This window comes from Callospermophilus lateralis, chromosome 3 (assembly GCF_048772815.1).
Source record: "Callospermophilus lateralis isolate mCalLat2 chromosome 3, mCalLat2.hap1, whole genome shotgun sequence".
Lineage (NCBI taxonomy): Eukaryota > Metazoa > Chordata > Mammalia > Rodentia > Sciuridae > Callospermophilus > Callospermophilus lateralis.
This window is the reverse complement of record NC_135307.1, coordinates 198,346,741-198,417,128: the sequence shown is the minus strand read 5'-3', so window position 1 is coordinate 198,417,128 and position 70,388 is coordinate 198,346,741. Positions and strand designations below refer to the sequence as shown.

Below are 70,388 nucleotides of genomic sequence, written 5' to 3'. Positions count from 1 at the left end.
GCAGGAGAGGAAGAAGAGAGTGGGGGAGGTGGAGGCTTGGAGGGATCTGGAGATCCCACCCACTGCAGCCAGGTGGGACCCATTCGGCCTTCCCGTTGGAACCAGGGCAGCAGAGGGAGCCAGCAAGGGAGGGAGGAAGGGTGCACGTGTCTGGTGGCCAGGCAGACTGGAAGCACACAGAAAGGGCTGCAGGCAGTGGCTGCAGAGGTGGCAGCAGGGAGGGGGAGGGGACGCGGTACCGCTGGGAGGGAGAGCAGAGGGAAGGACGCAGAGGGCAGGTCGGAAGCAGAGAGCAAGGAAGGACGGGAGTGATTCTCAAAAAGCCTGAACGTTGTTTCCCACTTCCCTGTCCGGTGACAGAAATTGTCCAATTCGGTGAGGGTTTAAAATTAACAGTTCCTTCTGGGGGCCATTGTGACCCATTGTCTCAGTGCAGTAAAATACCAGGCAGTTCTTGAATGAGCCCTAACTTGGCAAAATTTCAATATAGACACCCAAAGGACTTTGGGGTCTAAGGAGAGGACTCTGTTTCCCATGACCTTCCAGCACCCTCGGGGGTGAGTGGGAGCAGAAGAAGACGTCCCAAATTCTGTCTGCACTCACCTACGGACAGATACGGGCCAGGGCGGAGGTTGAGGTGTCCCTACAGCCTCCGTGGGCCCCAGCGGTTGGCCAACCTGGTTGGCAGGGGGCTCTCAGGAGGACTGGAACGTCTCCACAGTTCCCGGAGCCCTGAACAGAACGGGCAGGGCCTATGGCACACACGTGACTTACGGATAGACCCCCCTGGACAGACAGAAAGGGTTTGGAAGGTCAGAGGAAAGGAGGAACTTACCCCACTCCTGTTGACCTGGATGAAGGGAGAGGGAAGGAGCTGCTTAGAAATTTCCCATTTCGTTTCAAGGGGGAAGGGGTGAGCTTCAATCCCCTGAGGGAGAAGCCCAAAGATCCCTTCCCGGGTTTCGGCACCAAGATGTCAGATCAGGCGGGGCAGGCAGCGACCAAAGGAGGCAGATTTAAAAGGGCCGCTGAACAGGCTTTATTGAGATCTCACTCCCCGGCAGAACTTGATCAGACCCACAGAGGGGACAGGGGAAGGGTCTGAGGAGAAACTGCGTGGAAGCTCAACCGGACTGGACTTTTATGGGGCTTACAGCAGGAAGGGAAGGGCTTGGGGGCAGGAAAAGGTGTTTCTAGGGTCCCTTTGTCCTCTTGGAGTTGGTCAGGGGAGTTGGCTGAACTCCAGGATTGGCCAGGGGGTCCTGCTGATTGACAGGTGTTAGTCAGGAGACCTGCTGATTGACAGGCATTTCCGCTAGCATCTGATTGATGTTCTTTTCCGGCATGGGCTGCTTTGTTCTAAGTTGACACTAAGTCACCACCAAGCCACCACCAACCTAACACACAGTCTAGCAGGAAAATCAGTATAAGGTTCAGTAGCCCCTTGTACAGTTTTAGTAAAGGGAGGTTGTGCTTGACCAGTGGGTATCACATGTCTCCAAGCTCTTAAGGAAACCTGTCGAACTTGTTGAAGATCTGGATCTGTATATAGAGCCTGCTCTCTAAAGACGCGGTAATTACCCTCCCCCATTTACTTATCCTCCATCGGTCCCGGGGGATTTTGAGCCTCATTCTCTCCAGCTTGTTTTAGTGCTTCATCTTCCCACAAATTCTCAATTGTAACCACTGAGATCCCTCCAAAACTGTTTTGGCTAATGCCTCCCAATCCAAAGGAATAAGTAATTTAGAAGTTCCCAAATTTTCTAACATACCTAATACAAAAGGAGACTGAGGGCCATATTGAGAGACTGTAGCTTTTAAATCCTTAATAAACCTGTATTCCACTGCAGTATAGTGAACATCAATCATTGGGGGATTTTGAAGGTTTTGTTGTCTAGTTATAGGAAACAAATGTGGTGGATCAACAAAACCACCAGGGGGAGCTGCAAGATCATCATCACCATGTATCATAGTAAGGAAATGAAAAACGTTGTTGTTCTCTACCCACATCAACTCTGTACCTTGTCATTGGAAAGAGAGAAGCATTAGAAGGAGTAGTAGGTTTAAGAGAGGACCTTTCCCCAAAGGCCTCCATAATTTCTTTCATACTGGAGTCACTATCTGAACTTTCTGAATCTTCCTTATCACCCAGATCTGATTTAGGAGAGTCATCTATAGTATCACAAATATCTTCCTTGGGCTCCGTTTTGTTAACCTTATTACCAGATTCTGATGTATTAACTTGGCTTTCACAAAGAGAGCCCTTTTCATTATTGCTTTCTAATAATTGCAATGCCTGAGTAATCGTGCTACACAATGTCCAAATCTTCAAAGAAATAACATTCCCAGCCTGATGCTGCTTATGGAGCTCTTTCTGAACCAATTTCCATTCCCCTAAATTTAACTGGATCTTAGTTTGATACTGGAACCAGTGACAATGACATTCTATAATTTTAAATAACTCCTTGAGTCTCTTAGGAGATGTTTTCACACCCATGGAATACAATAATCCTTGTAGTAACTCTACATACTGTTGGACTGGGAGTTTCCCATGTTAGTTCTGAAAGTCCCCCTGAAGTCTCTTTCAACCTGGGGCGATACCTTTCGATATTTTGTTAGTTCTGAAAGTCCCCCTAAAGTCTCTTTCAACCCGGGATGATACCTTTCGATATTAGTTCTGAAAGTCCCCCTAAAATCTCTTTCAACCTGGGGCGATACCTTTCGATATTTTGTTAGTTCTCAAAGTCCCCCTAAAGTCTCTTTCAACCCGGGATAATACCTTTCGATATTAGTTTTGAAAGTCCCCCTAAAATCTCTTTCAACCTGGGGCGATACCTTTCGATATTTTGTTAGTTCTCAAAGTCCCCCTTTCATTTTCTTAACCCGGGGTGCTTGCCCTTTCGATGCTGGATCCTGCCGACTACGCCAAATGTTGCAGTAATTCACTTGCAGGTCAGCATGAGAAAAGAAAGAAGAAACAGAACAAGCAAAACAGCAGCAGAAAAAAAAACGTCCTTTATTGTGTACAAGCAATCTTTTTATAGTATTGTGAACAAAGAAGGCAGCCTTCCAACATCTATTGATCAGGTCTTTCAGCTAATTAAACATAGCATACAGAAGTTTACTTTCTAATCAGAAGTGACCCGCTTCTCATGGCTAATCTACTTTCGGCCTGGAGTATGCTGAGCTCTGCTCTTTGTTAAGAACAGATAATAAAATTTTTCTCAGCGCCCCCCTAGCCCATTTGCAGAACATCCCGTTTGCAGGCAAGTCCTCCCAAGGACAGCAGACACCTCGTTTTCAAGAACGTCCGCTGTTACCTATCTATACCTTGACAGAATATCCCGTTTGCAGGCAGACTCCATCAAGACAGTAATAGTAACACAGTCACATCTGATTCTCTACACCCTACTTCAGTGAGGAGAAATCAGCAGGTAATGAGCACCACATGCTCAAGTGTACTGTCAGGTGAGCTCACAGTAGCTCTGCCAGGAATACAGAGGGAAGGGGAGGCCCAGAAGCCTAGCAATACTCCTACTCAGTCTCCAGCCCAGGGTTAAGACTCCAGGTGCCACTCAAGGAAAATCTGAGTCAAATGGACCTGTGTCCAGGCCATACAACAGTGCCCCAGCTGTGGGTGTCACTTACCTGGTCGCAGATGAAGCCTCAGGAGCCTCTCAGTCATGATGACAAATATTTGGGTCAACTCCAGGAAGTGGATTCACATTAACGTTTTACATGGGACTACAGCAGAGGTGTCTGCACCTCACCTCACATCACATATTTCTCACCCTCTGGTGCTGAAGATCCATTCTAGGCCTGCATCACCCCCACTGACCAGACCTGGCTCCACTGAGGCTCCCCACAAAACCTGAGTCTGTGGACACACAGGGCAGGAAGGTTGCCTACCTGATGCAGAAAGGCTTTTGCCTTTGGAGTCTGGGATTGCAAGTATTTCTTCCTGCCAGCCCCCAGGGAGCTGTCCCCATGGCTCATTACCTAGACACAGACTAGCCTCCATTTTTTCCTACTTCAAAATTTTAGTGCCTCCAACACAGAACTATCTCACTATACCCCTACTGGGTAGATAACCTCACACCAGTCCCAAGCCTGACAGTTAGGCCCTGCTGTGCTCTGCCTGGCCAACCTGGAAAGGGGTGGGGTATTCCAGGAGGATCCACGGAGTCTGGGGGACATGGGGCACATTGGCAGAGGCAGGAACACTGTTGTGTTGAATCATGTACCCAAAACTCACATATGGAAGTCCTCAGCCTCAGCACATGTGAGGGTACCCTCATATGGAAATAGGGTATTTAAAAAAATATATTTTTTTAGTTGTAGTTGGACACAATACCTTTGTTTTACTTATTTATTTTTATGTGGTGCCGAGGATCAAACCCAGGGCCTTGCATGTACTAGGCAAGCACTCTACTGCTGAGCCACAACCCCAGCCCTGGAAATAGGGTATTTGCCGATGATCAAGCTAATCCACTATGGCTGTCTTTATTAAAAGGGAACACAGGCAGGGAAAACATTTGGTGGGGAGTGGAGCTCTGCTGCCACAGCCAAGAAACTACAGAAGATGGAGCAACACCTGGAACAGACCCTCCCCTTGTGCCTCAGTGTGGGGCAAGGCCCTGAAGACACGTGACTTCCCCATCTGGACTTGATACCTGTGAGACAGCAGCTCTGTGGTTCTGAGCTACAAGCTTGTGATACTTTGCTGGGGCAGCCTTAGGAGAACACAGATTCATTCTGCTCCATCCACTATTCTTCAGACCACAGCTGCCTCCCTACACCCACCTCACAAGAAAGTGGGAGTGGAAGCAGGATCCTTCAAGGTCACAGCACTGCCAAGAGGTCACTTCCATTTCTTCTTTTTTTTTTTTAATATTTATTCTTAAGCTTTAGGTGAACACAAATATTTATTTTACATTTATGTGGTGCTGAGGATCGAACCTGGTGCCTTGCACATGCCAGGCAAGCACTCCACCACTGAGCCACAACCCCAGCCCCAGAGGTCACTTCCATTTCTACCCAGAACTCTGGCCTCAGCTCTCAAATCTTGGGAGGGCAATGGGAGGTTGAGGACAAGGAGGGACAAGAGGTCAGCCTCCCTGGAATGGCCACTGAATCTCCACCCTGCTGCTTCTGAAGCACAGAGCTAGACAAATCCTACCTCTCACACCTCCTCCAGTCCTAACCCCTACCCTAACCCTTGATCCTGACCTTAATGTTGATCCTTGACTCTCAACCCCTGATCCCACTCATCAAGGACAGCAAGCAAACATGTCTTCTTCCTGTAATTACGTTAGAGCTCTCACCTGGATCCTGCCCATTGATTAGAGCCCCAATACTTAAAAGTAGGTAACTTTCTGACCATTTTTGTTGCTTTGGTGGAGCTACAGATTCTCAATGATCCCTACCTGTTTGTTTGCCACCACACCATTCAGGCTGTTCCTGTTCGGACCTCAAGTTCAGATCCCTGGATCCATTTGGCTCACCTATTCTTTACATTTTTATGTTTTTCATGTAAGTCTCTGAAATAAGATTTCATCTTCATGGTATACAACTTCCACATAGCACATTCTTAAATATTTACATACAAATATAAAATTTTATATGGAATGCACTAGTTGAAGTAAACAATAAAAACTTTCCTGTACTTTAAGACACATGCTATCCTTTAACATCCTCAGAATAAGGGGAAATTGTGTCAAAACATCTAATAGACATTCTTCAAAGTATGTTTCGAGTTGCCTATTCATGTATTAACTAGGAACAGTGGTTGGCCTTCCCTACATCCACTATAAATGCTGCAGAACCAAGCAATCCAAGTACCTGGTGAGAAGAAACATACACTAATGAAGGGGAAAGGAGTATTTTTTGAGATTTTTTTTTTTTCAAAGAATGCAGTCGAGAATTTAAATCCCACACAGGACACAGAAGCAATGCTGAGAGTAAAACATCATAACTACCTTTATTATTCACTGTGTTTATTCATGTATGTCAGCTCATTAAAATCACTGTTTCAAATTTCTTGGATTTCCAGGCTGGAGAAAGGATTTTTATGTACATGCTGACTCTCATATCACATACTTGTTGTGCACAGATCTATGGCTTTTGCCATTTTTCAGATAAGTTGTGTGAAAACACAGACCCTAAGAGTAAAGAGCCATCAGGACACGATGGTACGGCCTTGCTGACAACTATAGGACGACACCTCTGGAAACAAAGTGTGTGTTATGGTGAATTCTGGTGTGAGGTGCTTAATCACAAGAAAACTTACTTACAATTTTCCTTTACACCAACCTATTTCTCACATATATCACAACTATATTTTTAACTGAATTCTGGTTTAAAAATCACAAACCAACGAAATATAAACACAAAATGCTACAAAAATTTTAACATATAGGGGAAACATCTCTTATGTATTATAGTGATTTTTATAATCTAGCATAAAGGCAAACGTGGTTTTTAAAAAATGCACTCCATATACAATAACAGGGGGGAAAATCAGCCAAGCCACCTAAGGTAACATTTCACAGGTATCATTCTTTAATATCATGTCCACAGATTTCCATGTACAGAGAAGCCTACACATCAATGAGAATAGTGTCAACAGGATCTGCAAACTACAAGGTACCAGCAAGTAAACAAATCATGCATTTCTCTCTGAAACAATGAAGCCTGGTTCTGAGTTAAAAGGCAGGTAAAAACTATAAACTGACTTTCCTTAACGAGTGTATATTTACCAATCTAGGGCAATATGTTTTCCCAGCTACACATGCAGACTATATTGTGTTAAAAATCAAAAAGCAGAAAAGATCCAAAATAACCAGTCAAGCTACGATACCTAGAGAGACAGCAAAGGCCTCCCTGTGAGTCAGCTCATGCCGGGGAAGATGAACCAACACCGGGACACTTGACCCTACGTCAGCACATGCACTCATTATTAACAGTTTACACTAGTCTATTCTTTGGGTAAAAAAAAAATTCTTTAACAACAGCCAATGTTTTAGAATCAGCAATGGAATCAGTAACTTCAAATCATTTTGCCATCTGACTGCTAGACCCACAACTTGATAGAAAGCTCTCAAAACAAGGCCTAGAGAAGGTGGATCTCACAAATCACTGATCTGAACTGTTCTAATGCAATGGAGCTACCAAAATACATACATCTGTTAAGAAAACTTACAAAACTAACAAATCTCTTTTTCTCTAGAATTATAAAAGATAAATCTATGAATCAATACTCTAATGTGATCACAGAGAGACAGCAAACTGAAGTCGAGCAGCACAAGCTGTCTGCAACGCTCCCTAGTCTACTTTCTACCTGCTGAGGACTGGGCAAGCCAACACCATGGAATCCATCATGGTCTTTAAAGACGTGAGATAAACCATCATCCCGATGGGCAGGGCAGAAGCAATTTGATGTATTACTTACACATGTAAATAAAGAGCTTGTTTTGTTTTCAGGATATGCTTCAGGAAATCACATGACAGTGGTTCTTTACAATTTAGGTAGCAAAAGGGGTCAGAAAAACACTCTTGGAAGTTCTTTGAAATTCCAAAAAGACAGCTGGCAGTTTGATGTTTTTATTCCTGCTCCCCCACACACAATTTTTCCTTTCAAAAATTACAGTTGACAACTCACATAAGATTTAATTAAGTTGATTAAATAAGGGAGGGTGTTTCAATAATGTCTCCCCTCTAGAAAACCAAGTTCAGCAGAACTCAGTGCCAGTAATCAAGAGGCCAATACCATAAAATTCAAACCTGGGCAGTGGTACATCACACTGAGAGAAGATTTCATATATTTACAAAGTTGAGCTTCACCTCCCACAGGCAATTCTGCTTCAGGTGCACTCTGATGTGTGCTGCACCTGCAGGGGATGGGGGGGGCAGTCGGCAGAACATCGTCTCTGCTGCACTTCAGTGTTTTAGCAGAGCTAAACCAAGCCTCCTGACTTGAGGAAAACACTCTTCTATGCAGCATACAACCTGTCAGATCATGTTTAAAGAAATCACAGCACTGAATCAGAACTTTAGAGACACAAAGAAAAAGAAAACTACGACACGGATGAGTACAGCAGTCCCCTTCCCACGGCATCTGCTCCCAGGAGACACCTCAGACGGTACAATCAGACTCCAATCAGCTCTTCCTCGCTTTCTCCCTTCAAATAGAAGTTTATTTTTCTCTGTAATAAAGCAGGTAGTATTTCAGGGGGTCTGGCAGAGGGAGGCTCAGGACCTTCTGGCGTAGGAAGTTCACTGGAGGATCTGGCTTGGTCTCTGGCAGAGTTTTCTCTTCTTCCCTCCGCTCTTCTTCCAAGTCTTCACAGCTGTTGTCATCGGAGGGGTTGGAAATACGACTAGCAAAGACCTCTTTGTCCAAAAAGACAATTGTTTCCATTCTACGGCGGCGGACCCTCCTTCGTTTACACCGAGGCGTGTTCTTCAGTCCACTTCCACTTCTGCTTGCTGCTTCCTGATGAATGGCCTTCTTGATGGTGCCCCTGATGGCAATGCGGGCCAAGTCCTGGAGGCTGCGGACAGCCAATGGTGCTGCAAACAGCAAGAGGGCAAGAGGGTCTGAGCCAACACCACAAAGCCTGAAGGTGCGAACCTCATGGCACCTGAACTCACTGGCGATTCACAAGCACTGCAGAATGGGAGCGCCTTTTAAGCAAGTGTTGATAAGTGCTCTAATCTGCATTCTGGGGTTTTCCCAAAGCAAGTTCAGATACACTAATTTTTAACAATGAAAAGGAGAGAAAGCAATATTGCCCGGCTCGGGTCATTGGCAGAATTAACTGACAAGCTGTCACCATTTACTGTGTTCATTCATGTATTAACCCATGCAGGGTTACACAGCAGAGCTAACACTCATCCATCTATTTTAACACTGTTCTAGCAACTTATAAACTGAGTATTTTTTCCGTTTCTTGTTAAAGTAGATAAGAGCAAATTTTTTATTAAAGTGGAGAAAAACAAAATCCCCAGAGCACAACAAGGAAAAAGATCATCTGGCACTTGGGGCAGAGTGACACTGGCACACAGTGAACATGCACAGCAGCACACAGGGCTCTTCTCATGGCCAGCCAGCTCCTGAGACACCACAGGGACAGCTATCTCTAGGTCACAATCCCTCCTCCTGCCACCCCCAGTATTGTTCCCTAAGGCTCCAATGTCCACCATCCTCCTTTCCTGGCATGCCTGTGTCCCTGGTTTCACATCCATTCTGAGGCTTTACGTAAGAGACCAGCTCCCCAGGTTCTAGTCCAGGCCCAAACAACAGCCTCAACACAAAAGGGACACCTCAGGCTCCCATGTCCTTCCTCAGAAAGGTCTGCACCCCTGAACCTTTCTCACTGCAGACCCCACAGCATCCTGACTGGTTCTGGTCTGTAGCCTGCCTGGTTATCCTCCCAGCTGAGAGGTGACCCGAGTGGGGCATGTCTAAGCTACACACCCTCAGGTACACTGGCTTTATCTTTGCCAGTTTCCTACCCCACTGTCTCCATTGGCTTCACTTATCTAGGAAACTCTGGCCCAGGAAGACAGAAGCTCAGAGTATCTTTCTTACTTTGGGAACCCTAAGCAGCATTAGGTGACTATGCACCACCAGCACTGGCTTTTGAAGGCCTCCCTCAGAACAAGCATCTCAGACAGCCAACTTACCATCAGGACCATTATCCAGGGCTGATTCAGCCTCCCACAGAAACACTTTCAATAAGACCAATAAAAAGTCTCATAAACACTCCAAAAGAGCCCTTGCCTTCCTAAACTCTGCTCTAGCAACCTCCCTTACCAACAGCAGCATTGCTGAGAAGTTTCCACGCTGCTCAGATCTCTAGAACATGCATCTGACAGACTCCCCCTGCAGGCAACATGCTGCACCTAAATGTCTGGTGGCCCTCCACAGCCTCCTGGTGAACTCAGATCTACCTACACACCAGTCCAGCTTCTCCCAAATGCCCAAGTTTGACCACATTGGGAATATGCACTTTTAACTTTGCCCTGCTTCAGCAAAGACCTTTCCTCCCCTCCTCCTCTCTTTAGGGAATTCCTTTTTACCTCAAGACCAAGCACAACCACCACCTTCTATCCAACCTTCCTTGGTCCCTCTAAGCCCCTTCTATTGCTGCTTCCACTATTGCTTGTTATCAGATTTTAAGGACCAATCTATGTCATATGACTAGAAAAGTATAATTATTTGACAATGATTCCTCTCAATCTGAAAAATATTTCTGGAAGGAATTTGCTAAAGTATACTGTCTTTGGGTATTGGAACTATGTGTGATATTTTCTTTCTCTCTTTTTTAAATCAAATCAGCTGGAACTCTCATTTCTGTGTGAACTGTTTAAATCATAAAATCCTAGGAGAAATGCTACTCTGGCGCCAGCTCCTCTCCACTCTGCACCCAGAAGAAGGGAAATGCAAAGGCTCACAGCAAGCCCCACCCACAATGGCAGAGGAGCATGGACACTGTCCGCCCTTGGTCTGCCCAGGTGGCAGCAGGTTCAAGTGCGATCACTCTCTCCCAGTAAATGAGTCAAGCGGTTTCAGTGTCCAAAGGCAGGACCAGCTAGCTCCCTTTCTGAGAATCCACTGCTATCAATGGCATGACCAGTAGCAGCCCTTAACAGATTTAAAAGAAGCCTAAAATAACCTAAGATGGGTTACAAACAGGTTATAATTATTAAATGCCTAAAATCCCCTGCACAATCTTAAGGTTTCAGTGGGGAGTGAACATCCAATTTTCTTATAAATCTTGTTTGCTTTTGAATTTCTAATGAGATTAAAAGATCTGTACGTCAAATACGGTGCATTTACTCACGTAGCTGGACAAGTCTCGACTTTCCTGACTCCGAGTGGCAGGGCTGGACCAGAGGAGCGAAGGAAACAGCCAGAATCTTTTTGGTTTCCCAAGCAGAAGGGCCTATACGCGTTATCTTGGTCAACTATCCCAAAGACAAAAATGAGAATATCCAAAAAATTTGTCTACTAGATAGCTTGTGAGTGCAATTATTCTAATAAATAAAACAGATACACTGAAATAAAACTGCCTGACAACATGGACCTTAACATGATATTGCATGAGTACAGCTCACGAGTATTCCTAGAAAAATTCTTAAGATGGAATTTACCCAAGGCCTCAGACACACCTCTGTTTACAGAAAGTATCTATGACAGAGAAACTAGAGAAAGGACAATGGAAGAAAATAACCAGAGATCAGAACAGTGGGGATTCTCATAAGACATTTTCTTGGGCTCTTCTAGGTTGAAGAGGGGCTAACTTTAGGAAAAGTAACTGAAAATGCACAACCCCACCCCAGCCCAGCCACACCCAATCCTGAATCCTGGCCACAACTAGGGTGCAGGAATTTCTGGAGAAATGTCCTGAGGCCCCTCACAGTGCACAGGAATTTGTGGTGATACACTGTCGTGTTGACTGTCAAGACATTTCTTCTGAAACAGAGGATAAGGGCCAGAAAACCTAATCAGACAGCAAAGCTGCCACCTAGGCTGGTTTCCAAACAGCCTAAACAGGTCATGGTACTATTTTTGATCATGCTAAAATTAGATGTTAGTCTTTTGAAAATATCTAAGCTGGCAAATCCTATAAAAGGTTAAGTAGCCATATACTGTGTGTGTGTGTGTGTGTGTGTGTGTGTGTGTGTTTTGTACTAGGAATTGAACTCAGGAGTACTTAACCACTGAGCCAACATTCCCAGCCCTATTTTGTATTTTACTTAGAGACAGGGTCTCACTAAGTTGCTAAGGCTGGCTTTGAACTAGCAATCCTCCCATCTCAGCCTCCTGAGTGGCTGGAATTACAGGTATGTGCCACCATGCCTGGCCCATGTACTATAAATATCAACAAGTTAATCATGTACTAGCAAAAGTTTTTTAACTTTTTTTTTAGTTGTAAATGGACACAACACCTTTGTTCTGTTTATTTTTATGTGGTGCTGAGGATCAAACCCAGTGCCTCACACATGCTAGGCAAGTGCTCTACCACTGGGCCACAATCACAGCCCCTTTGATATTTTTAAAAAGAATTTCTAGCTATAATGAACATAAAATATTTAAATATAATAAATGATGTGTGAGACCTTAAATAAAACTATAAACCCCCATTTCATATTCTAGATGAACAGAAGAAATATTATACATATTATAACTATGTCCACAATCCTCAAAATCATCTGGAGATAAAATGATTCCAGTGAAAAATTTAGTGTATTTTTGTCACACAAAGCAGAGTGATAACATCACCTGTGTAAGCAGAGAAATGTTTACAACAACACTGAGTGGAATGAGCAGAGGAGACAGGTGCCCAAGCCCTCAGAGGCAGCGGCAGCCACGCAGGCAGCAGCTGGCCAGCACACGGCACTCCCACTGCACTGACCACACTGTCTGAAGCAGCAAAGCCTACAGCACACAGCCTTGAGCAAGCACTTCTCCTTGTGAGGAGAACAGAGCTTTTATCTTTTGTAGTTACATACTAAAAATATCTGTGAGATCGTACCTGGAGAAGATACAAGGACAGTGACATCACAAAGAGGTGTACACACAGGCCCTCCTGGGAACACTGTCAGTGACAGCAGAGGATGAGTGAGCCAAAGTGCCATCACTAGGCCATGTTCATTCTACACCAACAAAAGGTTTTAGAATAGACAACAGGAAGCGGCAAAGAATTTCTAGGTACTGTGAACACCAAATACTTAGAAATAATAGATACAATATCTACAAAAAATAAATAAAACTACCAACCCTTTTCACACAAGGCCGGGTGGGCAGACAGTGGAAGCACTGAAGGAGGGTTAGGAAGAAGTTTGCCTGCGTACTTTTTTAAGCAAAGAGATTTATACTAAAAGCACACCACACAGTGGTCACCACAGGCAAGGGTACGAGGGACAAGCCCAGGAAAAAAAGTCCCTGTTTAGACTTGGAGCCTCGTAACCACTTCAGGAAGTACACACCTAGAATGGCAACCCTTAAAAACTGAAAGGAAAGGAGTAAGCTGTGGGTCAGAAGTAAAATCTCAGCTGGGCTGTGGCTCAGTGTGGACCACTTGCCTGGCTTGTGGAGGCCCTGGGCTTGAGCCCTGGAACGGGGGGCGGAGGGGTGGGTAGCAGTAAGATCTGAACAGGTCTGAACTAGTTTGGGTGGCACTGTCACTGCAGGTAGACAAGCAGCAGAAAGAAGGGTGGCACTGTAGCCAAGACTGGCTCTTCAGAAAGTCCCTGGTTCTGAAATCTGCTTGGAAGTTGCCAGTACGAACCCACAGTGCACTCTATCTCCACACCAAGCAAAACTGTCTGGCTCCACAAATCCCTGCACACACAAACCCAGTGTCAATGAGCACGCTGGGCCCCAGATGTGGCCTCTCAACACCAACTCCCACCAACATATCAACCCTCAGGTCAAAACCATACAGACTGAGCCTGGAATGCCTTTTCTCACCAGAAAGCAGTATAGCCATCACAGAGGTAGAGGGTGTATCTGGTCCGAAACAGGCGAGAATCCACCAGTACTAAAACATGAGGCCTGTTCAATCTAGGAATTCATAAAGATGGTAAAATGCAAGCAAAACCTCAGTGATCACTACCTTTGGCAGATGTTAGAGGATCAAATTATTGAGAAATTAATAAATAAAAGTTAAGAATCAAAATTTATCCTCTCTCTCTTCTATAAAGTTACCTTAGGGAAATCTAATTAGTAATGAGAGGTTTTCTCTTCATAGAAGTATAATAGCTACTAAATAAAGAAGAAATGATAAAATCAAAAGGGTATTATTCTACAGTTTCTAATGAAATAATCCATCAGGTTCTAAATCATGGCCACAAGCATCAGAAAAAATAGACAACAGGTCTGATGTGCCTACACACAAAAATCAGGCTGACTCTCTGTATCCAAGGCTTCTGGATCCTCAAATTCAACCAACCACATATCAAAAACACTCAGGGAAACAATGTTACCAAACATGTACATATTTTTTCTTATTATTTATTCCCTAAACAATACAGTATACAACTATTTACAAAGCATTTACATTGTATCAGTGTTGTAAGGGACCAGAGGATGCACATCAGCTATATGCCAATGACATGATACATGATTTTTTTAATATTGATTTTTTAGTTGTAGATAGACAGAATAGCTTGTTTTAGTTATTCATTTTTATGTGGTGCTGAGGATCGAACCCAGGGCCTTGCACGTGCTAGGTGAGTGCTCTACAGCTGAGCCACAACCCCAGCCCGATACGTGATTTTATATGAGAGGCCTAAGCATCTGTAGATGTGGGCATCCTGAACAGAGGATGGGTACCAAACAATGACTGCATATTTCAATACCTGGCAGATGTTCCTGTGCTCTCCTCCCCAAAATATATCAAACAGCACCCTAATCAAGTCTCTAGATCCAACCAGCAACACAGAAAAAAAGAGGACAGAGGACAGCAAAACCTAGATTGCAGGAAAGTCTACAGGACGGCATCAAAGCGAGTCCTTGAACAAATAAGCTGCAAAGAAAAAATGAAAGTGAAAGATGCGAGAACCTCTAGACCTAAAAGCACTTCAGAGTGGTACCAACCAAAGGCATCTCACCAGCCTTAAACACGATCCCGTTTCAAACAAGCTACAGGGAAGAAATTTCTCAGTCAATAAGGAAAATCTGAAAATGAACTGGATATTTGAAGATATTAACACGTTACAATGGCTACTGGCTATTACTGTTACAAATGGTCTTATAACAATGTTTTAAAAAACAGAGCTTTTATCTTTTGTAGTTACATACTAAAATATTTACAATTTTTAAACTTAGGGGCATTCACTAATGTCTTTATAATAAAGAGTAATAGTGAGATAGTACACACCATCTAATGCTTGAAAATAGTAGCCAGTAATAAACAGTTCAACAAGCATTTAGGTGTAGGCACCAAAATGATGGAGAATAGTGAATGACTTAAAATCACATTCCTGGACTCTGATAGGTAAAACAATGTCAGTTATAAACAGTATGTTCAATAATCTTTTTGAAAAAGGAGCAGCACAGATTAAAAAAATTAAGTCAGGTGCAATGGCACAGGCCTGTGATCCCAGTAACCTGGAAGGCTGAGAAAGAAGGATCACAAGTCCAAGGCCAAACTCAACAACTGAGCCAGACCCTCAGCAACCTAATGAGATCTGAGACTCAGTCTCAAAAATTAAACAGGGCTGGGAATGTAGCTCAGTGGCAAATCCCCCCCCCATCCCCGGGTCAATCCCCAGTACCAAAAAAATAAATAAGTAAAATAAAAGTGTTACAAGAATCATATGCTAATAGTCATTAGATTAATATGAGCAGTTCTTCTTAGTTCATATTCTCTGGATTTTCTAAAATGGGTATTACTTCTGGAACAAAATAAATGCTAATATTTAAAAATTGCACAAAAGTGCACAACCTCCTAATTTATAACATTTCTATTTTTTCCTGGTTCTTTGTAACTGACAGAAATTTCTCCTGAGGACCAATTCACACCTGACATGCCCATTTATTATAATCTCTTTTCCCAATGAAACACAGTACCTAAACACATACAAACATGCATGGCCAAACCAGAACCTTGGAACAAGACTCCCAGGAAGCAGAGGTTCTTATAAAGTACTCACCACCAAGGTACTTAACAAGCAGACTAACAAAATGAAATAATTCTGATAATTTTATAAATTACAATTCTGGTATTAGAACAATTGTAATAACAATTAGAATAACTGGGGCTGGGGATGTGGCTCAGGCGGTGGCGCGCTCGCCTGGCATGCGTGCGGCCCGGGTTCGATCCTCAGCACCGCATACAAACAGGGATGTTGTGTCCGCCAAATACTAAAAAATGAATATTAAAATTCTCTCTCTCTCTCCCAATCTCTCACTCTCTCTCACTCTTTCTTTAAAAAAAAAAAAAAAAAACAATTAGAATAACTAGGGTGAGGAAGGAAGGAGGAGAAGAGGGAAAGAAAGAGGAGGGGAGAAAAGGAGTGAGAAGGAGGAGAGAGAGAAGGAAAAGAGGAACAGGGAGGGCCACACATCTAAGTCAGAGCTGGCCCAACACCATGCCTGTGACTGCCTGTCTCCTAGCTCACGAGATGGTGGAAGCTGTCACTAGGGTATATCTACAAAAAATGCAGAGGAGACCTTGGCAGACAGGGCACACAACGTCAGCTGAGGGAGCCTGACCTTCTCCTCCAGGGGCATGACCAGAATCCCTCCAACCTTGAGAAGACTCTTCATGTACTCTTCATGTTCTTTCTGCACACCAGCCCCACAGTACACCCGATCATACTGAGAACAATCTGGGGAAATCTCCAGGCAATTGCCAGTAACAAAGGAGGGCTCGCAGAAGTCAAACCTGGAAAGAAAAATGTGTTTTCTTTAAGTGACTGTACCATACTGCCATAAGACCATACAAAAATTCATACTGATCACAGGTTATGGTTCACTGTAAAACCCAGAGAACTGAGAGCCGGGAGCTGAAGCCATGATTCCGAAACCCACACAGTGCAAGTAAACACCATGAGCATGCCCCAAGTTTAAAGTGGCCTATAGTCAAGGTCAGCTGGACGGCTTGATGAGGGAGAGAAGGAAAAAGCACATTGTTTCCCTAAAAAGTCTAATTCCTAAAATAAGAACTTCTATGCCTTATCCTAAAGTGGCAAAAAGTAGTTATTTAAATTGTTTAAAGACAAAAGGAACAACTGTATTTTACAAACAATTTTGTGATAAAAAGTTGTTTATATAGGAAACACGGAAATTTAGCAAGACAAAAATTTTTGTTTTCTTCTCGTATTAGTGAAAAACTGTCTTCACACAGGAATCAGAAAACCTAGAGTCCTTACGGAACATAAAAACAATCAGAAGAGGCACACGATGACCTGGGATCATGCCAACACAGCTCAGGCATGCTTGCAGGCATGTGCACACTCAAGCCAACTTCTATCTGACCAAAGTTTAAATTCTATTTCACACCCTCTAGTGTCTGACGTACTTGTCGAAGCTATCACTTGTTCTGATGAAGAAGTCCAGTTTCTGCTTTGCATACTCTATAACATCTGAATGTAGCTCCACCCCATGGTTCACACCAAAAGGACCTAAAAGGTTTCAGAATAAAAAAAGTTTTTAGCACTAGAGAAAGAACACTTGCTTGTTTTTTCTACTTCATTAATTGCAACACATCTAACTTAGCATGTATTATATATAAACTCACAAGGTTTTTTGTTTTTTGTTTTTAGAGGAGATTAAACCCACGAATGCTCTACCACTGAGCCACACCACAGCCCTTTTTATTTTTTATTTTGAGACAGGGTCTTGCTAAATTACCTAAGCTAGCCTGGAACTTGCAATCCTCCTGCCTCAGCTTTCCAAGTTGCTAGGAGGACCGGTGTGGTTACCACATCCAGCAAAAACCCAAAAGGTTTTGCTGTCTTAGCACAATGGCAGGCCTAAACCCCTCAAGCCACTTTTTTGATGTATACAGCAGCCCCATTCACAACACAGATGCTCGGGTCTCTTTGCTCTCAAACAAGAATCATTTGAAAATGGGGTGGGGGAGCCAAGAGCTCAGGGTCTTCCTACTAAATTACAGAGGAAAAGTAAACATGCAAATGGGACAGATAGAGGCCTCAGCTGTGCTTGTCCAGAGGCAGTATTTAGGGCAATGCTGTTTCCCACTAAGAGGTCCCCAAAAACACTCAGACATAGGCATTTTAATAATTCTCACAAAACAGGCTTTAATTATTGTTAGAATAAAACTATCATTAAAAGGCACAATGAGACATTTTTTAAATTTATTTTTTAGTTGCACTTGGATACAATACCTTTATTTTATTTATTTATTTATATGAGGTGCTGAGGATCGAACCTAGGGCCTCGCACATACTAGGCAAGCACTCTCCTGCTGAGCCACAACCCCAGCCCCACAATGAGACATTTTTTGTATCACAGGAAATGTATCCATAAGTTTTTCTGTTTGTTTGTATGCTTGCTTTCTGGATGTACTGGAGAGAGAACACAGGGCCTGTGCATGCTAGGCAAGCACTGAGCCACATCCTCAGCCCTCTTTATTTTATTTTTGAGACAAGAGTGTGTCTAAGATGCCCAGGCTCACCTTGAATTGTAATCCTCCTGTCTCAGGAGATTGTCAGAATTGCAGGAGTGTGCCACCAATTCTGGCTACGTATCCATAATTTAAAGTAAAACTGTGAGACTATTCACAAGCCCACATGATGAGGAAAAGCACTCCCTCCTGTAAACATGCTTCTAGATTAGTTTGGGGCAAGCAGAGAACACTTTACAAGCAGCTTACACCTCTGTACACCAAGTTCAACCCAGGCTCAATTCAACAATGCCAAGGAAGACAGAGCACGAGGGCAGGGCATGAGCACCTTCTCTGCACACTGTTCTGGTGGTGCTTACCTGGAGGTGGACATGGATATAGAAGTCCACCAAACTCCACGCTTCACCTTACCCGTCACTAAAACGCAACATGAGCAAACCCATGGGGCATGTAGGATTTTATTACTAGACATACACACTGCACTCACAGTGTATGTGGCATTCTTAAGTGGTACTCAAACCCACAGCTTAACAGAAATACTGATGAATGAGCAAATGTCCATGCACCTGATATCTGAACTTTGGCTCCTGGATACATCTGGACAGCCCTCTCCCCAGGCCAAGCCTCTACTCTTTTCTCTTAGTATCTCTCACACATCTTTAGCTGCTGCTAAACATTCCCTCATCAAGACACTCTTCCTGAGAAGTACTATGTTTGCTAGTTACAACATCAAACCTTAAAGTGTTTCAAATTTTAAGACCCTTGCCAATCACTGACTTGAATCCGTATTAGTCTAGCTTGTGTGCACTTGACGCCCCCATCCTTTTCTCATTAATCCCCCAACTTCAGTGTCAAACATTCACTAGACCTGATTTCCCAGCACTTGAGAAGCAGAGGCAGGATCCCTTAAGCCCACAAGTTCCAAACCAACCTGAGCAACCTAGCAATACCACATCTCCAAAAAGAAAAAAAAAATTAGAAGATGCTAAGTAGTTACTTCTATTTAGTAGTAGATACAGGACATGGTCCCTATTCTCAAGCAGCTCACCCACCAAACAGCAGTAACAGTTCCTCCACTAGCAGAGAAGCATGATATGGTGAGCAGGGCAGTGCCTCAGGACATGGTACCACACATGCTGTGGTCAGACTGCAAGACCCCTCCAAGCAGAGCAGCTCCCACATACAAGCCCCTCCTTCAGGCATGTTATCTCATGAACCACCATCCACCCCTCACTGGTAAGAAAGTAGTAAAGGAGAACTGTGGCTAAGGGGAGAGGAGCTTGCAGAACAGCACAGGGAGGCAGGTGAGATAGAATGAACCAGGGGAAGGCAGTGGGGTCAGGAGGGCCACTGCACCAAAGGAGACCCAGACCTAGTGTGCACAGGTGCTGGAAGGCCAACAAGGTCTGATCTCTGGAGTAAGGTGTGTGAGGTGGCAAAAAGGCCAAATACACTGGGGCATCTGGATGCAAATAGCCAAGATTCTGAACTGAGAGTACACCCCAGAGCTGCTTTGCCCACACCCACCACAGCAGAAGACACACGCTTTCCTGCAGACCTCAAGTGAAATTCCCAGTACCCAGGGGACCCAGAAAGGAGAAGCAACAGTATCTAGGGTGTCTAGGTTACAGCATCAAGCTGCAGGCACTCTCTTCTTTACCTCTAGGGCATCCAGAGCAGCAGGCTAGCCCAGGCTTGCTAGAGTCAGGCTTTCCAAGCATCTTTCTCCTGTCAATAGCATTTCTAATCTAACCAGTTTTAAAGTCTACTTCCCAAAAAACACCAATTTAGCCAAGGTTCCTCCAATTGTTCTGATATGAGGAGGGAGACTCTAACTGGCAAGTTTAAAAATGATAAAGCATCTGGGCATTGTGCTCTCAAAGCATGACAACCACAACAGTCTCAACCAAAACAAATTGAGTAAGAAGATTAAGTTAAAAACAAAAACGTACACACTTTAAAAGTTGAAGACAACAATCTATAACCTAGAGCCAAGTGACCAGTCTCAAATTTCACCAAATTCCAAAGTTCACAAACTTAAAAAAGAATCCAAACTTTTTATTCCATATCCACAAAAAATCAATTGTGACTTAGGGTTCTCCAGAGTGACAACAATTACAAAAAGCAGGGACTCTGACATACACGGTGATGAGTTCTCCTCGACTTGTAAGCCATTCTTAATATTCAGAATTTCATACTCCAAATACTTAGGCCACTGTGAACATCCTTGTTTTGTTTTGAAACACAATCTGGCTGCATTGCCCAGGCTGGCCTCAAACTCCTGGGCTCAAGGGACTCCACTTCCTTGGCTTCTCAAGTAGCTGCGACTACAGGAGTGTGCCCACACCCAGCACACTATGGATGTTCCTGATGTTTCTTTCATAGCCACAAACAGTCCAACAGCAAATGTCGTCAGATCCAATATCAAAAAACACCAACTATAGCCACACCACACCGGCCTCATCCAGGGTCTCCCACTCAGCTTGCTGTAGCAACCCAGCCTAATTCCTCCTCAGAGCATCTCTCATAGCACAGAGCCACTCCTTCCATTTCCCTGGCAAACACATCCCACCTCACTCAGAGTAAGAGCACATGTCTTTCCCCCAGTGTAGCATTTTACACAGGGCAAAAATTCAGTAAACCCTTGGATATCTGATCCCCCTGCTATAAATATTAGAAATGGCCTTATTCCCACATGATTGCCACAAATTATTCAGGAAAATGAGCTAAATGGCTTCAAGTAAGATAACCTATGAAACTGCTTCCATTCCTAAAGTTTATTTAAAAGTGTATAAACTTACAGGTATTACTCTTTCAGTATCAAACATAAAACAAATAGAAACTACTTAGAAAAACTTAAACTACCAAGGACCATAACGACTCTCAGTGGAAAGAAGTAAAGGGAACACAGTGGTTAAGTCAAGAAATCACAAGTTCAAGATCTACCCTCCTCTCCTGGTGGTGCATCGGCCATGACAGACTGCAGGCTGAAAGTGAGAAGAGACAGGAGAGAGGCCCTAAGAACTTGGGACTCATGGATCATGTCATCTGGCCACCCACCATACCGTGACGACACTTCTGGCAACTTCGGGGAGGCCAAGTCTCTCACAGGACATGCAGTTAGCAGACTGTACTTTATGCCCAAAGAGAGCAACCTCAGGCAATGATCCAGGGAGCTGCACACTCTCCTTCTACACTCACCTAGAATAAGGCCCACCATGGAGCTGAGGTAGCCAGTGCCACTGCCCAGGTTCAGAAACGAGAGCCCAGGCTGCAGATCCAGGGCCTCCATCACCTCCGAGTAGATACATGGGGCGGAGAGGTGAATGTTTCCATGCTTCCATGCCAAGTCCTTGTAGGCATTTTCTTTAAACTCTTCAAGATAATAATCTGCACGATCGATAGCTCGGAAAGCCTGCTCTACCAGTTCCGTCCGGATATACTGGGCTTCCTTCAGATTATCAATCAGCTCATCGTTGTCCTCCCCAGCACTCACCGCACCGCCCATGTTCAGAATTACACTCAGGCAAGACTAGAACCAAAATCAAAGAATTATTTACATTAAGAATAAGATCAAAATAATAAAAGATCTAAATATACCAAATTCAAATTCTCAACTCTGGAAATAATACAGATGAAATGTTTTGTCTAACTACCCAACCCTCCAGATTTAGATGAAAGATACCAGATTTAGAAGAAAAGCCCAGTTCAATTAGAAAGTCAAGCCAATAATACTTTAAAAAAAATTTTTGATGTTTATCTGAAATTCAAATTTAAGTGGTGTCTTAAATTTTTTCTGGTAATTCTACACCTCTACACACAAAAAGACCCACTTAAGTCAAGCACATCCAATGTGTTCATTTGGGTATTTTGATGTTCAATTTTTGGACAAAATATCAACAAAACTTTCTTCCCAAAGAGAACACATTGTGGCAAACACCTATTGTAACAAGCACATAATGAACTTCAAAGCTGAAGCTAGGGAGCAGGATCAGCAGCTACCAGAACTCCCCATGCCCACTTCTGAATGCACCATGCAGTTCTCCAACTCTCCCAAAAGTGCATTTCTTACTTTCTCCCAAATTACTTTCAGGGAGGAAAATGTGCAGCACCTGCCTGTCACCTTTCAGCCCAACTTCTGCATCACTGAGTCCTCGTCTACGGCACAGGGAAATGCTCTTTCACCTGGAGGGCTCCCACTCCTCCTGAAACAGTTCATCCTGGCCCCAGGAACCTTTTCCAAAGCCTCAGCTTTACTTCACACAAGATGGTGACTCAGGTGCAACTTCTGGGGAAAAGACCAACCCAGAAAGACTAACTCAATCACTCTGCAGTGCTCCCTCTCAGTCCTGTGGGTCTCCAACTACAGAATGAGGACAGCAAGGAAACACTGGGCAGACAACTGTGAGCAGTTAGCCAGAATGAATACAAACACCACCTGTGTGAATCTCCAGCCTCTTAGAGCAGGTGAACAAAATGTGTCTCTTCTATTTACCTATCTCCATGATCAATAGCTGAGGGCTGAACATGAGACTTCAAACCACAATTCAAATACTACACATCAGCCCCATTTGAAGCTGTTTCAGAGCCACAGTTCCATGACAGCCACGCTAGACAACTTAAACGGGGATTATGTGCTAACATTTGGGTTTAATCCTGGATGAGCGGCTTCATTCTGAAGCAACACCCCTATCTAGCCTGGCATAGTCAATTGTCACAATCAGTGACAATTCTGTTTACTGATTAACAGTGGAGTCCTGCATTTAGAATCTTAATGACCTATTTAGAAAGCCATATACCCTACTATGTGTCGGGTCAGGAAAGCCACCTCTTTACCCCAAAGCCTGTATGTAATGCTCTGTCACTGTATCTCAACACTGCACTTTTCTTTTTATGAGATAGCACAAACTGTACATTAGGCATGCATCATTTTCACTAAGTACCATTTATTTTGAACTTTTCTCACTTTGAAAGTTTATTCCATATCAAAGGGCAGCTATTTAGAAAAACAGCTACTACCTTTCTAGTGGTACCACCTGCCAGATGTGACCTCACATAAATGAGTTGGAGAAGAGCAGTTACCTGGCTCACAATCATACAGCCAGGGGATGCAGTCAAAACCAGGACCATGTGGCCTTAGCCCTGTGTTTTTTACACCAATGCAATTGACAGAGTAGCAACACTCTTTACCTGAAATGTCTTGCTAACCCTCTGACCATCAGGGCAACCCTACCCACAGGTACAGTGGGTGTGGTACTCTTACTGGCTTTATCCTATAATCCAACACTCCTTCCTAAGAATAGATCACTGCTAATGGATGTAATCAGTCATCACGTAACACACCAAAAATACCCACAACATACTTGAAGATGTCCTCACCAAACCAAATCCTACCACTGCACCAGTTAAATCCAATTTCTCAAACTAATGGAAAAGCACTTTTAGGATGCTGCCCTTATTGTACTTTACTGTTTGCTGAAATCCTTTATACAGTTCCTGCCCAGTAGTGACCAGCAAGAAGAAGATGCACTGAGCTACAGCCACAAGGGAAGGTCTGTGATGTGGCTATATCAACACGAGTACAGCTGTGGTTATGGAAGTGGGCATTCCTAATTACATTGGTCTTGGCAATCTTCACAAGGAGGTCCCATGGTCCAATCTGGAGGTCATTTCTTAAAGGAACTATGAAGAGGATGAGCTGGGGATAGGGACTCAAAAGCACACATCCCGAGGGCAGAATGATGGAAAACAGGCTTCTCCTCTTGAGAACCAGAATCCTTAAAAGTTCCTATTCATGGAGAAAAGCCTAACCAGTGGTCCATGTTGGAAACAGTTACTACTAAACACACAGGAAAGCTTTCTAAAAACTAGAATTGTAAGAAGAAAGGGGGAGGGAGAGAGACACTGGTTTCTGAGAGAGAGAGAGAGAGAGAGAGAGAGAGAGAGAGAGAGAGAGAAACTGGCTTCTCAAAACACTCTCCCAGCCACATCCCAGTTGAGGAACCAGTGGGGCCAGGGAAAACCCCACCACCTTAAAGGGATAGGCAGCCACAATTCCTGAGCCTTCATAGGCATCCAGCATCCCTCACTCTTGAATGACAGGCTACCAAGTGCATTTGCTTTAGCCATTTCTTGCTGACAAGAACAAAGACAACCTCTGTAGGCATAAGAGTGGCAAGGGGCTGATATTCAGCTGACAAATTTGAAGAGAAGAACAAAGGAACCCAGCCCAGACAAGTTCTCCTTGTCACTACTTAAGACCTTTTCCTACTGCTCGGGCCAATTCTATTTTCTGAAAAGATTCAAGGCAAAATTTGTTTCAAACTGTACCTACTACCCACTCGCTTCAGAACTACTTATGCAAGGACAGGTTGTGGGCCTCGAGTAAGCTGATCCCAATTAGCACAGGTAGGGGAGGACAGGACCCACAGGACTAATGTGGGGCAGGGAAGAGGCTGGGGAGGGAACATCATGGGGAGGAAAGATGCTGGGGAGAACCTCTGGGGAGGGGGCGCTGGGGAGGAGGCACTGAGGAGAAGATGCTGGAGAAAGGAAGACCCTGGGAGGAAAGATGCTGGGGAAGGACGATCATGGGGAGGGACACTAAGGAGGGAAGATTATGGGATCCTGGGGAGGGCTGCTGAGGAGGCAAGATGCTGAGGAGGCAAGATGCTGGGGAGACAAGATGCTGGGGAGGGGGCGCTGAGAGGCAAGATGCTGGGGAGGGAAGATCACGGGATCATGGGGAGGGAATGCTGGGGAGGGAAGATCATGGGATCCTGGGGAGGAATGATCATGGGGAGGGAGCGCTGGGAGGGAAGATCATGGGGAGGGGGCGCTGGGAGGGAAGATGCTGGGGAGGGAAGATCACGGGACCATGGGGAGGGGATGCTGGGGAGGGAAGATCATGGGGAGGGGGCGCTGGGAGGGAAGATGCTGGGGAGGGAAGATCACGGGACCATGGGGAGGGGATGCTGGGGAGGGAAGATCATGGGGAGGGGGCGCTGGGAGGGAAGATCATGGGGAGGGGGCGCTGGGAGGGAAGATCATGGGGAGGGGGCGCTGGGAGGGAAGATGCTGGGGAGGGAAGATCACGGGACCATGGGGAGGGGATGCTGGGGAGGGAAAATCATGGGGAGGGGGCGCTGGGAGGGAAGATCATGGGTAGGGGGCGCTGGGAGGGAAGATGCTGGGGAGGGAAGATCACGGGACCATGGGGAGGGGATGCTGGGGAGGGAAGATCATGGGGAGGGGGCGCTGGGAGGGAAGATCATGGGGAGGGGGCGCTGGGAGGGAAGATGCTGGGGAGGGAAGATCACGGGACCATGGGGAGGGGATGCTGGGGAGGGAAGATCATGGGGAGGGGGCGCTGGGAGGGAAGATGCTGGGGAGGGAAGATCACGGGACCATGGGGAGGGGATGCTGGGGAGGGAAGATCATGGGGAGGGGGCGCTGGGAGGGAAGATCATGCGGAGGGAAGATCACGGGATCCTGGGGAGGGAAGATCATGGGGAGGGGGCGCTGGGAGGGAAGATGCTGGGGAGGGAAGTCATAGGATCCTGGGGAGGGATGCTGGGGAGGGAGCGTCGGGGAGAGGAGGCGCTGGCGGGGGGAGACTCCCGGGAGCGGTCAGGGCGCAAACGTTCCCCGGAGAAGGGGAGGGCGCGGGGAGACCAGGAAGACGGCTGGCGCTCAGGAAATCGAGGAGAGCAGCGGGGCTGCAGGAGGCGGGACCGGGGCGGCGGCGGCGGCGGCGGCGGCGGAGGCTCTACCTCCGCGCTCGGCGGCCCGCGGGTCTGGGCCGCGACGGCAGCTGCTCGGGCGCGTCCCTGGCGTCCGCGGCCCGGACGCCGCTCCGACCTCGGCCGCCGTAAACATCCGCCGCCGCCTCTGCGCCTGCGCGCGCCGTGGCCACACTGCGCCTGCGCCGTGGGTTAAAGGGGCGACGGCGAGAGCGCTTAAAGTGGCTACGCATCCGTGGAGGGGTTTGTTTTGCAGTGTAGCTGGCTGAGCCTCACCTTGGGTCTTTGCCCTCTCGGCCTAGTGACCACGAGGGCAGACGACACTGGGAGGGGTGTCGGCGGGAGAAGGGGCCTCTGTCCCGGGGCACGAGGGAGAAGCTGTAGAGCCGGAGCCCGGCGGCAGGGGCGGTGGGGCCGAGAGGGGACCGAGGTTGGCTCCAGGACATCGCCCCTGTGCAAGTGACTCGCGGGGACAGAGGCAGAAATGAGGAAACGGGGCGTCGGGGTGCGCCACGTGTGGTGCAGAACGGGAAGGACTAGTCGCTGCAGCAGGGCAGAGCTGAGCTGTGCTGGGGCCGCACTTGGCCACCGGGGTGGCCGCCTCCACACCTGAACCAGCTTTTGTGTGGGCCTCGGCGGAGGAACACGCTGCCTGAGCCTCGTCAGAGCCACCTGTCCAGATTGCTTTCGATTTTGTTCTTCCAGTTCAAGTGAGAAACCAGGCCTGTTCCATGACCTCTCCTTCGCGCCAAACCCTTGGAGACTGTAGATTGAAGATGTAGCATCATGTGGTGAAGGAGCCTAGATTCCTGAGTCAAGACGTGTAAGAGAGTCATTCAGTCTGCGATGAATTGTGATATGAATTGGGGGAAATGATGAAACAGTTTAACAGAGAAAAAATATTTATGTGGGAAGACAAAAGACCCCGTTAACACATTAATGATGGAAAAGAACAAAATTGGACAACTGCTGCTACCTGATTTCAAGACTTATTAGAAAGTTACAATAATTAAGACAGTGTACTATTGGGGGGAGGGGGGAAGAAATGCCTAGATGAGTAGCACAGAATAGAAAGCCCTGAAATAGACCCACACAAATGTTGTCAGTACTTCTTTGATAAGGGAACAAAAAAATTCACTGGAGAAAGGGCGATATTTTCAATAAAAGATGCTGGAACAGCTAAACATTAACAAACCAAAAAGGGCCAGGGGGACAATCTAGATACAGATGTCACTTTCCACATGAAATTTCTAGAAGATCATATAGGAGAGAATCTAAGTGATCTCGGGCCCAGTGATGACTCTAGATGTGTGAGTCCATGAGAAAAAAATTGGCAAGTTGGATTTCATTAAAAATTCTGCTTTGTGGAAGAAACTGTTAAGAGAATAAAAGCCACAGTGTACTGAAAGAAAATATTCATCACTTATTTGATAAATGACTTTTAAAGAACTCTAAATTAAAAACAATAAGAAAACAATATAATTTTAAAATTTGCAAAAGCTCTAAACAGATGCTTCAAAAGAGTATATAGATGGATGCTCAATATCATAAGTTAGGGAATTGCAAATTTATAAAACAACGAGGTACCAACACACATCTATTACAATGGCCGAAATCTGATACACTGACACCACCAAATGCTAAGGAGCAACAGCAGTTTCCATTGCTGGAGGTAATGCCATATTTTCAATAAAGCCACTTAAATAGACAATGTGGCAGTCTTACCATAAGGTCCAGTATTTGTGCCCACAAATAAAATGACTGTTATGCATACACAACAACCCACACGTAGATATATCTATGACAGCTTCATAACTTGGAAGTAGTTAATACAGTCTTCAAAGGGTCAATGATAAACAACTGTGGTATATCCATAAACTAGAGTATTAACCAGTGATAAAAAGAATGAACTTTGGAACCTTGAAAACACATGGATAAAGTTTAAATGGTCATTGGTAAGTGAAAGAAAACAACATGAAAAGACAACAGGCATTCTGTGGAATTCCAATGACGTGACATTCTGAATAAGTAGAATGGTCAGTGATTACCAGGAACCAGGGCAGAGAGAATGAACAGGTGGAGCATGGAAGATTTTTAGGACAGTGAAAGAATTCTGTATTATCCATGTAATAATAGATGCCTGTCACTATACACCTGTCAAAATTCACAGCAAGCTCAACACCAGGAGGCACCCCTAATATAAACTGCAGACTGTGGTTAATAGTAACGTATTGGTATTTCAGTTGTAACAATGTGTAACACCAATGCAAGATGTTAACAAGAGAAGCTATGGGCAGAAGAGAGAGAGAATCTCTACTATCTGCTTGTTTTCGTAAATCTAAAACTGTTCTCAAAAATAAAGTTTATTGTAAAATGTGATGGTACATGCCTATGATCCCAGCAGCTCAGGAGGCTGAAACAGGAGGATTGCAAGTTCAAAAAGCCAGCCTTAGCAACTTAGTCAGGCTTTGTCTCAAAATTTTAAAAAATAAACATAAAAAAGGACTGGAGATGAGGCTCAGTGGTTAAGTGGTCCTGGGTTCAATTCCTAGTACCAAAAATAAATAAGTAAAATAAAGTTTATTATTTTTTAAAAGCTAAAGTTTTTTTTCCAGACACCCAAAATGCTGAAAGAATTTAGCAACAGAAAGGTACAACATGAAATGTTGAGTTTTTTTGGGAGAAAGCCAATGGAACCTGGAGGAAATATAGATCAACGCAAAAGAATGAAGTATGGGTGATATGTAAGATAGCTTTCTTAGTGCACCTCAGTCCTGATGACTCCACTGCTTTACTCACCTCTGTGTGCTGGCGGTTTTATGATGGGCAGGTGTCACTTCTCAGCTACAATAATGCCAAGATGTCTGTTGTCCTCTGAGAGTCACAGACTGTACCTGTTCTTAAGGAGGAGCTCCCAATCCAGACAAAAAGCAGCAGCTGCCATGCTCTTGTCTGCTTAGGACCTGATGGTCAAGGGAGGCCACGTCAGGACTGACTGCAGGAAGGGAGAATAAAAAGCCCCACAAATGATGTGCCAACAGCTTTCCCCCAAAGTCCTCCTTACTCCCTTCTGCAGGGAAGTAGTGCCACACAAGGACAGGTGTCCCTGGGCCAACCACTCCGTAGCCTCAGCCTCTTCCCTGCCCCACTCTTGTGACATCTCCTCTTGGTGCTTTTTGCTTGAGGTCTCAAGTGTTCTTGTCCTCTGAAATACTTGCCTACAGACATCAAACAGTGCTGTTTTGCCAGTGCCTCAGAGTATGGGGGCAGTAGAATCCTAAGGAAGGGCTTAGAACTGGGCAAGGCTGAGGCCACAGGAATGACAAGATGCAGAATTTGCCACAAGGTGTCACCACTGCCTAGTTACTGGTGTTGGGAGGAGGAGACAAATGAGGTCATTTTAAAAGGAAGAAAGCAGTTCTTCCCCGTTTTAATCCTTCTGTGGCCAGAGAATGAAATTAACAGTCTTCAGACAGGCGTCAAGGCTTCTCTGCTATACATGCCACAGTTACAACAAGCAGTGCTGATGGGAAAATTAGCAGTGGACTCCGCATGTTCACATGCAGAATGGTTGGGAAGGAGCTCTTAATATTTTCTCATCTTGAACCACTTTAATAGAAAGCGATACACAGACCCTGGAAAGAGCTCTGCGAGGATCAATTATTTTTTGTATGGGGGGGGGATACTGGGGATTGAATTCAGGGGCACTCAACAACTAAGCCACATCCTCAGCTCTATTTTTTGTATTTTATTTAGAGACAAAGTCTCACTGAGTTACTTAGTGCCTTGCTTTTTGCTGAGGCTGGCTTTGAACTTGCAGGCCTCTTGTCTCAGCCTCCCAAATTGCTGGGATTACAGGCGTGCTCCACCACACCTGGCTTACAAAGACCAATTTTAAGCCACTTGTCTATCTCTGATGACCCTGTTGGTACACAGTCCTTACAAAGAAATAGTATCAGGCTGGGTCATAGTTCAGTGGTAGAGTGCATGCCTAGAGTGTGTGAGGCCTTGGGTTCCATCCCCAACACTGCAAAAAAAAAACAAAAGAAAGAAAAGAAAGCAATGGTGTCAGACCAGGCTCAAGGCTGTCCACAGGACTCTGTAGTGGAGATGTCTTGAGGAGTGTTGTGTCTTGAGAGGTAGGAACCAGGGCCTCAGTGGCACTGCTGCCCCAGACAGGAGCCTGGGGTCCCTCCCCCTCCCCCTGCACCAGCCCTTCTTCCACTGCCCACTCTGCACTGTCTCTTGTGAATTCTAAGAGGGAAGTTCAAGAGGAGGTAACCTTGGAGATGTAGAGCCATGCCAGAAACCACTGCCTACAGCTGGAGTGGGCCTGACTCAGTGGGAGAGGGCAGCCACAACAGACAGATCCACTCCCCGGGCTCCAGGCAGGTGGCACCAGACTTGTGTGTGCAGGGAGGCCGAGGGTGGCAGCTGTGGTCAGAGTGGACCTCAACTGAGAGCTGCTGATTAGCTGACAAGAGGTACAGAAAAGGAAAAACAGATCTGAGGGCATCCTCTGGGGGTCAGAGGTGGTGAGTGACCTGGGCCACTGGTCTTATGTGACTCCTCCCAGGCAGCCCAGGCCAGGGGCTGAGTGGAGAGACACATTATGGAGGCCCACTCCTTGTCCTGTCCACCCAGACATCCCCAGTGACTCAAGGCTGGCCCTGGACCACCCCTCCCCTCCCTCCGTCCATTCACTCTACACCATGTGTGTCCACTGCAAGGGCAGATCCGGCTCTGGATGCTGGGACCCAGGGTTAGTGTGATGAGACTCTGGTCTCAGGAATCTTGGGCTAACAAAAAGCCAGAAGCAAGTCAACAAAACCACCCGCTGCCCACTCTCCAGTATTTCACATCTCACAGAATGTCAGGTAGCAACCAAGCCGCACTCACCCCTCACTCCTCCACTCTGCCCTGGCCCCTGGTCAGCCCCACAGGTTCTGCAGCCTCCTCCTTCACATCAGCTGCCTTGCCCCTGCCTTGACACCAGGGGGGCTGGCCCTGGCTTCCCTCAGGTCCAGAGAATTCCCCGACAACCCTCGTGCCCATTTCCCCTCCCTGCTCTCTGGTAGCTCTTCTTGCCAAGTATATCATTCTCCAGATGAGCCAGAGAACCTGCTTCCACTTCAAGGCATCCTCCGTGTCTCCAGCCAGCTCCACTTGCCCTGAGGAACATTCAGGGCAACCCAGCAGGCAGTGACATCAATTGCTCTTTCCTCCAGGCACCCGAATGGTGCCCAGATACTTACCGGTTCTCCTCAGACAGGGGCAAGCCAGGCATGAGCTCTGGGGCTCTCCACTGCACCTGGGCTCTTCCACTGGCATGGGGACTATGGCGGCTCCTTCTTCTCTGGCCCATCAGACATCCCCCCCCCATTAATGCCCATGGGGATGCAACTGGCTTGGAACTCTTCCTCCTGCAGAGACAGGCCCTGGGGGCATCATCATGCAGCACCTGGGGCCAGCAGGCAAATCCTGGTTGCATAGCCAACACTCTGTGTGGCCTGGAGCAGCTTATTGGGTCTCTCTGGGCCTCAATTTTCCTATTTGTATAATGGGAACAGTCATACTGCCTGCATCGTGTGTGGCTGAGGGGTAGAAGGAGGCTGTACATTTTTAAAAGGCTCAGAATCAGTCTGGCCTTGTTTCTATCCTGTACTTGATCAAAGTGGAACAGGTTAGGGCTTCTGTGTGTGACAGGGGAGCTGGAGCAGCTATTACTGAGTCCCTCCAGGTTTGAGTCTCAGATTATCACCCTATGGTCAAGGGTCCCCAGCAGTGGTCCTGGGGATCATGGGTGGAACTGGTGAGCACCCTTAATCTCAGATGGGCTCCATGTGTTTTTAGTACTAGGCACCACCAGATTTGTCTTCTGCTATTTTGACAACCTCTACAGAGACAGCTATGACAGAATTAAAGACAAGGAAAATACTTTGACAGGTTGTGAAAGAAACAGATAAAAGTATGCCTAATTTAGCAGAGAGTTCCCCTGAAGCAGAGATGAGGGGACAAGACACATCAATTACAGGACATGCCCCAGCAACCTACTTCGTCCAACTAGCCCCTCCTGCCAATAATTCATTCAACTATAAACTTATCAGTTGACTAATAATCCACTAATGAGATTGGAGTCCTCATGATCCAGCACCTTCCTAAGCACCCCCTCAATCTGAACACTGCTGTACTGGGATACCAAGCTTTCAGCAGGTGAGCCTTTGGGGGCATTCTGAACACCATGACATCCCTTCTCTTACCTGATTTCTGCACCACACAGCCATCCCTGAGTGTTCCTCAGGGCCTGCCCCAACCTCAGTCTGACCTTCTTTAACCCTCCCTGGGGCTGATACCTGCTGTGCAGAGAACTCCACGCCATCCCCAAGCCCCTGTTCCCAACTCTGTGCCCCAGTGACCACTGGGTATTCTCAGCATGGCCCCCCCTGGGCCAAGCAAGGCACCAACTCCATCAGCTCCCAGTCCTCACCCAGCTGAAGGCCATATGGCCACACAAGAGCTGCCAAGAAGGACAGCACCTTTATCTGAAAGATGTTAAGGATTTGGGACCCCAAACCTAGACTCCAATACCTCCCTAATCCTGGAGTTGGGAGAGCAGAGTTTAGAAAACCTAAAGTTCATATAGGGTCAAAGTGGCCTCCTTGAGTTTCTTTAAGGATCAAGGGTTCTATACTCAGTGTTCCTTGTACACTGCATTCCCTCTCCAGGAATTTCCTCTATTCCACATCAGTAGCCACATCCAAAACATGATTTCCCTCAGAGATCTTCAGAGACCCCCCTCGGGGAGGGCTGCAGGAAACCCTGCAGCCTACTGCAGTCTATGGCACCCACCTGCTGAGGGGATCCCATCATGACCAGCTTTGGGCCTGGCCAGCTACTGTGGGCAGACCTATATTCTTCCCAACAGGAGCCCTTGCTAGGGTCAGGCCAGGACCCAGTTTGTAACCCATCCATGACTGGGTGCTGCTCTTTCCTCAGTTGCCCACCGGTCTGTCCCCTCTTATGAACAGAGATATCTGCTGGGATGTGGCCCCTGCACTCTGTCGCCACTTCCAAAGCTCTCCATGGCCACTACCCATGCACCCACCTGAGGCAGTGATGCCAACCTCCAGGACCTCTTTCCCACCCATGTTGTGCTTGGTCTCCAGGAATTCCACAGAGACTGGGGGCAGATGAGCCTGTTGTCAGACGCTGAGCTCACTAATGAGAGCTTGCCAACTGTTCTCACATGCATCGGAGGGTCTCAACATTGCTGCTCTTTGGAATTGTCTGGAAGGCTTTACAAGTGTCACATCTGTGCTGAGTGTCATTAGGAAGAGGCTCTGGTCTGAGGGCATGTCCCCTGACCCGCAGTGTTGAAGAGCAAGGACAATGCAAGGCCTGCAGACCTTCAAAAGTGAAAGGAGTGGAGACCACATGCTGGGTGGGGAGGGGCCGCCAGCCCACTGGCTCTACTCCTCGCCTCCACCAGGTACAAGGGGTCCTGACTACCCCCACCACTCCCTATCCTAGCAAGGGTCAGCATGGCCCCCACTCTGGCCAACTCTGATTGGCTTTAGAATGACCACCTTAGATTGAAGCAGGACACTTCTGAATTGGTCTTGCCCACTCCTGGCCCATACCCAACATCTGCTGCACTGCCACGAAGTGATAGAACCCCAGCCACTGTCCCTGCCCCCAGAGGGACAGCAGCAAAGGGATACCCAGGAGTCTTCCTTATGGCTGTGCAGGTTCTACATGTCCCATTAGTGTCCTGGCACCTACTCTGGCCCCTCTGGACACAGCAGTTGCCCTCCAGGTGTCTTGGTTCCTGTACAAATAAACGCAGCAAGAAAGCAGCCTGGATTTTCTGAGAATCGTCAGTGAAGGACGGTCCTTTGCATAGAAGAGCTCTGGGCCTGCACCCAGAGCCAGGTTCCCAGGAAATCAAAAGCACATTGATAGTCTGACATTTCAATCCAGGCTGGAAGTGACTAGAAGCCTCAAATCTAAATCTCATCAGGGGAGGCCAGAGCTCCACCTGACATAGTGTAACAATGAAGAACTTCCACTACAAGACCAAAAAGCCAAAGCACATTGGCTTAAGGGAAAAAGTGTGAAGGAATCCGTTGCCTCATATAGCTGGCAAGGTGGTGCTCCTCAGTTATGGCTAGTCGCAGGCACTCTGAGGAATCCATCAGAGGGCGTCTCCTCCTCTCCCCCTCACTTCCCAGCTCTGCCTTCTGCCAGAGCATCTGAATTCACTCCTGCTTGTGGCTGCAAGGAAGGAATGGCCACACCGATTCCATAACCTCAGTCTAAAACCCCACAGGGACATGTTTCCCCCACACACACCCTAAGCGGAAACCCCTGGGAAGAACTCAGATTTGTATCTGCATGGTCACATAGGAGGGACAAGGTACAGTGACTTAGACCTTCTGTGACCACACCTGGGGAAAGGCAGCTCTAGCAGACATTGGCTGAGCTGGTGGGGACGGGGCCCAGGTGGCTTTGTCCAGAAGACCAGAGATGGAAGAGCCTGCCCATCCTGACCACCCACAGCACCCCAGGAGGTAAAGCCAGGGCACCCCACAGACCATGGCACCACGCACAGTCAGACTTTTATTAGGAAATCACCCTCCAGGCGCACCATGGAGTACTGTGGGTCTAACATGTTTCCTGAGGAAGGAGGGTCACAGTACCAGAGCAGTCAGGGGCCCAGCAGCTGGCCCGAGGTCCCAGCCACCACTGGGGCCTGACCGCCACCAGTACTCCTCCACAGCAACATGACTCAGCCGTAAGAACCGCCACAAACGCAACACGAGACACACGCCAGGGCACACACGTCTGCGCTACTTAAATAATAATAAATACAGAATCCCACTTGCCGTCGTCGTCCTGCCTGAACGAAGGAACCCAAAAGGAAAACGGAAACCAAAGCATGTCTCTCTCCACTGGGCCAAAAGGAGGAAATCCCCAAACTATCAAAATTCCTCAGTTACAAAATACTTCTTAAAAATTCCATATTAAAAGAATAAATAACAAAATATATAAAAAATAACTTGGTTGCATCAAAATTATGACTAGGAGTTGTATCCTGGTTTTCGTGGCCTATCTTATAGTCAAGTAGCCACTTTTGCTTTGATTTCACTTATTCCACTCTTAGGGTGCCTTAGTGCAGGGTCTAGTTGAAAATATTACAAAATTAATAAATAAAATGTTAAATAAATAGCAAACATTAACATAAGAAGATGTGAATATAAATACTTACATCTGGACAAAATTAAATAATTTACAGAATAAGCTAACTACCTCCAACGTCTTCCAGGAGCTGCAGCTTCTCTACTTTAAATACTAATTCAGAATTGCCGTCACAAGGGACTTGGCTCTATTTACACAGTCGGAACATCGTGTTCTTAACACATTAAATTAAAATTCACCTTTTTTCACATCTTGAATGGATCTAAAAAGAAGTGAAACCTTGGTGGTCTCCCACTAGGAATTTACCCCTGACCTCACAGACACTGTCCCCACCTTGGCCACCTCACATAGAGATCAAGGCCAGCCAGCCATGACCAGATGATGTGGCAGTGATAAGCCAGGGGCCTGGGTGGAGGTGCAGAAGCCGGGGACTGCTTTCCAGGGGCCTCCCAGCTTGAACCCCATGAGCTGACTGGGCTGCTACGCTGTCTACTGTCTGGATTTTCATCTGGAAGGCCTACTCCTAACTTTACCTCTGGCACAGAGTTCTGCTCCACCCTTAACACAAAGCTGAACTAAATGAAAACAGAAAACACACTTGCCACAAGGGCCCTCACTGAGAACAGACACACAGCTCCAGCCATGTCCTCTGGGCTGAGACACTGGCCCACGGAGCCCACACTACCCTCCCAGTCTCTACAGACAAAGAATACTGTGGTTGCAAACTCCAAAACTTCCCTGAGAACCTTGTCCATGAGCTTCCACTGGAGTCTTTGAGCTGCTCTTCAGATTTCTTTCAGAAAACAAAAATAAATCACTTTGTAACTCTCCAGCTTCCCCAGGCACTTGCATGGGGAAGCCTCGGCCCCAGCGACAGGATTTCCAGGCACCCCTTTGGATGAACCCGCCCAAGGCTGCACCCAGGCTGCCAACTAGAAGTCACTGTGAGTTAGGGACCCACTGCGAGGGCAGGGTAAGGGAGGTAAACACAGGAGCCAGGGCGGGGTGCTCCTCCAAGCATCGCGGCCTAGACCTGGATGCCCCTCACGGCCTGCTTGATGCTCTCCAGGAGGCCCTTGTTCTCAGGATTCTGGTAGCAGTCCTGATTGGAGTACATGTCGGTGAGGGTGCTCACATAGGCGTCAAAATTCTGTTCACATATTGGCTCCTAGAGAACAGAACTAGGTTAGCAAGTCCATCTATACAGTGGGCCCCATGTAGCAGAAACCAGTCCCATATGACCAGAGGCAACGCTGGTGGCTACCCCATCCTAGAAAGCCCACCAGGGTTTCTGTTTGCAGCGACCCCAGTGACAAGACCCTCTGCCACAGACCCTCCTGCCCCAGATTCACAGGCTGCTCAGGAAAGTAAGAATTCTGCAGCTGACAACTGGTTCCGGTGGGCCACAAGAGCAGGGCCCAGAAGCAGAGGGGTGAGGGGCCAGCCGCCCTTCCCTGAAGGCCCAGGCAGTGAAGCAGAGTTGCATACCAGGTGGGGAAGGCGGATGTTGGCGAGACTTTGGATGAGAGCCTGGCTCAGGCCGGACAGCTCCAGAAACAGGGCTTCATTCTGCTCCTCGATGAGCTTGTTCTCCTCCTCAATGCTCTTCAAGTTCTTCTCCATGGAGGAGATCTGAGGACGAGCCCAGGGGTGGGGGAGAAGTAGGCACCTGCTTCCCCATGGGGCCCCACCTCTAGGGAATCGCTGGCCCTGCCCCTGGGCACAAGAGGCAGAGCCCTCCGTAAACAGCCTGTGCTCAGGGAGGTCAGGCATTGATGTGGGGCTGTGTGTGGCCAGGAGCTACATGTGGCCATGGTGCTGTGCTAAGGATGGGGCAAGGGCACAGGACAGAAGCACCCTGTGCTCATCTCAGCTACCCCAGCTATGTGTCTCACCTCACCAAGCTTCCCAGTCCTGTCTCTAAGTTGTGAATGCCTGCACCCACCCCAGGATGGGGTATCAGGATGCCTCTGGATATTCCCCTCACCAAAAGACCAACCAACTGCCTCCACAGGCTCCCAAGCAAGTCTTCTGCAGGTGAAGAACAAGGGTGGCCCCTTCCTTGCTTGCTATACCTCAGCCATGAGTCTGCACAGGGCCCCCAGGTCTCTGATATCGAGGGACAGCCCAAGCCTGTCTGGATATCTCCATGGAGCCCCAGAGCAGAGGCTTAGCTCAATTGAGGATCATCTTCAGCAGAGATAGGAAGGTCCCTGTGGGAGACTGCAGGTAGCACCCAGCGAGTCCTATCACCTGGTGACAAGTGTGGCTTTAAAGGACTGGGGAAGGGGGAAGGCGCCTTTCCTTTGCATTCTACAGTGAGCACAATCCACCAACTTCCTTCAAAGGGGCAGCACACACCTTCCAAAATAAGGCTAGTAAAATGTAACAACTTGTCTTTGAAACAAACAGGTTTGTTTTGTTTTTATATGGGGTCTCACTGTGTTGCCCAAGCTGTCTCAAACTGGTGGGAGACTCATGAGATCCTCCCACCTCAGCCTCCTGAGTAGCTGGGACTACAGGCAGGAACTACTATAGGTCTGCCTCATAAAAGGTAGGTTTTGCCCTCTAGAAAGAAGTATGGAGAGTCCTAGAAATACTGTGGATGGAACTACCCACAAGACCCAGCTATCCCACTCCTTGGTGTTTTCCCAAAAGATCTAAATTTTGCATACTACAGCAATACAGCCACATCAGTGTTTATAATAGCACAATTCACAATAGCTAAATCATAGAATCAAGCCAGATGCATATCAACAGATGAATGGATTAAGAAATTGTGGAATATGTATACAGTGGAGTTCTACTTGCCATTAAAAAAGGATGTAATCCTAGCATTTTCCAGTAAAGGGATGGAAATGGAGAATAGCATGCTAAGTGAAATTAGCCCAACTCAGAAACTCAAAGGTGGAACATTTTCTCTCATATGTGGAAGCTAGAGCAAAATAAAGGGGAGGAAAGGATAGGATAACATAAAGAAGCAATCAATTACAAATTAACAGACAAGCAAAAGGAAATCTAATAGAGGAAGGAGAATGGGAGAGAGGAGGGGGGCAGGAGGGAAAAAGAGGCAGAAATCAATTTTCATGAATGTTTGAGTTTCTCAAAATGAACCTAAGTATAACTCTAAAAAGAAAAGAAAAGGTGGGCTTGACAAATAATGAGAAATAAGAGTCACTGCCCCAAGGACACTGCCACTAGGGGACAGGAAAGGCCCACCAGGGGCCCTGCACGCCATTGTCACTGCCTATGAACTGGAGGGCTCAGCACTGACAGGGGCAGGACACAGTGGAAATCCTTTCTGAGCTCCATGGCTGATGCTGTTTTCATTCAGGCTCCAGAACCAGCAGAGAAATGAGCTGAGCAACAAGACACCTGGGGCTGGAGCAGGTCAGACAGGGCTGCCTATAAGAAGGGGCCTTGCATCTTCCCATCTTCTCATTGTCCCTTCTGCCTTGAAGGAGTTCCTCCTACATTCCCTGTAGGGGGAGGTCACCTTCTTGTCCCTTTGTACCCCCAGCCACTATGGGACACTCCTCCCATGCCACCAGCTCTGCTGTGACCCAATCAGCAGCCCAAGGGTGAGATATGTTCTTGTTTTCAAAATAAGGCCTTCACTGCTTTCTTCCGATCACAAGTGCTCACTAGGGGACTCTAAGCGATGCCATGACTCAGCCAATAGCACTCAGCAACCGCTGGGCTCAGAGGCATGTGTGCTCTGCTCAGGCAAAGCCCTCCTCAGAGCAGTGAATCCTTGAACAACAACCAAACAGAGCAGGACCCACTCTGAACCCCATCCCACTGAGAAAGAAACAGGAACAAAAAGGTGGAGGTGTAGAGGCCAGTCTGTCAATGGGTGGCTGTGCTGGGGAGTCTGGCTTCAGTTCAGGCCAAGCACCATGCTCAAGGCTGCCAGTACTAATGAGACCAGAAACTCCAACAGGGCAATATTCCTCATAATGTACTAATGCTGAAGGACCACTCACCCTGAGACTGATCCGGGAGGATGACTAGCACCAATGGGACCCAAGGCCCCAGGAGTGAAACAGTACCAGCACTGCCAGGTAGTGGGTGGCAGCCAGCCAGCCCACACTAAGTATCCCTGCATGCCAGGCACTGGGCTCTCAACCAGCTCAGCTCAGACAGCATTGATGGACACTATGCCATCTCCAGGATGAACTGTGGAAGGGCAGAGACAGGCAGGAGCAACAGCACCCACCTGGGACTGTAGCTGTACCATGGCAGCTTCCATCTCCGAGTTGGACTCGTTCAGGTCTCGGATCTCCTGGTTCAGCTGCTTGATCTCCTCGTCATTCTCCAGCACTATCCCAAAAAGAAACCTCAAATGTAGCCTGACCTCAGGCCCAGACAACAAGTAGGGTGCAAGGGGCCTGCTTTCTTGGTGGAGCAGAGGTCCCCACATGGCCCTTAAGCTCATCTCTCTTGGGCTGGGATCCCACATTTCCCTCTCGGAAACCTGTCTTGGCAATGAGATGACAGTTGTTTTGCCTACTGGCCTGGGCCCTGGTGGGAAGGCCTAGGTCTATTTGCAGGTTCTAACCACTGAGACAAAAGGAGAGGTGTATTCAGAAATGAGTCTCTTTCCACATCCACAACCCCATGGACATAGCTTCTGGTGCTGAAGAGGGCTCTCTGATGCCAGTGATCACCAAAGCCCCAGGTCAGAGCAGGCATGACCACTCAAGTGAAGGCCAAGGGAGTCCAGACATGGGCATTGAGAACTTCAGAAGCATTAGCAGGCCTGACAGCTCAGGACAAGGCTTTATCTACCATGACTATTCCTGAAGAGGTTGGCCTCCCTACTCCCTCCCCAGGGAGAGCTCCAAAGGGCATCCTTACCATCACTGGTCTTGAATTTGGGGCTGAGAACCTCGTCCCCTGAGAGTTTTCCCTTCTTTCCAGCAAAGGTTGCTCTGGGACAGCCAGACAAACTAGAAGCAGATGTCATTCATTACTGACCATCTCAGGGTCACACACCAAGAAACAGCCCAGGGTCACACACCATGACCATCCCAGGGACACAATTCTTGAGTCAATCCAGAGTCATACACTGTGAATGGTCTAAGACAAGCTCCATCTCAGTCAGACAACCCTGAGGTCCTCTCTTTGGCAGAACTGCCCGGCATCAGCTTCCTGCCCTCCTAGGGAGTAAGAGGTAACAGTCCAGGCAAGGCAGGGGCCAGGATGTATCTTCTCTGGCACAGTAACAGCTGACCCCATGAGTAGTGTGACTCGGAGCATGACTGCTCCCAGGCACTGCTTCCTCTGGGGCCTGAGGGCCTCAAGACCTACTTGCTGGCACCTTTCAGGTCTGACTTCCCAGAGGAACCCTTGCAGCTGACTCTACCCAACAGAGCCTCCAAGGTGTGGTTCCATGACACTGATGACTTCTTGGACAGAGATGTTCACACAGAGATACATAAGAATTGTGGGTCATCAGGCCTGATTTCAGGTTCACGCAGTGACCCATCTACAACAGGGACGTAGGCTGTTTGTGTTGGAAAACAGATCCTTTACTTATGCCTGCAAATGCCCAGTGAGCAGTGAAAAGCAGGACGGAGCTTGGCAGCTGTCTTAATTTTTTATCTATATCTCCTTTATTACCTTAAACTTGGGTTTGGATTCCTGCTCAGTTCTACACCTAGCATGTTAACCTGAGTGTTCGTCGAAAAACTGGTAACTTAAGGTTGATCAGCCCTAATTCATTTAACCCATTACTCCCCTCCCCCTTCAAGACTGAGGACCCCAAGATAAGAATAACTAAGGTATTTAAAATAGATTGTCAATGACCAGCTTTTTTTTTTCAACGTTCTGCTTTTTACCAAGCAGAAGTTTGCAGTCAGATTGCCCTATGACGCGACTGCCCCCTAAGCAGGGTCAGTCCTCTCACAGTGGGAGTCAAACTGCCCCTCAAGAATGAGGCTTCCCCAGAGCTGAAGCTGTCCAGAACCAGACCGCAGCTTGATGGAGACTGCTTGATCATTCACATCTTTAGCTCCTGGCCCAGTTCTTCCTGCTCACACCTGAAGTCCATGTTAGCGTCCCTGAAGGCAGGTCTCATTCTTTGCAACATGACTACACTGATTCGACTCGTTTCCTACTTCTCACCATGACTTTTGTTTGTTTTCTTCCAGATGAGTAGCTAGACCTACTCTGTTAGGACTCCAGAGTTGGCTCTCTGGCCTAGGAGTCTAATAACCATCCACATCAAGACTGAAGGCTGAGGAAGTGCTCAGGAACCCCTCTGTACACCAGCCCAGCAGCCTCTTCTTGGGCCTTCTTGGACTCTCCCTGTGGCCTGTGGCCCGAGTGAGACTGATCTCTGCTCTGCCCCTAACCAGGTCACCTCACTCACAGAGACCCTAGCTTAGGACTTTCTGTCTCTTCCTCACCCGACTCCGACCTGGTCCAACAGACAGGCCCTCCCCAGCTCCAGCCATGCCAGGGGTCTGACCTTTAGTCAGCTGGAGTGAGTTCCTGGATCCCTCTCAGAGACCTCTTTCCCACCTTCTCCGATGTTGTCCCCAGAGCCCTGACGACCACCCTTCATCCGAGGTCACTTACTCCTCTGTCTCCTCAGTCTGTTTCCCCACTCACCCTGCCCAAAACTCTGAAAGGGAAAGAGCTGGCTGTCCTTCAGCCTCTGCTCTATCACCAGGCCTTGGAGCAAGATGGGCTCTTAGTAAAGGCTTTTGTTGGATGAATACGTTAATCAACCTTGCAGAAGGAGGAAGGAAGGAAGGAGAGAAGGAAGGGAAGTGGAGGGAGAAGTGGAAGGGCAGGGAAGGGACGTGTAACAGGACTAGTCACTGACCCCTGCTCCTCAGCCGCCACTGTGGCACCAGCACAGACAGGAAGGAAAGGCGATGGAGCAAGGCCCCGTCCCTCAGGCAGGTGAGAACAAGAGCACTACCCAGGCCCATGGCCCAGGCAAGAAGGGGTCTAGTCACCCGATCCCTGAAGAGCAGGGTCTCTGCCCAAAGTTCAGATGAGGGGCCCCAGTGAAGGGGGCAGGATAGGAGAGACTTTTTCCTGAAAGTTGACAGCCTGAAAGAGAATTTTCTCAGGCGTGGCCTGTGTGAGTGTGACTCCAGCCTAGGGAGACTCCCTCGGGCCTGGAGAGCAGCTACCAAAGCAGACACAAGTGGAAAGCAACATGAATGCCACGGCACCAACAGAGCCTCTGTGGGCTTCCCCTGGGCAGCTGCCCGTATGACCTCCTTCTTCCTCAGGGAGCTACTGGCCACAGTGAGCCTTTCTCCCTCCCCCCAGGAGCCTGTCGCGGCCCAACACCAGAGCTCCTGATTGCTGACACAGAGGCAGAGTGTGGGGCAGTTACCTCCGGTGGGTGAGGAAGCTCCCGTTGGCATGGCCAGAGCCATCACAGCCTGGGGTGGGGCAAGTTGGCCCCTCGTTCTTCAGCGCCTTCCAGGAGAAGGACGAGCCATTGAGGGAGCCCTCTTTCTGCCTCCGGGCGGCCAGAGGGCAGCCAGATGCACTTCTGTGAGAGGCATATTTGCCACTGATGTGACCAAGCCCCACACAGCCTGGAACCGGGCACCTGGACATAAAAAGGCTGAGGTGACCACAGAGGCACTGGTGTAGGGGGAACTTGGAGACCCACCAGCTCCTAAGTGAGGCAGGAGGACAGCAGAGTCCTGGAGCCTAGGGAAGAGCCTGGCCTTCCAGGTAAGAATCGAAGGCCACAGGGCCTGCCTTCCCTCTCTCTCTTGGCCTCAGAGCCCCTGCTTGGCTGCAAATCAGGAGGACAGCCAGGGGTAGCAGGGGCCTGCCATCACTGAGGCAGGCATGGCATCCATGGTTGTCCTGGAAACACAAGCTCAGATATCCCATAATGGTCTTGCCTGCGGCTGCCCCAGAGTGGCTTTTCCTTTGCTCCAGGTGCTCAAGGAGAGGAGCAGAAACCTTTATGTAAATCACGTAAGTACAGAATGAAAAATGCCCCAGGCACAACATGTGGGACCCTGTCTGAGTGTCTGTCCTCACACCTCAGGGAGGGATGTGGACCAGGGAGATTTAGGGGACCAGTCACCCGGAGACCAACAGCTGACCCAGACCAGATTCTCAACCTGACAGTTCTCAGTTTTCTCCCACCAACAAAGTTCATCCTGATGGTCTGTCACTCACTCACAGTGTGTGAGAATGCTTGAAAGGGTTCAGGACCCAAGAGGCATCACTGCCCTGCTTTGTGGTGGTCTTGGGGCACAGAGAAGTCAGGAGGCAGGGGGGAGCGGGGAGGGCACGGCACGGGGCAGCATTACCCAGGAGGAGCTCACTGCCTCCCAGGGCCGCTAGGGAGGGAAGTTCCAGGGCCTTGTCCCACACTTGTGGCCTCATCTCAAAGGCCACACATGTAGACCACTTCCCAGCCATCTTCTCTAGGGTTCTTCTTCCTCTTCTGTCCACACTGCCCGTCTCTTGCCTCTCCCCCCCTTCTCACTCATCTGGCCGCCCAGCGTAAGACAGTGCAGGATGTCCACTGGGCCGGTGAAAGGACATCTCAGCTTCTAGTCTAGAGCAGGGGCTCTGCCCAGGGCTCCCAGGAGGGCTTTGGTGGGGGTTCACATTTAATGTTCAGCCCCTCAAACCTGGATGCCTCCCAGCCATAGGGCCTGAGGATGCCTGGCCTGGCCTGGCCAAGACTGAGGTTGAGGGCTTGGGCCAAGAGGAGGCAACTGACAAGTACCTAGCCTCACAAGATCCAGGGACCAAATGAAGGTGTGTTTCAGTTGCTCCATGCAGTTCAGTCTGGATTCTTTCTAACCACTTTGTTGCAAAACTCTAACTCTCCCTAGAATGGCATTCATGAGGGTTATTTCAGGCATGATTTCTTTCTCTTAAAACCTGGTATCAAATCTTCACAGACATCACGCGACTTTGTGTAGAGAAATACGTGGGGCACTGAGCCAGAGGGTTTCCATGCTTCTCAGGTGAGTTGGTTTCTTGGAGTAGATGGTGGGGCCCAGTAACTGCATGTGGTGACATGAGAAATGGAGCCAAGACATCAGGGACCAGAGAACACTTCACAAGTCAGATGCAGTGTGGCTGGTGGCACAGACCTCCTCCAGGTGGGCAGAGTGAGCAGCTCCTGACCCCCACACTGGAACAGCTGTCAACTTCTTGACCAGTTATAAAGTGGTGGCAACTGGGATTCACCACAAAGTGCTGACAAGACTTATCTTCCAACAGGCAAACATAAATTGGAGCTCTTCCTCCACAGCCTTGCAAAACCACGGCTCATGCCTGCTAACAAAATCTCTTCTCTCAGCAGGACATGGTGCATCCATTAAAGTTTCTGCTTTGGTCTGCATTTACTAAAAGATGGTGGTTAATTATAAATATGGTTAAGGTTTATGGCTGAGGGGAGGCCCTATGAAATGGACGTGCTGTGGAACCGTCCATCCTGCAAATGCTGGACAGTTTCTAAAGGTCACAAGCTCCACTTGGCTGCAGCACTCTTGCTTTTTAAAAAGCAAAGTTGATAGCACATTAGAAGGAGGAAGATCATTTTTCCCAGTTAATTTGAAAAATGCTGATCTTGATTTTAATCATTTGCAAATGCAGCACAACTCATTTGTGATACCCCTGCCAGCAGGGTCTTTGCTGAATATATAAAAGCAATGTGTTTGTAGGGTCACGGGCAGCTCTTGGACTCTCAGGAGAAAAAGTACTTTTCTCCACCCAAGCATTTATCATGCCAGACTTATGATACTAACAACCACACATTTCACACTGTCAAAATGGCTGTTTACTGTAATAATTGAGTAACTACATCTTACTAGACCAAGCAGCTGGTGGGGGCATCCCCTTCTGAAGGATGTGACACTGCTTTAGGCCCTTTCTCTGTGGCTAAGTAAATGTTCAGGAATAGCTGGGGCAAGCTCTGAAGAGGAGCACTGGAACCTCGGGTCCAGGTGCCCCTCTGTGAGATGCATGGTTGCGTGTAGCCTAGCAAGTAACACAACCTGGGCAGGCTTGCTTCCTGTGAGCCCTTAGGACCTGCCCCAACCAACCAACCTCAAGACTCATATCAACCAGGTAGCCAGAGCCATTCCACTGTGGCAGGGACCCATTGCCCACTTTGGCAGGTTGGCCAGTGAGTCCCCCTGTTGGAGCCTGCAGCACAGCATGGCCTCCGCCTGCAAGTAGACAGTGCAGGGGACTAGTTCCCTACAGAGAGAACAAGCCTGCAATGATGCCAGACCCCCCAAAACAGGAGAGCCCCGCTCTGCCCAGTGAGCAGGCAGCCTTTCTACCTCAGGGACCCGGGTCATCTAAGGTTAGAATGTCTTCTCTCCTCCCCACAGTAGGGTCTGATTCCCACTTTCAACACTCCCAGACTTTCCCACTCCTGGCTTTGCACAGGTGAGCAGGTTGGTGAACACACAGGATTCAAAGACTTGATGGCCCCCTAACCATCTTCCTCTCCTGAATCTGCATCTGACTTTTCCTGCCAGAGAAAAGTTGTGCAGATTGCAAGGCCCATGGGCACCTGTGACCAGCCCGAGGCGATAGGACACTCAGCCTGCCCCATTAAACACCTCCAACCTAAGCTGAGCCCAGAGAGGGACTGTCACACGTGCCCTCACTACAATACCCAGGCATTGATGCACTGGGTTTGAGCACTTCATAAAAAGAAGATTGCCATTGATCAGTTTGAATATCAGTTACAATGAAAGGGAAATCTAGAATGAGATTGGTTTTTTAAAATTGTAATACATAGGAAAATCTCAATTCTGCACAGCAATGAAGAAGCCAGGATGACCAAACATACTTCATCAGCTCAGGGTCCTCCTTGTCATCCTTGGTGGGTGCCACCTTAAGTCCACTCTTCTTGGCACGTGGGCAGCCTGACAAGCTGGTTTTAAAAGAGGAGAAATGTCACCTCAGTCCCACAACAGCAGCTCCCTTGCCATCCACCCCACCCCGTCCCCTCAAGCTCTGGGACCCCTGGGCAGAAAGAAGCCAGGGCAGATCAATCAGTCAATCAGTCATTTGGAGCACAGTCCACGGACACAGAGCCTTTGCATAGGGCAATAGAGTCAGGAATGGGAAGCATCTTCATGAGCCTCTAACCTTGACCCTTTGTCTGTATCTCACACTGCAAGGGGCCACTTGACCAGGTTCCAGATGTACCAATAATTCAGATAGACGAAAAAGAGCTCTGATTAGTAGCAACATTAAGAGTGCCTTGTTCTAAATTTTAGAAATTTGTCTAGGACAGAGACCCCACACATACCCCACCCTGCTGCAGGCCCCTAACTTACCTCCGATGTGAAGCGTAGTTCCCTGTTATATGGCCAGAGCCGTCACAGCCCGGTGTGGGGCACCTGAAGGGGAAAGTGAGATGAGCATGGAGCCTGTGGTGGTGTCCACCTCTCCAGGCCTGGCCCTTGAGGAAGCATATTGCCTTCCCAGCCCAGGGCCCCCGAGGAGCTGCCCTCCTTTAACAGCAACACACCCAGCCTGCTTCTGCCAACAGTGGGCATCGGCTGGGTCATCTCGAGGCCTTAGCATTTTTCCCATTTGCCCAGGAGCAGGGGTGGGGTGATCTGGAAGGCTGAGGAGAGAAGCCAAGGGGCCCAGCTCTACACCAGGCACCAAGGGGAGGTGTGGGGGCCACTGTATCCAAAAGCAAAGATGGACTCCAGCTTGGCCATTTATCTGGCTCTAATCTAGACTAGAAGCATCCAGAGTGCACCTGAGCCCTAACTTTAAACACAAGGGCTCAAAGGGCACACCTTGCTCCTGAGACAGCTCTGTCCTCCCAGCTGCACTGTGGCCTTGCTCTCAGGGAGAATGCACTGGGGCTGAGGAAACCAATGGGTGCTCACTGAGCACCTGCCATCTGGCTGCTGCAGGACTGATCCCGGTGCAGTGTGTGCGGAACTCACGTAACCAGTGACTTTGTGTTGGTTACTACCACAGGGTAAGAAGGGAAGACACAAAACACAGAAGTCCAACTTTATACACCCCAAAATGTTTGATGAACACATCATATAAGATGGTAAAATAACACCCTAGTATTATAAGCATGGATATTCTTATGTTCTCCCAAATGACAACCAAAATAAAATGTTAGCCCTGGCAGGTGTTAGGATGGGGAGGAGGGCTGACTCAGCAGGTGGGCCTATCTCCCCTTTGGATCTGCTCTGCACTTCACCCCTTGTGAGGGTGCTGGCCTGCAGGCCAGGTGAGTGCTATTCCTGGCACTCTGCACCAGAGAAGCATCTGTCAGACCTCAGGTACACACTAATGGTGGTGGTCACTTGGTGGCCAGGGTGGCAGACCCAGGCTTATAGGCAGAGATGAGTGGCGCCAGTGGTGAGGTGTAGACACACCCATTGGTCCTGGTGAGTCTCAACTGGGCCCATGACTCCCACAGGGAAGCAGGTACTTGACCCATGGCAGGGCTATCCTGCACTTCTTGCTGAGGCCTGATACAATGGCTTTTCCCAAGAGTTGTGTCCAGGAGAAGACAGTGATCACAGCATCAGAAGGGCAGTTGTCCTAAATATGCTCCTATGAGCTGTACAGGGTCAGTCGCAGGAACTGGAGCCCCCACCACCCCTCCCACCACTTGTCTCCAGTTGCCTTGTCTGGGCAAAAGAATCCATGCCTGATGGATATGTTCTGTGTGGGCAGCACATACTGTGACCCCATCTGAGGGCTTTAGGAGTGACCATGCCCTGTGCAGAGCCTCCCAGGCCCTGCAGATGTGTGGCTCCCCCTGGACTCCTCACACACAACTCCCGGGCACACAGTCACACAGAAAGGGGAACAAGTGCCTGTGGGCTTCTCTTATGGGGAAAAATCCTCTTAGAGTCTTTGCATGTGTTGAGAGGGAAGCCACCAAAAGACTCATCTTCCCCAACCTTGCCAGAGCAACACCCACTCAGGAGGATAAAGAGTGCACCAGGGAACAGAGGCATGGAGGACCCAGCCACCACCACCCAGAATCACCAGGCCACACTGTGGTCAGAGAGAAACAGGTGATGGCACCCCAGAAAGACCTCCAGAGCAAAGAGAAGCTCTGGGGAGTGGGGCCCATCAGCCCCCCTCCTCCCATGCCTTGCTGAGGCTGAGCAGCTCATTACACACAAGGGAGAATTTTTGCTGCTATTTCTACTAAAGTTTTGTGTTAACGTTCACAGATTCTCAGTCTCAGGAGGACCCTGACTTTCCAGCAACTGTCTCCTGAGAGGATCATGCGAGTTTCCTTCATCAGCCAGGAGCATTGACTAGCTTAGGCTATGAAAACCATCATCATGAGAAAAGAAAGCAGAATTGGAAAGGAAAACAGAATATAAGAAAGATGGCAAGAGATGGGTGGTGTGGGAGCCCCAAGGCTGCAGAACTTAGTGCTCCCACTTTGGGTTTCCAGGCCCAGAAATGGTGGGGCAGAGAGTTAATGAGTAAATGTGTAAGCCCACCAAGGTGCACACCTGCTGTTCACTCTCAGAAGGAAACCCAGTGGGACACTCTCCTCCACAGGGGCTAGAGACAAGGCTGCAGGGTGGGAGCTGGAGACCCAGGATTCCAGTCCTACCCTAAACCAGCCCTGCTCTCCTGAAGCCTTCACACTCCGCTCCTCATCCCAAAGGCTATGTCCAGCTTCTCTCTGGCCCCAAGACCAAGCAAGGGAGTCTTGACCTGGATTCAGGGCCTCCTAATATAAAGCCCACAGGAGGGTGGGCCAGTCCCAGGGACAAAAACTACAGAAATGAGAGTGACACCTCCTTCTGCCAGGCCTCCACTCGGCCCTGGGGCCCAGCATGAGGTCCCTGCAGATCAGGTCATGGGGTCTATAATGTCACAGCTCAGCCAAAAGCCTGAGAGCCAAAGGAAACAACTGTTCCCAACTCCAATCCCAAGAGGACAGATGCCTTGAAACCTCTGGGTGCCTGCCTCATGGGTGCAGGACACCTCAAGCAGCTGGCTGGTGCCCACAGGGCCTGTCCTGCCACGTGTTAGGGGCAGGGAGGTGCAGAAGCAGAAAAGGGGCCAGCAGAGAAGGCAAGAGCAGGGAGGGGAAACATTGGGAGGTGCTGGGACAGAACAGAGCAGCTGAGGGTTGCAGGAGAAGGAAGCAAGGAGCTCTCTTGCGCCATTGATTCCATTTCACTCAGCAAGAGCAGCACAACCTGCAGCCCCCAGTCATGGCAGGACTTGTAAGCCACAGCCAGTTCTGGCCTTTCTCTAGATCTCTAGGGCTACGGGCAAAGCAGACCCAGGCAGCCCTGTGGGATCCTCCAGAGAGGCTGGGGAGGGGCCAGGACTGTGCTGGAACCTGTGTCAGCCCTGGCTCCAGCCCAGGGGAGAAGCAATGGCAGTACCAGAGCAGGGCCACAGGTGGCAGCGCAGCCCCAGCCAGGCAGAAGCAGCCCTTCCTCAGGCATGGCCCCTGCCCACTCCAGGAGAGCAGTGACCAGCCCAGGTGGCATCTTGGAGAGAGCTGACTTTGGCAGGAGCCTCATGAAGGAAAGAGCAAAGCAAGGGAACTGCCCAAGAGACAGGGGGTCAGGGAGCGCAAACATACTTGAGGTCAGCAGAGTGGGCAGCCATGAGGTTTCTGAGGCTCTTGTCAGCAAGAGGGCAACCAGAGAGGCTGAAAGAGAAGAGATGGGATACGGGGTAAGCCACAGAGGGGGAGCAGAGAAGGAGAAGAGGAAGACCCCCCAGAAAGCACCACGGCCCGGCCAGAGGAGCAGGGGACGAACCTGCGGTGGGAGGCATAGTTCCCAGTGATGTGGCCACTGCCGTCACAGCCAGGGGTGGGACAACTGGACAAAGGAAAAAGAGCATCAGAACCCAGCACGACGTGCACTGCAGGTGCTGCAGTGGGTGGCCAGGCCTCCTCCTGGCCCCCCAGCCCCCGGGGGAGAGCCCTCGCCTCAGACTGGAAGCTTGTCCCACACAGCTTAACTCAAGAAGGAAAAGCTGGACTTGAAGTTAAGATGCCTCCGAAGCACAGGTGCTGAGCATTAGCACATGTGCTGTGTGTGCTCATGTCTGGACACGTAGGCAGGGCCCTTCCCGCTTCAGCTCCTGAAGCAGCATGTCCTCCCCTAAGGATAAGAACCTGGGACCAGCACCCAGGGAAGGTCAGCCCCAAGGCAGAAGGGCATGAGTGGGGCTCTGGGTGGGGAGAGGAGGACCGGGTCACTGTGGCACAGGTGCCAGGCACAGCCCCCCACAATCCTCTAGGGGAAGAAGGTGGTTGGCAGTCTGGGTGAAACAGTGGCTAGAGCTGAGGGTGGAGACCAGGCAGTGTGCTCTGGGCCCAGGCAGGGGTCTAGCTGTGGAGAGAGGGCTGGGCCTCTGTTGCACCGAGGGTTCCTGCGGAGTATCTGTTCGTGACTCCTTGGTCCCCGTCCTGCTCTGCTCTGTCCTGCTCTGCAGGCTGGCCAAAGACTCTTCCTTGTTCTTAATTGCTTTAGAGGATCACATTAATGCCCAGCAAAGCAATAACAGGAAATGTCTGTCACCATGAGGGCTGCCTGGCTGAAGGTGGTGGAGCCAGGCAGGAGAGGCCCTGAACTGAGACAACCCAGCTGCTGTAGGTGATGACCAGGCCTGCTCCTCCCAGACTGCAGGTGTGACAGCTTACGTGAGCAGCTCCTTCTTTATGTCCTTAGAGAGAAACTTCAGCTTGAAGTTGGTCAGGGTGACTTCTCCTGGGTACTTCCGCTCTTCAAAGTTCTCTTCTGACACCTCCTGGTCATCTGCTTCAGAAGAAGCAAAAGAATGTGCTGCTGGCTCTGACTGCAAAAAACCAGCAGGGAGATGTTTTAACGGCTGGCGGGGAGGCCCCGGGCACCTAACCCGGTGAGTGAGAGAGAGGGACCTTTCAAGACAGTGTCCACGAGGCATTTCCTGGAATTCTTGCCTTTTGGAGGAGGGAAAAGGCCCAGTTCCCCCAGGAAACACAGAGGGCATCTTGTGGCCTGGACCCATCCATCCCACACCAGAGCTCCTGGACAACAAGATTCAGGATTCTGTGCTGCCTGTCCTCAGGCCACCTCCACCAGGTCACCCCACAGTATGAACACCTGGGAAAAGAATCCTTGGGCAAGGATGGTGCCCAGATGTTGCAGACCCTAGTTAGGAAGCTGCACTGGTGACCACTTGTTATGACATGGTAACCCCACCACCACCACCACCACGTGTGGTTCTTCACAAGTCACCAGCTAAATACGAGCTCTGGAAGACAGTTCACCAACACATAGATGGGCAAGGAACAGCTCCTCCCAGTAAGGACAGGGCTCCAGCAGGGTCGGGACAGCCAAAGTCCCACAGGAAGGCTACACCATTCCAGGGCTGGCACCCACTTGCCATGGGTCCCAGTAAATTGTTCAGGCACTGCTTCTGCAGATCTGAGAGACAGAAATAAGGAAGTACCCATGGGGCCAGACAACTCAGGAACTGGCAGTAGACCTGGTCAAGAGACTGATGCTGCCTTTGCTCCACTGAACAGGCTCAGGGAAAGAAACTTATTTGCCCTAGCCAGTTGGAGGAAGCTCCTTGGCAAACATGCCCAGCCTCAGGATATGTGAGGGCTCCCAGAAATAGAGGGGAAGAGATTTTCCCAGAGCCCCGTGGATACAAGTGGACTAGAGTACCTGGGGACAGAAAGGATGGGCTGCTATGGCAGTGTGGGACCTCAGGCAGGGCTGGCAGGAGGGTCTGAGTCAGGAATCCAGGACAGAGATGGAGGGACAGAAGGGCTTGACTCAGGAGGCGCTTCTGGGGGTGACCTGTTCCTTAGGAGGTGGGTGGGGGAAGAGGCAGAGTTTGGGGATGAGCCAAGGCTACTTGATGCAGAGTAGATGATTGGCCACCACTGTGAGACAGGCTTCAGTGGGGGGAACTTAGGACCTCTGAAACAGAGTCACCCTATAAATGGTCACTTACTCCTGGAGGTAAAGATATGACCCAAAAATATGTGTTAAGAGAAGAGGGGGACCAAAGCAGCCTGGAGAGACCAGCACTGAGCAGAGGCCAAGAAAGGGGCAGAGGAGGGCCCAGAACACCAACTCACTGGGCCCAGAAGGCAGCTGGCTGGTAAGTCAGGCCATGGGCTTGTGGGAGGTGGAGTCCTGGGAGTAGGGTGTGAGTGCAGAAGCTTCTAGACCTCCAGATAAGAGCTGGTAGTGGGAATACTACAGGCCACCAGGCAGGGCTCCTGCCCCCCCGGGGAGGAAATCGGCCTTCGATGACCAGGCAGATGCAGTCCCAGGTGCAGTTCCCTCCAATGGGGACTCAGCCTGTGCCACCTCCTCCAGGACCTGACATCTGATGAGGGCAACGTGACCTGGTCAGGGAGCCCAGTCTATCCCTCTATAAAATGGGGTGATCCTGAGTCCCACCCACGGGTCAAATGAGGAGCCTGGCTCACATTGGGGATGGGCCAGGAGGGGGCCTTACCACACCTCCCCATGCCTCCTTGGGCACTTGGCTCCATCCCCTGCAGATCCCTCTGGGATCCCTGCCAGAGGAGTCTGGAAAAGAGAGAAGTATGGGGAGCCTACAGGCCTCATGCTGCCTGGACCCTATGTGTCCTTGGAGCTGTCCAGTTCCTTGGGAGGGCCTCTCCTAGGGGAAAAGCCCCAGTGAGCCCATGTCCAGGGCTCTTCATCTTACATGTCAGATAGATAGGACGATTGGAAAGGGAAGTTCCCACAGCTCCAACACCAATGCTTGAGCAGGTTAGTACTGGTCTTGGGGACTCAGGCCACTGCCCACCATGGAGGCCTCACATACAAGGGGGATATGAGGCGGAAGTCACTCACTATCTTGGCCCAAGGGACCCAGTAGCTGAGACCCTGTCTGGATAGTGATGTGTTTTTCAGGTGGGTGGGAGGCTCACAAAACCAAAGAAACCTGAGCTTTCTCCAAATCAGCCCCATGGAACCTGAAATAATGCCCTCTCCTCCCCACACTCCAGGATCATTCCCATTGGTGCTGACCATGCATTCTGCAAGGTGAGAAGACCACTTCTGTCGATGGACAATGTTGAAATGGCTAAGCAGGAGAAACCCTTCCTGGAGGGCAATCCCTGAGTCCCAGCTGCCCAAAAGTCCTACCAGAGCCAAGAGGTACAGCCACTAGGAAGTGAGCAGCTGCTTCACCTGATCACCCTCTTGTGTCGGCCTGCCCCACACCTACCTCGTCAGGCTCCTCTTCTCGCAGACGGCTGGGCTTAGTGTAGTCTAGGGGCCGGTCCCACTCATCCTGACGGGAGGCCTGGCTGGACTGGGGCGAGGTCATGGAGCTGCTGGGAGCACTGGTGCTGCTCTGGCGCTGGGAGGTGTCCGGAGACTTGACACCAGGGCTGCTGCTGCAGCTGCTGCTGCTCGGGAAAGCTCCCTCCCGCTGGCGGCGCTTGTGCATGCTCAAGTCCAGTGTTCCATTTTCATCCACCTCAATGTCCACAGACTAGGTTGGAAGGTGAAAAATACACGTGAGAGTCAACCCTCCTCACACCAGCTGCTGCATCCTCACTACAAGAGAGGTCCTGCAAGAGTAGGCCCCTCCAAGGCCAGGAGTAAAGTTAAGTATGAGAATTGCCAACTAGACCCTAGCTATTCCTGGAAGCGTCTCCTGCAGGGAGTGGGTGGGCCTGGCTGCAGTCCCACCCACTCACCCCTCCTGGGAGACTGCAGAGAGCATGCCCACCTTGCTGGGTAGGTCCTGTGGCTTGGTGCTGAGGTTCTCTGGCATCTCCCAGCAGCGGGTGGAGAGGTTCAGGATGGCAGTGGCAGCCATGTGCGCAGCCTCAGCGTCGTGTGAGTAGTCGAAGCCTGCAGAAGAGGGTGGGGTGCTCCTCACATAACTACTGGGGGGCTGTGCCTCAGGGGAGGAGGCCTTTGGGGAAGGTTTGGCTGCAAAAAGGGAACAACACCGCTGACTTAGACAGGGACAGAGATAGCAAACACACGGGGTGTGCTGGGGTCAAAGCACAGCCACTGCAATGTGGGCTTGGGCACAGCTGTTTACCCCTCCAATGCGCCCCCCCTCAGCCCTGAAGAGACCTCTCATTTCTGCCCTGACCAAGATCTAAGCAGAAAGAACAAAACTGTCCAAAGACATCCCAGCAGCCCTGGTGTTCCAAGCAAAAAATGATATGTCCATTAGCAAATGCCTGGTGAGAGACTGGAGAGTTCTGTGGAGAGGGTGTTTGCAATGTCACTCCTGGGGAACATTTTGTCACATGGCATCAGAAGGTATTACCACATCTCAGCTGACTTTGCATGCCTAGTTAGTAGCTCCTGCCTTAACAAAGCAGCATTAGGGACCAGACAACACAAATGAGGGAATGAAATGTCTTCTCCCAGAAATGCTCTTCTGCGTGACACCGAGCAACCAAAAACACCAGTGTTCCCAGCTCTGGCTAGTGAAACGCTCCTGGAGGGCCCTGAGTAGCCTGCAGGCACACAGGCCCAGGCCTGGGGCACAGGCTCTCTCTGCTACAGGGAGGAAGAGCCTCCCACCCAGGAGGTTCTTCCAGGGGCAACTCAGGAGCAGCAGTGAACTCCTCTTGAGCTGCCCCACACCCACCGGGAGGCACGAACCCTAGTCACAGGTGTACTGTGTGCTTTTCCACCTTGCATCATTTCCAACACTGGTAAATCAGTGCAATGAAGAAAAAGAAAAGATGGGAGGTTGTTCTAAAAGTTATGCAGGAACGATTTTTATCAATAATACAAATGTTGCTGATGCCATAAACAGCGTTTCCAATGAGATGGTCCCTGTACAAGAAAGCAAGTGGCTTCCTGCCAGGGTAAAAGTCCTGTCCCTCCCACAGTCTGACCCTCCCCAGTGGCATTGCTAGGAGTAAACTCCCCACTGCATTGGGAAAGGGGCCCTCTCAGGGTGAGCCATGTCAGTGAAGTTATTCTTAAGTTTCTGGACATACACCCATAAAGAACCTGGTTTTGCTTCACAGATACTTAGGAAACATGTAAGGTCCCCAGAAGCACATGGAGAGACGTGGGCCTCAAGGAAGCCATAGCAGTTACCCCAGGGCATCCAACACCTCGGACTTCCATCTTAGTCCCTTCTAGCTCCTCAGAACACTGGGCCCACCCTCCCAAAAGCAATGCAGGAAGAAAGACAAGAATGATTCTCCCCAACTTACATTGGAAGGCTTTGGGTGAGGTTTCGCTGGTCTGAATCTTTGGGGCAAGCATACGTTTGCCAAAAACCTGAGCGTCAAAACTTGCGTAATCAAAGGTGACCTTGGAGAACTTCTCTAGCTCCTTGGCCAAGTTGGCCCTCGGTGTGGCAGGAGCCACGTTGGGCCGGTAGCTCCCATAAGGAGGGACCTCAAGCTGCTTCACAAAGCACATGGGCCTGGAATGGGACAGAGATCAGAGCCTGTGAGGGACAGGAAAACAATGGCACCCTCCCTATCCTATCCTGCGGCCCAGGCAGGAACCCCTCGTAGCACGCTGAGAACAGAGACCCAGGGAGGCACCCCCGTAGCCTACCCTGAAGACCATGAGAATGCCAGCTCCTGTGGCAGGCCTGTGATCAGACAGGGAAGGACTACTCACCAGGAGGCAGCAATAAGAACACGCAAGGAGGAGCCTACTCCTCATGCAGACGGTAGTGGCCAGAGGAAACGGCCTGAAACTGCCCTCCAGCTCAACGACAGTTGGCAAGCCCTCAGCAGGGAGCCCAGCTGTAGCACAGCCCAGCATTGCGCAATGGTGGACCACCACCTAGCAGAACAGCCTAGCACTCCAGCAAGGAGGACATCAGGATGTCTGGGGGGGACATTGGCTTGAAAGTAGCATCATGGCCTTTGGCCCCATGACCCAGTTCTTCCCTCAGGCAAGGACTTAGTGGACCTCTTCTCAAATCTGGGTTAAGACAGCCACATGAGGGTTTGCCAAAAGGGTCAGCAGCAGGCACGAAAAGGCCACAGAAAGCTTTGGGTCCATGAAGTCCACTGAAGAGTCCTTGGGAAAGGGTCTGTACAGCAAGGGAACAGAAAGGGAGAGGCTGCGGGGGCGGGGAGAGTGAGACCAACCAGCACAGAGGGCTTTCTGAACCAGTCAGCTCAGAGAAGAGGGGAGACAGCCCCAGTGGGCACCCAGCAGTCCTTGCCTTACCTGGACCAAGCAGTGACTTCAGAGAGGTGTGAGTGTGAGAATGGGTGAGGCCTCCAAGCACGAGGCACTCTGAGAACCTGAGTGTGGCCTCAGAAGAGCAGCACCAGGTGACCTAAGCTTCAGGCCAGCTCTGCACCTAGCCTCAGGAGGGAAGGGGCCCAGGCTAGCCTGGCCAGCAGTACTGGGGAGGCTGCAGCACATGGCCACTGGGCTTCAGTAGGGACACACTGACTCTGACCTTAGCATCTGTGCCACTTCTTCCTTGGCCAGTGTTTTGCCAGGATCTTTAGACTTGGGGTCATAGATACCAAAGAAGCTTTGCAAAGCCTGTCCTCACACCCCAGGCTAGGACCCCAGAAGTGTGGAAGCAGCAGCCAGAAGGTGGCTCCTGCACTTGGCACTGCTGCAGGTCAGGTGCTCACTAGGGACTGGGGTGCAGCATGTCAGTGAAGCCTGGTAAGAACTCTGGAGCTCCAGAGGTGCACAAACAGGTCCCAGTCCCCTCCAAGTCCAGGGCCTCACCAGGCATTATACCCAGGATGTTTTAATAATTTATCAGTTACTTAGATCATGTCAGGGAAAGGATCAAATCAGCCACTGACAGAAAGCTGGAAAGAAAAGCAAAGAGTATGGAGGAAAGAAGCTGCTTCAAACCATCTGAGAACCAGCCATCAGGAACATACCAGCGGGAACCTGCAGGGCCACAAGAGCCCATGGATGGAACATGAGCACACCCATCCATGAGCAGGAATGTTGAGCCCTGTCCCAGCCAGAGATGCAATGAATGGGAATACTCCTTCTGAGGGACTCTCTAGAAAAGCCAGTCAAGGGCCAGAGTGTGGCACAGCCATGGTTGGCAGCCAAAATCTTCTGACTGAGGTTCTGCAGGCCCATGTCAGGAAAGGCAGAGGGCAGTAGCCATGGAGCCCCACAAAGAGGTGGCAGCACTGTGTCAGCCAGGGCTTGGCCTCTGCTGGGCATGATGGCCTGTCTCCTGTGCTCCTGTGTGGGGAGACAGAACATGGAACAGGATAGGAGAACCAGGGAAAGAGAGAAATGAGCAAGCTCATTAGAGAAACGGGGATGAGCAGGGGAAATGAGTCATGGTGCCTCTTGGCCCCACCAGGTGGAAGACTGCAGTTGAGAATAAAGCTCTGACAACAGACCAGTCAGGAGGTGCAGCCTTGGGAAAGTGCCCAAACCTCTGAGTTTACCTGTGAAACCCAGATCCCAGGGTTACCTGTATGGAGGGAGCTAAGCAGATGCATTCTGGGTGGTTTTTCAGAAAGTCCCTGCATTGCTGAGAGTATTCTACAAATGCATACACACATGCAGTTGCACACACATGTAAATGTATCATGGATGCACACACCCACACAGGTGTGCAAACCTACAAGCCAATACATACACAGGCCCACTGTTGCCTCAGATGCTCACAGACCACACAGGAGGCAGTGCTGGGAGCAAGGCCTACACCCTTCCTTCTCCCTTGCCTTAGGGTCTATCCTAGGATGGAAAGACAGACAGGACAGACAGGAATTAGTGCCATGGTGCTTCCTGGATGTCTACTGTCCTTGGATGGTATGGTCTGCTGTCTCCAGATAGGAACAGGGTCTTCTCTACAAATGGAGCAAGTGCCTTGGGAACAGCACGGCAAAGCAGCCTAGGCCTAAGACCAGAGGGGTCATGCAGGTTTGTGCCTTGGATGAGGGTGTCGTGAGTGCCACAGCAGGGGATTCTCCTGTGGGACGAGTGGTGCATATGAGTGGTTCTGTAGCTCATATCACCCACCTGAGGATCCGATCTGAATTGGAGCTATTCTTGGAAGGATCTCCTGTCTGTGGTGGCTGCTTCTCATGAGATTTGGCTAATTTTTCAGCAGCAGCAATGGGACACCCAGACAAACTAGAGGAAAGAAAAGGAGAGAAACCTGAGTCTTTCTTCCAGGCCAGACTGTCCTGGGTGGCCAGGTGCGTGGGTTTGAGCATCATTCAATGAGAATCCCAGGTGTATTCCTGACTCATTCCCACAGGACAAAGTTTTCTCTCTGGCTCTGTCCTGAGTCCTCACAGTACAAGTTGCTCATTTCTGTTTTGGAAAATTTATGCCAGTGACACACAAAAATGAAATGCATACTAAAGGGTAGTGAAGCCCAGACAGAAACACCTTCTTCTGCTAGGCCTGGCACCAGGCTTGCCCTCTGACTTTCTGGTCATTCGCCAGCTCCCAGGGCCAGGCTCTGGAACCTCTCTGGATGATGTCTGTAAGTTGACTTGGGGGAACCAAGGGCTCCACTCAGACCACAACTTGGATACTATCCCTGGAAGATTCTGTACCTTCCTAGGAAAGTGACCAGGATAAGGGCAGAGCAGTTCCACCTGTCAAAACTGGGTTGACAGTGAGCTCAGGAGCCAGCTCTAGGACATGGAGGGTGACACAATCACATTGTTTGGGAACTTGGTCTCTTGTCCAATGAACTGAGCCTGAGAGCTCTGGCACTTTCTCCATCTGAGTGTGCCCCCCCCCACGGGGGCCCAGGCACATCCTGTAGGGTATGGCCAACCATTGCTCTCAGATGAGCTAGAACCATGGACCCCTCTCATGGAGGGAGATGACCAACAACTAAATATAGCCAATGGCCTAGAAGCTTCATGTCCACCTGCTCTGCACTTGCTCAGAAAGGCCCAGAGTGTAGCCCTGTCCACTGAGCTCCCTGCTTATGTATACATTTGTCGCTCACCCACGAACAGAGGTTTTCCAAATGGTCAAGACACAAAGTCTTCACCTGGCCCTCTGCACAAGGGTCAGACCTTTCAGAACAGGCACATGTTCACCCCCAGTCAAAGGAGTGTGGGCAGCAACACCAGCAGGTGAGCAGAGCTCCAGGTGCCATTCTGTCCACACAAAGGAGGCAGTGAATACTCACAGGCCCTGACCTTGAAACTGCTGCATCAAGCAGCTGCAGGGAAGCTGCTATCACTCAGGGGCCACATGTCAGGCCGGAGCCGGTCCCAGGTGAGGGCTCCAGGCCAGGGCGAGCACAAACACCATACGCCCAGCCCAGATTCCCCACCACAGCCTAGATCAACCCAGGTACCTTCTATGTGTGTTGCGGTTGCTGTTCACATGGCCCTGGCCTGTGCAGCCAGGAGTGGGACACTTCAGCACATTCTCATGCATGGCCAAGACTGTAAGAAAACCAGAGAAGGCAGACAGCGATGACCTGGTATGGGGGGAGAACCGCCCAAGGAGGCTACAGGAGCCCTGGCTGAAGCCTGCAGCTTTGTAGGCAGAGAAGAGCCATAGTAGCTTGAGGCAGCAGCTCAGGGTGACTGCCTCTGTAGAGTCTGTAAATGTAAGCCCACCCTCAGCCAGGTGAGGCGTGTCCCTTCACCATGGACTCCTCCTGGGTCAGAATCTAGAGTTTACTTTGAAACCTCTTATTTTTCTGTTTTGCAGTTCTCGGCTTCCAACCTGAAAGTAAAGACTCTACCTTCCCTCTCAGCTGACAGCCAGGGTCTGTGCAACTTCCTAGGGTTCTGACCAAGACTGGCATCTCCAGGCAGAAATGGGCAGGCTGCTGTCCCCAGCCATGTCACAGGGCTAAATTTCAGGCTTAGGCAGTTTGTGGGAGACCTAAGAGACAACGCCCTGGACAGGCTGCCCCTCCCATGGACTCCTCCAAATACCCTGCATGGAGCTACTCACTCTCTGGGGGGATCCTGTCCTTATGGGGACAGCCAGACAGGCTGCGGTGGTGAGGATACAACCCAGTAACATGGCCAGTGCCATCACAACCTGGTGTTGGACACTTGATCTCACGCTTCTCAGCTCTTGAAGCATCTGAAACACACAAGACATGCCACATAGAGCTAGGAGGCTGGGCAGGGGAATGGGCAGGGAGATGCAGGTACCACTCACACCCCTCACTCTGGCTGTCCAGAGAGAAGGGAGGCAAGACTACCCAGGACCCCAAAGGGACAAGAACTGAACAGCAGGTGCCCCTGGAGAAGCTGGTCCAAAACCCAGGGGCATCTACCCCCAAAACAGGCAAGCAGCATTGTGAAGCAAACCATCCGTGTGGGATGGAGTCTCTGCCCCTCCTTCTGGGTATGAAGGCTTGTGGGCAGCCCTCTAAGGCAGGGGAAGTCAGTTTGCCTCCACTGCCAGGGTGTCCTTGGGATTTGACAAAAAGAGGAGGACAGAGTTTAAGAGTTTAGGGAGATTATCTGCAGCTGCATAACTAAGAAATGCCTATGCAGAATTCCACACCAGATCTCAATCCTTGGCTTCCTCTGGCCTCTGCAGGCCCAGGTAGGTCACTATTGAATGTGGGGATCAGAAGGACATGGAAGAACCTCAAAGCAAACCACATCTCAGAGATGCTCTTTCAGGAGGGAAGGATGTCCCCAAGCTCAGAGTCCCAACCCATAAGGCAGGGCAGGAATTCAGAGTTTCACCCATCAAGCACCAGGGTGCCTGTGCCCAACCCCTGTCTTGGTCCAGAGCTCTCAATGAATCCACTCCCCAGTCCACCACTGTCTCAATGCAGGAGGATGTACTTCTGTCCACACGGGCTGACAATGCTGCCCGGTGCCCTCAGCTCAGCCACCATGTCCTGACTTCAGGAACAGGTACTCTGCACCTGAAAGTCCCTCTACACCTGAACCCAGGCCGCCCTCGGTGTCTGAGTTGCCTGTCAGTGTCCCACCAAAATGTGCCCTGACCTGCAGACCTGCAGCTGACAAGCCCAGGCCCTGCACCTGTCCCTGAGTCTGCCCCACCCTCAGCCTGTGTGTCCAGGTTCCCAGGCCCCAAGTTCTGAGCCTGGCTTCCATCTGGGCCCCCAGACGGTAACCCCAATTTGTGTCACCAGAAAGGTCTCCCCTCAAGAGTCACTGTCCAGGTCCACCTCATGCTGAGATCATGTCCCTGCCTGTGCCCCTCATTATCTGTCCCCTATGTGTGGGTCTTTCCAGAAACTGTGTTCCCTGTCTCTGCCCACCTGGCTACGGTGCCCTGAGCTCCCTCTCACTCCAGGCTCTCACTGGGTGACCCAGATGTGTCTTCCAGGGGTTACCCCATGTAATGTCTCCTGTCTTTTTGGTTCTTGACTCCAGCATCTGAATCAAACCCCAGCCCTCAACTCCCTCCTTCTCTTGCCAGTCTCTGGTATGAGTTAACCCTCCCCAGGGTGGGTTGAGGAAGGGCACAGGGAGTACTACTGCCCAATCCATCCAGAGAAGAGAGCCTGGCCTGGGATAAAAAAGAGGAGTCAGGGGTCAGGGCAGCTCCCTGATCTTAGAGGCCAAATTCAGGCCCAAATACAGAGCCGACCACAGGCCACTCCCTTAGAAAAGCAAGAGTCAGACAGACATCCCTTGCTCCCCGCCTGCCCCCACACACACACATCTCAGCCTCGTATGTCTTCCCACACTCCCTGCATAAAGTGGCACAAGCCTGCTCCCCTGCTCCCTCCATCTTGGCCCATGGTCCTGTGAGTATTTGCCCCGTCTGCTCTTCTGTCCTCCCCACACCCATCTCTGTCAGTAAGGGCGTCTAGCTGTGTCTCTCCCTCAGCCTGGACTCCACACTGGAAGCCAGGAGGGAGTGGGAGTGCAGGGCAGATCACTGCCCGCCTACCTTTACTGTAGCAGCTCTTCCGCACAGCATCCAGGGGCTTGGCCGGCTTCCCGGGCTCACCTGGGCCCAGCTGGCCCTGCTCAGCAGGCGGGCAGCCTGGCTCACAGACGGTGCGCACCTGCTCCGCCTTCAGGGCGATGGCCTGCTCCAGAAGGCCCAGGTTCCCCCGGGTCATCATATCGTACATCTCCGACTCATCTGTGACTGCTGACCTCTGGGACCCGGCATCCTCCTCCTTGTCATCATCAGAGCGGACCTCCACAATGACGGAGTACTCAGGCTTGGGACTGGGCAGTTCTCGGCGCCGGGGCTCGGGGGACTTCTGGGCAGAGTTATGGGAGGCATCCTCCTCAAAGATCACATCAGGAGTGGCCTCCTCCTCCCCTTCGTCCTCCCCTTCCTCCTCCTCCTCCTCCTCCTCTTCCTCCTCCTCCACATCCTCCTCCTCCTCTTCCTCTTCTTCTTCCTCCTCTTCCTCTTCATCCTCCTCTTCCTCCTCCTCTTGGCCCAGGACACCTTTCTGCTTGCTGGAATCCTCGCTGGCCTCGTCCTCCAGGGACTGGGGACATGGCTCCTGGGAACGCTCACTGGTGACTTCAATGACTTCCTCTGCATCCTCTGGCTGGATAAAGAGATCTTTCTCCCCCTCGCCGTCGCTGGTGGCCCCCTCCACAACCTCCTCCTGAAGCAGGTGCAAAACGCTGGGGCCCGTCTTGGCCACCTGACCCGAGTCCTCCCCCACCAGGGTCTCTCCAGCAATTTGGCCCAGGTTGAGGAGAGAAGTTGCGATGATTCCCTGGCAGCTGCTGTAGCTGCCCTTGGAGGAGCCAGTGGGGCTGCCGATGGGGTTAGGTCCAAAATGGGACTTGACAGGGCTCCTTCCTGCACAAAATCAGAAACGCCATGGGGGCTGGAGGAGAGTGTGTGGGGAGCATCCAAGTCTCTGGCTCCCAGCAGCAGCCCCACCCTGCCCCACCCACCCTCCCTCAGCACAGCCCAGGAGATGGGAAGTCCGGACGTGGGGGCCAGGTGTGGTTGTTCCTGCCAGCCCTCTGCCTGAATCCGGAGATCATGGAGAACTTGTTAGGAGGTCATAAGCCACTGCCGTATTTTTAAAATTGAGGATTACTTTGATATTTTTGAATTCATGTTTCTTCTCCATTACATTTTATACAAAGGAGCTTAAAAAGCAAATCAGATTTTTAAAAATTATTTCATGATTGAAAAGCACTTTTATTTTTAAAGAATTAGAATTTAAGTCTTCAGCCACAATAACTAAGGCGTGGTCACTACACGCAGACCTGTGGGACTTGGGCCAGCACTCCTGGCAACAGTGGGAGCCACTCTACCATCCACATGCACCAGAGTAGACGCTCTAGCCACAGGGCCCAGCCCAGGGCATTGGACACAGGTGCTCTTCTTACAGGAGCAGGCAAGTCAGAATTTCTCCACCTGCAGCACAGGCTGGCTTGGTTCCAGACCCCTACTCACTCCAGAGCCCCAGGGAAAGCAAGAGCCCCATCCTGGATTTCTCCTAAAGAAAAACAGACTCCATCCCAAGCCCTGAAAGTCAGATGGCACCAGGCACTGGGGGGCAGTAGGGGTTGGCCTAGAGCCTCACCCTGACCTGGACTCCGCGGGTCTGCCAGCGCTCTTGAGAATGAGACAGACCCTTCCCTTGTGGCTCAGGGGCCACCTTTACCCACATTTGCCAAGGGCTGTGCCCCCATTATGGCCAGCCATGGTGGCTCCACAGAGGAGCGGGCCCCTCAGCCTCCACTCCCCCTGTCGGCCTCCCCAGGCACCCAACCTTCAGAGGCCCCACGTGATTACCACCACCTAAGGCGTAATCTGAGGCACCGCAGCACCTGCCCCTCAGCATTTGAGGACAAGCAGACCCACCCCAGGCAGGTTTCCCAGAGGGCCAGGCAGGACACACTCCAGGAGCCACCCACAGAAACACAGCCGGCAAGGCTGTCTTTCTCCCATGACCATGGAAACACACTAGCCCCATGTGCACACTGGCCCTCCAGTCTCTCCCTGTACGGTGTTCGCACACACCACAGACCACATGCCCTTGCAGCCCCCGCCCCCCCCCCCCCCCCAGGGAATGAGCACAGGTCAGGACAAGACAGTCCTTGTTCTCAGGAAGACTCCCTCGCTCGCTGTAAGCTCCCTCCCGCTCATAGGCTGCATTCTCCAGGCCACACTAAGCGCCCTTTATTCGCAGGAGAAAGAGCAACAAAGCACCTTCAGCTGGCTCGGGACGATGAATCTCCTCCTGTCCCAACATCTCAGCCTCAGCCTCCTCCAGAGTTCCTTCTGATTCATCCGAAACAGAGGCTTCCTTCACCTCGGCCTCCTCACTGCCATCACTGTCCACACTGTAGCCTTCGTCCAGAGCCAGCTTCAGGGGGTGAGACTTCCTCTTACACACCAGGTGCTCGGCCTCAGTGCCCTCCAGCTTCCTCTTCTTGGCCAGTGGGCAACTCTGTAAACTGGAAAGGAGAAGAGGGTGAGGGTAGAGCCAGGTCAGGGCCATGGGAGGCCTCAGAGGCCTGGTGAGCAGCCCCCTCTGCAGCCACTCTAACTTGAAGCCCCAAGCTCAGATGTATTTGAAATTTTAGATCTAATTATGTATGTTTAAAAGTTCCTAGGGGTTGGGGGTGTAGCTCAGTCATAGAGCACTTGCCCAGCATGAGCTGGGTCTTGGTTCAATCCCTAATTGCATTACAATTGGCAGCCACATCCACACCTAGAGCAGGACTCCTGGACCCTCCAGGGCTGCTGACCCAGGCTCCTCCTCTCCTAGGGACCCATGAGGCCTGACCCACATCCCACATGCTCTCAAGCAGATCCTGGACGTCTACTCCACCCCAGTCTTCCCCTCACCTGAGACTGCTGCACCCACACCCACCCTGCGAACTTGCACTGCAGGGGACACTCAGGCCAAGCTGACCACATGAGGCAACCACACTGACAGCCCAGCAGCAGCCCACACCATCCCCACTGTGCACCAGACCAGTTCCAAACTCTGCTGCACAGGCACATCCAGTGCTTGCAGCAGCCCCCGGTGGGAAAACCAAGGTGCAGAGCATAGCTCATCTAGCTACTGCTCTGGCAAGCTCTGCCCAGTTGGCCTCCTCAAGGCCCCAGGAACATGGTCCACTTGGGACTCTATGGCTCAGAAGGGCGGGGGTCAGCCTGGTCTCAGCAGGCTGCAGATGGAAATGAGAGGTTCTGGCTCATAAAAAGTTCCAGGGCAGGGGAAGGGCCACCCCTAGTGAGACAAGGACTGTTTACCTGCGGTGCCTGGAGTACTTGCCCCGGACATGTCCAGATCCTGTGCATCCTGGGGTGGGACAGCTGAGGAGACAAGCAGGAGAGGTCACCTCAGGCAACAAGATCTGGGCTCAGGGGCATCCCAATCCTGACCCTGGGGAGAGGGGATGGCCTCCCCACAGTTCATCACAGCATGGGCCCTGGCAGTTTGCTAAAAATTAGTGAAATAACTCACCCCATTTAAATAAATGAATGGCTCGTTATAGTGTTATGAGTGTGGTTAATTAAAGTTCTGTATGAATGAGAGCAAGGCATCTGCTGAACGAACATCTTTCCCCATTGCAGACCGTCTGTCAGCATGACCAGATCAATAGGAACCCATGAGCACTGGCAGCCGGAATGTGATTCTTCGAGGTGCCCTCCTGCAAGGGCAGCACAGAGGGGCATTTTGGAACATGAGGTCAGGGTCTGCCACACCTGGTACTCCTGGGGGCTGCAAGGAGCTGCCAATACCCCAAAGCACTGCAGACCAGCAAGCCAGGGAAACCAAGAGAGATCCCTGAGGGAGGGTGAGGCAAGCCTGAGCCCCCACAGGAGACCCTGGAGGCCCCATTGTTCACAAGATTGCTGAAGCAGTCCGAGTCCTGCCTGGGGTCAGCTTTCCAAAAACATGGCACTTCTTCCCAAGATACCACCAATGGTTTCAGTGTGATTGACCATGGCCTAACTGCAGCTTGGAGCCCAAATGGCCCTGCAGACCACGTTCACTAACGTGGGGGGGTCACCAGAACTGTCTGTAACAGAGTCACAGTCTCCCAGCCAAGCCTGCAACACACCCCTCCCCCATAGGCCACCACACACCCCAGGGCTGTTGCTCAGTGTGCTGAGAAGCCCGGAAGAGGCTGGCGGGAGGGCGGGAGGGCGGGAGGGACCCCAGCTAGTTTCCTTCCCAGACAGAGGGGAGGCCGCTACCCCTGGAGGCCCACACTTGCTCTCACTCTCTCAAGAAATAGCTTTGAGACTTTTCACAAAAAGCTCCTTGTTATTGAGGATTTGAAGCTGAGGTCCCAATTAGTCGATTAATCACTGAGTTAATCAGGCAATTAGGCGACAGCTGCTGTGGAGGCCTGGGGGGCACTGCACTGCCCCACACACGTCACCTGCTCCAAGCCACCCCGCCACCCTGTACAGAAGAGTCCTGGTCCCCAGCCAGGTGGACTGGCATCTTCCCATCCTGCCACCCAGGGTGAGGGCCCCAGCTGTGGGCCCAAGTGCATGGAACTGGCAAAGTCACTTCGAGACAGAAGTAGAGGAAGAAGTGGGCAGAGCCCTCTCGGGACCTGCCAATGCCTCCAGAGGCTGAAGCGGCAGCAGACATCAGCCTTGGGCCTCACAGTTGGCACAGGTTCACCCCTGAGAGCATATGGGTGAGCATCAGCAGGGGCTACATGGTGCCTCAGTGTGCTCAGCCTCAGGGCCAGGGCCAGTGAGCAGCTACAAAGGCCCCCAGAGCCTCCTCCACCCACTGTGGGAAGAGATAGGCCAGGTCAGGCCCTCCCCAGCCACTTGAGGTGCCCGGGTGTGCTCACAGCACTCAACCACAGGCCTCCTGAAGGCCCCGCACAGCGCCCTCGCAATGATGCTGGCATCAGTCATCAGAGTCAAGCAAGTAACTCTGGCGTGGTGGCAGAGAGCCTGGCTGGTGGCCACCTCTCAGCAGGCATCCCAGACCACACCCTTGAAGGGCCCCAAAATGAACTATAGGCATTAGAAACCCAAGCTGGGAGAGAGGCCAAATCCCAGCTAGGAGCTCACGCTTGGCTATTTCCCTTCAAAGGATCTGTCTTCCCTCCCACTGTGTGGCAGCAGAAGGCCCCCACACCACCTGTGCTCCAGGGGGGAGCTGGTCCACTGGTAGTTCAAGCAGGAAGTCCCTCAGAAGAGGAAGGGTCAACTGCAGGGGATCCTGGGTACCAGATCTTTGCCCTTGAAGACAGCCCTGACTGGCTCAATAGCATGTCTCAAAGACACTAACCCTAATGCTCCATAACAAGAGAGTCTTTCCAGTGGCGAGTGACTTTGCCCGGCCCAACCGAATATAAACTGTCAGGTCTCCCTCGAGTGTGTAGAGAAAACCATCAACATCCTTTCTTCTCCCAAGAACTAGACTGTTTATTTCAGGGCTCAAGGAAAATTCGGGAGTTCCAGAAGCCAGAGGAGCACCGCAGGGTCCTACTGGCTTGGGGCCAAGCCCCTTGCTCACCCCATAGCAAGCCCCTACTGCCACCTAGGAGCCAGCATCTTCCTGAGAGCTCTGCCTGAGCTCTGGGGAGTCCATGCTGGAGTCCTGAGGTAACAGGGCTTAAGTCTCTGATCCTGAGTTCTGCACACAAGAGCTCCTCCAGGTGATTCTGTGTAAGCTCACCTGCATCACCATTTGCACCCAGACCATAATGTTCCCCTCCCAGACACAGCTCAGTTCTCTGTTTTGGCACAACAACATGAGCCCCACCAGGACAGAGTCTCATCTGCTTTCTGATGGGAACCCATGGTGGACAGGTTCTGGGGTGAGCAGCACCGGCCAACTCCCAGATGCTCCCACCATGTCTGACGCACATAGCAGATGGTCACCACCTGCAGGTGGTCACCAGTGAACACATGCAGGCACAGGAAGGGGAGCCCCTGCACAGTGCGCTGATTCCTTGGCACAGACTCAGTTTCATTTTACTGTAAGCATCGCCTCTCAAAAATTAAGAATTGCAGAAGAAATTTTTGCTAGAACTCTAGATGCAAGGCATTTACCCCTGGTTTCTGCCCAGAAAAGTTTAAGGGCATCATTAGTAGCACGTAACCAGGTGGAGAGCACAGGACAAATGCAGTGACAAAGATGCTCACCAGCCTCATGGGCACTGCCAGACCATTCAGGAAGGCTAGCAACAAGCACAGCCCCTTCAAGCCACTTTTCCTTCTGTTCTTTGGAAGTTCAACCAAAGCCTGAGTGTCCTCCCTCCGCCTCCTTGCCTGGGCCTCCCCTCCCACCTGTGTCCAGAAGGAGTCCCCAGGTGAACACCACCTCCTCCTGGACTTGGCCCCTTAGAGGTGGCTCCCCTCCTAGGAGCTGGCCAAGTGCTCCAGTGAATGCCGGTTCTGGGCACCCCTGGGCCCTGGGGTGCCAGAAGATCAGCAGTGCCTGGTATGGCTGCAACTCCCTCACACCTCCCGTCCTGGACCCAGGGCTGACATCCAGCAGTAGAACGCTGGTCTAGTTCTGGTTGGATGCAGTTTAATCCTGAGGAGGATGAGCTCACATGCCTCACAAACAGGACAAATATACCACCAGGCAGCACTTCCAGGAGAAGCCCTGATCCTGATGCTGCAACCACAGCATCCCAGAGCCTGGGACCCAGAGCAGCCCTCCCACTCCTTCTCCTCCATCACCAGCTTACAGTCCCAAACACTGGAGGGACACTGGCACCCTGCTCACCTCTGCCCAAAGCTTACAGAGTGACCTTTGGGGCCTTGTATTCTCCTGATTGGCAGAAGCCATTCACTCAAGCATTGTGTGCGGAAGAATAAGACACTACCTGCCCCAATTTTTCACAGTTTAGTAAGAATCTTTACCTTAAGCCGTTGAAGAAGGCATCCCAGAACAGCCACTGCTAGATCTCAGTGCACTAGACTCCCATGTATATCTCAGGTCCACAGAGACTCAGAATGTGGAAGACCCTTTTTCATTTATGGCCAAACTGAAGCATTTGTGAGATTCTCCAGGAAACACCTTATTACTAGTTTGGGGACATGGTGACATTCCATGTCCTGGGGGTGACCAGCACGGGGTCCCTGCCATGAAGCTGAGCCCCACATGGTGGGCCCTGAGGAAGGAAGTTCCAGCCAAGTAGGGATATACATGGCAGACAGGACCCAGGAAAGCAGGGTCTCTCAGGGAACACCCAGGACATCTCCAGGTCAGAGGCACACAGGAAGCGTGGGGCCAACAGAAAACTTCCTCACCTGAGGTCAGGGCCTGCAGTCTCTGGGGGTCCTGGTAAGAGAAGGAAAAATAGGGAAACACATGTGAGACTTAGAATCTGGAAGGCACCTTGTCCTAAGAGCACACTGTAAGTAAAGCAGCCAAGGGTCTACAGAAAGGCAAGCCAGGGCAGCACTGAGCTGCTTTTCTGGCACCCACCTTTCCTGACCTCTAAGAACATGCTCCAAGGCCAATGGGGCCTCAGCCTTCAGACCCTCCCCTGGAGGTTTTTCACAATGGATCTGATCCTCTCTGGGCATTCAGGGTCCAAGATGATATTTCTCTCTAATTGCAGAAAAATGTTGGCTTTCAGCAGGAGGCATAAGCCATCAGATCAAGCTGGATAGAGAAGAAGACAGATGGACATGTGGCTAATCCCTCCAGTGATGTGCACTGGCTACAAAGAGATACAGAGGTCCAACACAGGGCAAGCACTCCTGAAAGCTCAGAGTTCTGAGACACTGTGTGGGGCATGACAGGGAGCTTCAAAGGACCCAGGAGGGGAGACTGGCCAAGGGGTTGGGGCTCAGTCCTAGCAAGATGAGCAGAGCCTCAGCCCCTCCTCCCACCCACAGTTGTACCCAATGACCTCCCACTCTCCACAGCACTAGAACTAGCCTCTGAGGGAGGAAGAGGGCTGGCAATGGAAAGCCAGTGGCCTTTCATTTCCAGACAGAAAGGTATCCACTGAACTTGGCTACCCCTCTCAGTGAAGCCACATACATCTCCACCTCTCCACCCTGGGCCAAAGGCCTCCAGATGGGTCCCTGAGCCCCAGGGCCTGGTGTAGGCAAGGGGCATACCATTCACTAGAGCCCATGTTATGGGCTTCTTCTCCTAGGGACACCACTGGGGAGGTGGCAGTGAGAGCCAGCCATGACCAGGGCTCCAGCTGACCAGATGGCACTCACCTCGGAGGGCCTTGGATCGCGTCCTGGCCCGCTTGTCTTCATTCTCTAAGCTCATCTGTAAGAAAAGACAGCTGCCACGTTAAGAAGCTCCAGCCAGCTCCTCCCATGTCCAGAATCATCATCGTGGGGCCATCAGTTCATTTTCTGGATCAAATTCTGGCCCCTGCTGTCCTGGCCCTGTACCTGCCCACAAAAGCCCAATGTGGGCCCTGCCCTCCTTAATCCTCATGAGCACAGTGTTTCCCAACACAAGGGGATCCTGACCTAGCAAGAAGCAGCACTGCTCACCTGGCCAGGCAGGTGCTGAGGCACCAGGG

The 70,388-nt window shown here is 50.3% G+C and overlaps 2 protein-coding genes across 7 annotated transcripts; both read right to left on the bottom strand.

Annotated features, from left to right (window-relative positions):
- Positions 1-5,955: 5,955 nt before the first annotated feature.
- Positions 5,956-25,980, bottom strand: Pcmtd2 (protein-L-isoaspartate (D-aspartate) O-methyltransferase domain containing 2). 5 transcript variants are annotated; one of them, XM_076852193.2, is made up of 7 exons: positions 25,877-25,980; positions 22,217-22,392; positions 21,306-21,636; positions 17,037-17,139; positions 16,229-16,400; positions 10,848-10,971; positions 5,956-8,571 (listed from the first exon to the last, which is right to left on the bottom strand). In XM_076852193.2, exons 3-7 carry the CDS (start codon positions 21,610-21,612, stop codon positions 8,195-8,197), a joined length of 1,083 nt encoding a protein of 360 aa, XP_076708308.2. In that variant the 5' UTR covers positions 21,613-21,636; positions 22,217-22,392; positions 25,877-25,980; the 3' UTR covers positions 5,956-8,194. The 5 variants fall into 5 exon arrangements, with proteins under 5 accessions (XP_076708308.2, XP_076708311.2, XP_076708307.2 ...); XM_076852196.2 differs by having other exon boundaries at positions 22,221-22,392; XM_076852192.2 differs by lacking the exon at positions 22,217-22,392.
- Positions 25,981-36,071: 10,091 nt separating this feature from the next.
- Myt1 (myelin transcription factor 1) lies at positions 36,072-70,126 on the bottom strand. 2 transcript variants are annotated; one of them, XM_076849264.1, is made up of 21 exons: positions 70,072-70,126; positions 69,142-69,172; positions 65,152-65,214; positions 64,099-64,346; positions 61,849-62,730; positions 59,914-60,048; positions 59,303-59,393; positions 57,997-58,110; positions 55,227-55,441; positions 53,765-53,889; positions 53,255-53,524; positions 50,697-50,851; positions 49,807-49,869; positions 49,626-49,694; positions 46,354-46,416; positions 45,861-45,944; positions 42,405-42,626; positions 39,905-39,996; positions 39,264-39,367; positions 36,533-36,676; positions 36,072-36,212 (listed from the first exon to the last, which is right to left on the bottom strand). In XM_076849264.1, exons 1-21 carry the CDS (start codon positions 70,124-70,126, stop codon positions 36,072-36,074), a joined length of 3,366 nt encoding a protein of 1,121 aa, XP_076705379.1. The 2 variants fall into 2 exon arrangements, with proteins under 2 accessions (XP_076705379.1, XP_076705380.1); XM_076849265.1 differs by lacking the exon at positions 57,997-58,110.
- Between the last annotated feature and the right edge of the window lie 262 nt (positions 70,127-70,388).

Excerpts from the sequence above, each read along its gene's own strand:
- Pcmtd2 (XM_076852193.2), bottom strand. The coding sequence starts at position 21,612 with ATGGGCGGTGCGGTGAGTGCTGGGGAGGACAACGATGAGCTGATTGAT. Across the intron at positions 17,140-21,305 it reads CATGGTGGGCCTTATTCTAG|GTCCTTTTGGTGTGAACCAT; the intron begins GTGAGTGTAGAA and ends GAAACCTTTTAG. Across the intron at positions 16,401-17,036 it reads ACAAGTGATAGCTTCGACAA|GTTTGACTTCTGCGAGCCCT; the intron begins GTACGTCAGACA and ends TTTTCTTTCCAG.
- Myt1 (XM_076849264.1), bottom strand. The coding sequence starts at position 70,126 with ATGAGCTTAGAGAATGAAGACAAGCGGGCCAGGACGCGATCCAAGGCC. Across the intron at positions 46,417-49,625 it reads GCCCACTCTGCTGACCTCAA|GTGCCCCACACCGGGCTGTG; the intron begins GTATGTTTGCGC and ends TTTCCCCTTCAG. Across the intron at positions 36,677-39,263 it reads TGGTACAGCTACAGTCCCAG|ATCTCCTCCATGGAGAAGAA; the intron begins GTGGGTGCTGTT and ends GCTCGTCCTCAG.